Here is a 72,089-nt window from a genome sequence, read left to right as displayed (position 1 = left end):
GCCCCAACTCCTTGTTGAACACTAGATGACTAGACCTCTCATATAACATCCCGTCTTTTTATTTTATTTTCCTATAATAATAATAATAATAATAGATAATAGATAAAACAAAATATATTATAACTATCAGTTAAGGATAAAACCCCCGTAGGTAAATAGATAAGTTTCCTCCTTGTTTTTCGGTGAGGTTTTAAAAACTAAAAAAGAGGATTCTCAAGTAGAGTTTTTGAGGGAAAAACACAGCGAGAGTTTTATACAGAGGGAAGAAAAAAAAAGGGAGTTTTACTGAAAGAAGAAAAGGAAAAGTTTTTCTGATAGTTGGAGAGTACTACAGGTGAGTAGATTTTTACAGTTTGTAGATTTCTCATTTACTGTAGATTGTATGATACGAGGAAAAAAAGAAAATATATGATTTTTACTATTCATATTGTTCACATGCTCATTTAGTGTTAATTGCGTCTACATGACTATCGTTTGAAGAGCGTCTGTCTCTGGAAAATTTGTCTATATCCATGATACAACGAGGGAAATAAATCGATCATGATTGTTGTAAACCAATTTGGTCGATTTATGTATTGGATAAGCGCTTTCACCAAAATAACCAAATCGCACTGTTTTGTTTTTGTTTGAATGAATTGTTTTGTTGGAATTTTGTTGTGATGTTATACTGTTAGTTTGATTTTGATTGTTGATGTTTGAATGGGCGCTGGAGAGAGAGAGCTGATAGCTCCGCGAGCCCAAACTAGCATTTATATTGTATATCGTTGAAACTGTTATACTGTGGTTGTGTGGGTTGTGTTTTTGATTTGGTTGATGTCGGGGGTTTAGAGATGGCTGTCGGGTTTAGAATCGGTGGTTGGATGTTGTTGGGTTGAGATTTGGTGTGCTATGTTGAAGCTCCGGAGGAGCGTTAATGGTGGTGAGAAATTATAGATCTAGTTTTGGTTGAAGGATTTCGAATTTAAGAATTAAGGTTATTGCTTTTGTTAATGTTATAGGGGTTTTGAAAGGGAGTATTTTCGGTTAGGTGGGAAGGGTTGGCGAGTGGCTGATCGGTGGAGAGAGTTGATGGCGCTGGTGAGGGAGACGACCCTTGGTTGGGTTTGAGATTGGGCCGAACCACTCATAGTGTTGTTTGGGTCAAACCATGAGTCTTGTTAGATGGCCGGTGGTGGTTGGAGGTGGAGGAGAGGTGCTGTAAGGAAGGAGAAGATGAACAATGAGTTTTGCTTGGGCTTGGGCCGAAATAGGCTAGTGGGCTTGAGTGTTTTTTTGGATATTCACTCATGGGCTTAAGTAGATTGGGCTTGGGAAAGGCCAAGGGTTTTGGGCCTTAGTCTTTGGGACTTTGGAGGGATTGACTTTAGGACTAGTTGACTTTGATTGTTGACCCGAGCTTGATTTTGACTGTTGATTAGGGTTGACTTTGACCAGTTGACCCAATCTGACTTTTAACTCGGATTATGATTTGGTCTATTAGGATAGGTCTAGGGCTATTAGCATGCTTGGCTTTAGGCTAAACCTTTATATATATACGTGTGTACATGTATTAACTACTATGTGATATTTCAATCTTTTATGATATACAACGTTATGACACTTAGACATCCATATAATTAATAACGCGTAAACCAAAAATACATGAAATAAGATACTCTTTCGTTCTCTGAAATAATATATGCAATAAAGTTCAATAATGCGTAAACAAATTTACTGCACCCTTTTAGAACTCTCCACTCCTCAAGTTTTGGAAATGAGTTTTATGACCGATGATGTTATATGTTAGGTGGGCATTTATTGAATGTGTCATAAATGGCCCATTAGCGTTATAAATGGGTATTCATTGAATGTGCCATGAATGACCAGATTGTTTGGACTGCCCTAGAGAGGAATTAAGGTATTCGCCTTGCGGGTTAGTTGTATTCCTTGAGTGTATGGGAATGTAGGATTGGGTATTCCTTGAATGTGGCGGAAATGACCCAGGGCATTCATTGAATGTGCCATGAATGACCCGTTAGTGATATGATATGTATTCCTTGAATGTGGCGGGAATGACCTAAGGTATTCATTGAATGTGCCATGAATGACATGAGTTTTATGCCCTAAGAGGTTGTGAAATATGTGTATGAAAGCCTAGAGATGGCTATAATATTGTGGTATTCGGTGGGAGAGAGGCACACAGAAATGTGTGATTTGGCAAATGTGTTGAGTGCAAATCGTGGAGTAGGTACTAAAGGATAGGTGTATAAGAAAAGTAATTGATTAATTGATAAGAGAAATTGATTTGATTATGCGAGTGTGTTTGGGCTTACATTTGAATACCTATAGGATATCTACCTATGTTATATAAAATTTATAACTTTCTTTTGCAGGAGGGTAGGACTTAATAATATTTTATGTAGGGACGCGGTCCTACCCTTATACAACAGTGGATATCGGTAAGTTTTAGTTCAATTACATAGTTATTAAAACAAGTTATTATTAAAACAAGTTATTATAACGAGTTAATAAAATGGAAGTCTTGCTTGAGAAGAAACTATGCCGGTTGAAATGACGGAACTACACCGCTTTCCAAGTTTCCTAATGATTAAATTATGATATATTTAAAGTGTTAGTTGGATAAGTAAAGATTGGAAATGTTTATATGTAGTTAGTCTACTCATACCAGCAAATTCCATTTTGCTGACCCATGTTTGCTTTGTTTTGGCAATGTGGGTGTGTTGTTGGGAACATAGGTAGAAGGCAGTGGAACCGCGACGTGTGGTTTGGATTTTTGCCTGGAGCAGTCCATTAGTTCTTTTATTATGTCCGATTCTTATTGAAAGGATGTAATAACGTAGTTTACGTTTTTTTAAGCATGACATGAAAACATGGTAGGGAGGAATTTTATTCTTAGAGTTTGGTTGATGTTTTGTTTTGGACGGATGATATCTTAATAAAGTGATGGCGGATAATTATGGGGATTGTGCAGTTTAAGTTGATTCTTTTATGATATGGCTTTTAGGGTTTTGTATGTATTGTATCCACCCTGTCATAGTCTGGGTTTTTAAACAAGTGAACATAGTGATGTTTGAGATATTTATATTTTAAATATTCACTTTGTTATTGTTTAGAAATTCGGACGGTAACATCTCAAGACCTTAGATTCTTTCCCATTAACCAAGAATGAGTGGGGTACAACGAAGCCTTTCCCACGGTCTACCGTAACCAACTAGCCAGTTCCTGCTTAATTTACATTGCTTTCAGTTGTACTTGATTGGCTTGATTTTCAGTTCTGAGCTATCTGTTGTACTTGATTGGCTTGATTTTCAATTCTGACGACTATGTTTTTGGTTATATATATATTTGATCCCTCTTGCCTAGTCCTACAACTTCATTTCTAAACAATTTTTTATGCTGCTAATTAAATGCTCATGAATTGTAGAAAAAACTTTTATTTGGAAAACAGCCAACCCTCACAAGGAGGACTAGGTCATTGTTCTTGAATCTTGATACGTCGATAGGATGATATAGTTGAAGGCACCATCTCCTTCTCTTATTTGTTCCAAGATCGTAGCAGTTAAAATTTTATTGGAGTAAAATAATTGATTTCCAATTAAAGTGAATTCCGTTGTTACCAGTTTACCACCAGAAATTGTGAGCAGGTGTCGTCTTCTTCCCGCCGTGGTGTACTAACCTCTTCAACATATTGGGTTACTTTACATCTTTATGTGACGACTGACGATAGCGTAGAAGTATAGAACTAATCTTTTTTCCTCAAATAGCAATTGATTTGACGTTATAGATTCAGAGCCAACTCTTAGAGTGGAAAACAAACAGTATCCCTTATTTATGAGCTATTTAAATCTTTTCAAGTAAAAATTATACTGAAAAGCTAGTGTGGGCAGGGTGTACTCAGCGTATAGCATTTGGACCACTCATATAGGCACAAGTATTGGATATATTGCAACAAAGAAGTACTGTCCAAGGACCCTCATTCCTGCGCACTCATACACCCTGATGCACCCTAGATGCCCTCAAAATTATATTATTACTTCTCAAGACCAAATAAGCTTAATTTGCATGTAATATATATCTAACATGTTTTACCTGCCTACACAAAGCAACAATAATGACATTTAGTTCCATTTCCCTTTAAAGAAAAACAACTTCAGTGTTTAAGCTGTATAGTAAGTATTTTGGAGGAATCTAAGTATCCAACTAGAAAAAATAAAGCTTGGATTAATACAAGCTGAGGTTATATACACCAAACTTGAGATCACCTGCCTGAGAATAACAATCATGCATATGGATTAAAAAAATTTACGTATGAAACGCCACAACTAACACATCCAAATAAGATAGATTCTCATTAAAACAGACTTCAAAACTTAAAACCGTTTTCACAAACATAGCATATATGCTAATAGATTGTGGCCCTATTAGTTACTACGTGTTGTAATGACCCTTCAGTAAAAATATAATTCACGTCAGAAAAATCTTGACTGAGATGAAAGAGAACAAAATATAATCATGTAAGGATGTTAATTGGGGGAGGGGGAGGGGGAGGGGCAACTATAGCAAATGAGTCCGGTAGAAAACTAAAAGAGAGGAGGAGAGAAGTACGTATGGGCTTACTGTTTGTTTGGGCCTATTTTTTTTTTGTTGATTAAGTCTTAAGTGATAATAACTATTTATATTTTTTTTTGTATAGAATGCTGAGGGTACTCCAGGGTGTACCTTAGGACCCCTTGGCTCTGCCACTGCCTCAACTAGAAGGGGGTACGCAAGTGCCCTTTCCTTTGAAGTTATTTCGATAATCATTTTGACATTTTCCAAGATTATTACATGCATCTTTATTATCAAGGTAACGTTGGCAAGTACTAGGGCAGGGAATGGGTCAAGTTCGGGTCAGATATGGTTATATCCGAAATTTCGAATTAGTTTCCGAATTTGAATTCCAAACCGATTTTTTGCAAATATTTCTATTCGAATCCGAAGCAAATATCCAATGGGATAACACTATAAATTTGAAAATTTACCCAAAACTCTTATCCGAACCCGTATCCGTATCCGACCATAATGCAAAAACAAATATGGAAATAGACCCAAACCCGATCCGAATTCATTGGTTCGGGTTCAAATTCAGGTCTACCTGACCTGATTCCCTGCCCTAGCGAGTACCATCCATGGGATGACAATAGTACAAAAAGGGCTTTTATGACTGTTTTAAAATGTTATTTGTGACTGTTCTGTTCAAAACGGTCACAAATGGCAAAAATGGTTTTTGTGACTGTTTTAAAATGTTTTTTGTGACGGTCATTTTCGAAACGGTCACAAATGTTTTTTTTATATGAAAGAGGGTACATGTGTAGGGTATTATTTGTGACCATTCCCCAAAACAATTACATATTCCCCAACTTTTATGTGACTGTCTTGGACCTAAATATTTCGACCCACTAACTAAAACAACTTGAAACATAGCCCACATTCGGTCTCCCCTTCCTTCCAACAGACAACAGTTCCAATCATTCCATAAACACTTCTAGGCATAGTACAAAATATCAGGATATGGGTATTTATCGATATTTAATTTTTGGATATGTATCGTGGATATATCTCCATTTTTGGAGATATTTGACATTGTTTCACATGCAAATATCGTAGATATATCCAAAAATATCGACAAATATCGTGGATATATTGTGGATATTTCTTGATATATCATGATACATTATTTATATTTATTTGAAATATAATGGTAAATATTAAATAAAATTATTATATACACAAAATATTGCAAAATATCTCTAAATATCACAAATATCATCAATATTTACAATTGTATATATCTCTGAACATATCGTGATATTTATATATCTTTCTCTGAAATCTGGATAGATATCCCCAAATATCATGATATATCGGGATATTTTGTACTATGATTCCAGGTACGAGAAGAAAAAAAAAGGGAAAAACTGCTCGATCTCCCACTTGCGCGTTTAGGGTTTCCAATACATCTCGTCTATTTTTCATTCATTATCTCAAAAAATTCAACCCTTTCTCTCAAACAAAAAAAAAAGACATGGACTCGTTTTCTTCGTTCTTTCCATCTCAATCTTCATCAAGAGGGAGTCGATGGAGTTTTGAATCATTGAAAAACTTTTGTCAAATCTCAATCTCCAACTATTCAAAATCATCTCAAACTGGTATAATTTTTTATTTTTTATTTTTGGTTTAATTTGGTGCAAGTTAGGGTTTATGTTAAAATTTTTGTTGAAATTATCTTAGAAGACATTTAGGGAGTGTAGAGGTTTGGTATTTTGGGATCACCAACCTGATGTTCTGTTTGATAGGGAATTATTGTACTCTTACTTGGGACAAGAGTTGCCTATGTATCAAGTTTTTGGAATAAACTTGAATCAAGTCTTACATAGTTTATTTCTCTACTTATAGATGTTTGAGATGACTTTCCTTATTTGCTTTAGGCCGTTATCAAGTGTAGATCCACATTGTGTGCTATCTTGATGATTCGTCATTACTCATGATGTTACAAAGTAAATGTCTCCTTGATTTGTGCGTTGATTGAGCTCCAGAATTGCACTAGATGATTTGCTTCCATATATAGCTGTAACTGAGATTTGGGACGACTTGAGTCTGGGTCGTTTATGACGTACTGGTCACGTAGTACGAGCTGATGGAGATACAACCTAGGTTGTGGACACGTGTACTGTAGTGATATGTTTGTAGATCACGGTTATGTTTTTTTCCATGATTTGCTTCCATGATCACGGTTATGTTTTTTTTGCTGGCCTCCTGTTCTTCTTTTTCTTCCCATCCTGCTTACTAAAATTCTCCTCTCCAGACATTTGCCTAGTGAGAATTGAGTTCTTAAACTCGGCCGTAGTCAACAAGTGTGCTTCTTGAGTTCTTGTACTTGCAGTTGAAAGAGAAAGAGAAGTAGGCTTTAATCTTATGGGCCATTTTATAATTCTGTGGGCTACTATTACGGCCCAAATTGTAATAAACCAGTCCTTAAAAGGCCCATTTTTGAAATTATGCGATATTTATCGGCATTCTACTATGTATCTTGCAAAAAAAGAAAACAAGACCATCGTCAAACTCTAAACCCCAACAGGCAACAACCCATAAACCCTAACTCTCAAAAAATCAACAATGGCTGGAAACCAAGCAGCAATGTCCCTCCTCACAAACATAGCACGTGTCTCTATAGGTCTAGGCCTAGGAACAGCAGCAATAAACTCATCACTCTACACAGTCGATGGAGGAGAAACATGTGTCCTCTTTGACAGACTTCGTGGTGTACTAGACACAACAGTAGGTGAAGGAACACATTTCAAAATCCCATGGTTACAAACACCACACATTTTTGACATCAAGTCAAAACCACATGTGTTCACTTCGTCATCACCAACTAAAGATCTTCAAACTGTTAGTTTAACTCTACGTGTTTTATCACGTCCCGAAGTTTCTAAACTTCCTACTATATTCAAAACTCTTGGTGTAGAGTATGAAAACAAAGTTCTTCCTTCTATAGGTAATGAAGTACTTAAAGCTGTTGTCGCGCAGTTTGAAGCGGAGCAGTTGTTAACTGAACGTCCACAAGTGTCTGCATTGGTACGTGAAGGGCTCGTTCTTCGTGCTAAGGATTTTAATATTGTGTTGGATGATGTGGCGATAACTCATTTGTCGTATGGGGTGGAGTTTTCTAGAGCTGTGGAACAGAAACAAGTTGCACAGCAGGAAGCGGAGAGGTCTAAGTTTGTGGTGGCGAAAGCAGAGCAGGAACGAAGAGCGGCGGTTATTAGAGCGGAAGGTGAAAGTGAAGCTGCTAAGTTGATTTCTGATGCGACTAAAGAGTTTGGTAATGGACTGATTCAGTTGAGGATACTTGAAGCCGCGAGAGAGAATGCTGCTACTTTGGCCAACTCTAATAATGTTATTTATCTTCCTAAGGGAATGAATGCATTTCTCGGGCTTAATCCTGGACAGGCGCGTTGGTAGAGGTAATTATTTGCATATCTCTTTTCTATGTTGGTGAATTTCGTTTTATTTTCCTTGGAAATTTTTATGCCATTGTATAGTTAGATTGGAGATAACGCTATGGTGAAGTATGGTTACACTGTTTATTAATTTGTTAGGATGAGAATGAAAAATTATTTGTGCGATACATTAATCTTAATTTGGCTTCTAATCTTACATTTTGAAACTGTTGCTTTGCTGACTAGAGCTCGGTGTCTGAGCTCTTGCCTCATTTCGTTTGGAAGACTAAGATCCTTTTATTTACCTTGATAGAAACGTTGTGAATTTTATTTTCAAGGTATCTCAAAACGAAGGCTAGAATGGTTGTAGTAGGTAGAGTTTAAACTGAACTAAGTTACGGATTTCAAAACTGCATAGAACAATTTAGGAGCAGTGTAAACTTGTCAAATCCCAGACAAACGTCGGAGATTTAGGAGCAGTAAGATGACTCCCAAAATGTTCCAGGAGAAACAGGGCTTACCCTGAAATTACAAACTCTTGAGGGCATTTAAAGGGGCCTTTGTCTGAATACCTAGACATGGTGACGTCTAGCGCTTTAAGGGTCTAGGCCTGCCTCTTATTTGGAATGCGATTTTGGGATGAAATGCCTTGTTCTTGAGTTTCTACCGCTCCAAAACCTCCTCACAGTGCTACTGGAATTAAAGGTCGTTATTCTTATTTGGGCCAACTAAATTTTCTTATTTAGAATATGCTTCTCATTTGGGATTACGATTCTGTGTAGTTGCTATTATATTACTCTGTTAAGACTTAAGAGTAATATCTCAAACACTTCAATGTCTCAGTTCGTTTCCTATATTTATATATCTTTGGGAAAATCAGTAACTTAATCTCGGCAATATCAAGATGGACTTCTGCTCCTTACTCACAATTGCATGTTTTTGAACTCTGTTTTAGGGTGGGAGGCAATCATGCATTGTAGCCCTTCTATGCTCCACTTGTAAAGAACCAGCATGTAACTTATGATAAAATGTCTGTGAGCTTGGGAAATCGTGCTTCATTTACCATACATCTACATTTGCTTCATATTCCCACATGAACTTTGTACATTTTTCGCATTATTTGAAACTTTTACTATTGTGAGCAGCTCATTATGCGAGCTTTCCTTGGTTTTGTGTGGTGTGGTAACCTCGTTTGATTTCCTAATCGTCTTGATTGAATATTTTGTGATTTTTTTTGAGAGGTGTCTTAAAAGGTTGGGCAAGATTCTTCCTAAACTCTCTAAGGAAGATGTTTCCAATTATGAGTGTGACGCTGAAACTCGACCTTGTGACTGAATATCTAGTCGTCTGGTTAATTAGGTCTCATTCAACTCTATGAAGGCTAATATGATTGTAGTAGGTAGAGTTAAAACTTTATGGATTTCGAGTCGGGTTTTCAACAATTACCCCAAGTTATCTATCATGTTTAAACTTGCAAACATTGGAGATTATAAGCAGTGAGCCAACTCCCAAAATGTTCCTAAGAAAAGGGCTTACCCTGAAATGGCAAACTCCTGATTGACGAAATTTACCCTTGGTCAGTATACCTAGAACTGGTGATTTTTAACTATACTGGCTTTTGTTCCAGGAAATGTTTTACTTAATAAAAATGAAATCTTCTAATTTTGGATTATCTCACTTAGTAAGTAATGTTCTACTGTGTTAGAGTAATATCTCAGAATCTTTACAATCTCAGCTCTTTTTGTAAATTGATATAATTTTTGAGACAATGAGTATCTTAATCTCGAGATTATTAAGATAAGATGTACTTTGCTCCTTACACTTCTTTGCGTGGTTGCACACTTGGTCACAACTTTGGAGGTAATCATGCATTCTATCCGTTCCCTTCTATGCTCCACCCTTATAGAACCAGCCCACAATTCACAATGAGCTATTTATTCTGAAATTACAATCGCCTTGCCGTTACTCTTTGGCATAATTAGTATGTAGGATGCATCTGAAGTCTAACGTTTGAATTTTTCTTTCCTATTGCTGTCTGGTTAGTGCATATATATAACATTAGATTTCAATGACAGCTTATGTTTTCTTAAAATTGTCAATTTAGGGATTACCCGCTTCACTTATACGAAGCATTAAATAAGAACCGCCATAATTGGACTATGTTACAATTTTAATTTTGTTTACAACTTCACATGCAATCTGATGTATTTGTGTTTGATGTTTTTCTTTGTTGGTTGCAGGATGTCAATTCATCTGAAGGTGGTATGTCGAGCTTTGCTCTTGCCTTGCACATGCAGTAGAACTCTCCCAGCTATTATTTTAAATTTCAATAATCGTACTTGTTATCGCCAATTCAAAGACCTGTTTTTGGCATCACTAGGTAGAAATCACAAACTGCGTTTACAGTTAATCTTTGATTAGTGTCTCTGTTCTTCAATTGTGAAGCTCAAACTCTTTTCTGAATAGTCTTGTGACTTGTGGATATATATGACCCAAAAAAATTTAGCCTATTACATATATGCCGAAATTTCCTAGCCTATTAGGGAAGCTTGGTTTATATGTACTCACTAGATTTTCAGACCCATTCAACTAACAGGGACCGCTTTTCTGTTTTTTTTTTTTTTTTTTTTTTTTTTTTTTTTTTTATAAAAATCAATCTGCTAGCTTGATAGCTAACCATTTGATAGTCCAATGATTCAATAGCCCAAGTTTTACTTTTAAAAAATAATATATGCATTTGATTTTGAAATAAAAATCCAAAGCCCATTAGATAGAGTTATTATTTTTGATTTGGGCATTTTATTTTGGGGATCCTTTGTTTTGTTAATTTTTATTTGTCTACTTGATAGTCAGTGGAAGTGTATATTTTTGTTGAATTTGCTATTTATTTCTCAATGATACTAATTACTTCTAATGAAAGCAGTCCTTTAAGAGAAGAAATGATAATGTCATCTTCATAATGTCCCTTTGTTTTTTTTTGGTTTTTTAGCGTAAATAATTGGCATTTGGGGTTTGGTCCACACTAACCAGCTTATTAGCTTTTGGTCCTCCTAAATCTTCTTGACTGTTAGTCTACAAAATTGAGTGTTTGTAGGCTGTTATTCAAGGTCTTTTGGTTGTTGTTAGTTTTCATCTACCTAAAATACCCTACAACATGTCTTGCATGTGAGCATCAATTTAAATTAGTTTTTGTTTTAAAAAATAGAAACGCGTGTCAAGATCTCTACACTTCAAATCAACGGTTAATGTGATATATTTGTTGAAAAACCCCAACGGTCAAATCTATCTATTGTTGCTATAAGTATGAATATTGGGTGGTGTTAGTTGTTGTTGTGGCAAAGGTAAATAGTTTATGTTGGAAGGTGTAAGTCCAGGTGAACTTATTTGGCGGTTCATTATAACCTTGATGTTTCATATCAAACTCGAGCGTGTTAATTTTATTCTTTGGTTGGATTACAAAATTTAGATTCAATTAAGTAATATGAACAATATAGTTGCCAAATTAATTAACATAGTAACCAAAAATATACCTAATTATTGGTATTTTGATTCCTGAACAGCACGTACAAACTTTTCCAATTAATATTGTTAATTCTTTTTGGAAGTTAATAATCCAATAAATCTGCCCGCAATACCTTGAAATAGGACTTGACACATAGCAGAATTGATACTTTTGCTCACACCCACATTCTACTTAATTGATAATTAACGCCATAATAGAGGTGTAAATACAAAGCTTCTACAATGATTTTCTAAATCTCTCCTATGATATGTACCTTACCACATACAAACTTACTCCTATTTTAAAAGGGTCGAGTGAACAAAAGATCCTTAATTTCCCAACATAAAGGAAAAGAAACTCCCAACTACAACATTGATTTTAACTCTTATCAAACCATGTTTTTCACCCCCAAAGTTTAGCATGATTAAGAAAGAGGAATTTAAACAGCTTTCCACCATCAAGATTGGAAACATTGATGAGTAATTGTTAATATGCCCTTGGAAAAAGATCATCTCATTGCCACCTGGGAAGTCTAGCAACAACTGCAATGACACATCAGTAGAATCAATAAGGTCATTGGAGCTTGAGGAGTCAGAATCAGCCACTACACTATCATTGTATCTATCTAACTTGCAGCTCTTATACTCCATGTCCTCGTGTCGATTGCTAACTTCGGTGGACACTCCTGCATTGACTTGTTCCACATCTGCGCTAACCCATAAACCAACGCTGTATTTTGTTGAGGATAATACCCGAGAGTTGGGGATCTGACTTGTTTCTTGTGCAGCTTGTATTCAAAATGATTTTCCAACTTTTGAGTTCCATATGCAAAGAAAATAGTCTCAATCAGGTTTCTTAACTGACAGAAGGTTGGATTGATTAGAAGATCCAAACAGTAAGACTCCTTTGATAATCGGGCCTCTGCCTCAAACTTGACACATTCCCATTGCGCCATATGACGTGTTGAAGGAAATGTAGATGAAACAGCATTTGGACCCAAGGGTGATGAAGGAGTGTGTGTGTGTGTCAAGCCCATGCCAAGGAGACGCTTCTTTAAGTGGGTTCTCCAGAAATTCTTAATTTCATTTTCAGTTTTCCCAAGCAACTGAGATGCTATTGAAGCCCACCTGAAATTTGATGTATATAGTAACACTTAGTTTACATGCACATATCACTTTATAGCTCTCAGATAAGAGAAACCATATACACCAAAAAACTTCTATATGCAAAGTGGTGAGAAGTAACAACATAAGCACAAACATAAAGCAAAATGTAGACAGAGTATAACTTGAAAAGCAAAGGTAATTTCTGCTTTGAAAATTGGTATGTAGCAAAATAAATGCACGTCTTCTCCCATTATTTTGAAACAACTCTCCGTTTGTAGCTAGATATTAATGAGCCAACCATGAAAAAATAGCAAGAATCTCGTATCTCACATGTATAAGTTAGAAACCAATATCCATCATAGTAAGACTTAAAAAAATGCTTATTGAAGCGGAAATTTTACTAAGAGAAAACACTGTCAATACATTTTGTTTTCATAAGACACACTGCGATAGCTTCAAAGAATAAATCTAAATAACTTGAAGAAAAAAGAAAAAGGAGATTTAGTTCTTGAACATTATGTTGCCGATCATTTTTAACACATTTGTATATTGAATTATTAGTCCAAGTAGTAATGTAACTAAGGATGCCCTTGTACCCACATAGTAGCCATAGGCGAGGGAAGTGTAGAATGCATGTCTAAACAACAAAAACCATATGTAAAAAAGAGAATATATAATGAAAAGTGACCACCCCACATACAATAACAAAATAAAAGTGTATTGTGTAATTCTCAATTCATCAAAAAGAAGTAAAAAACACTTTAAATATTTAAGCAGAAATTAGATGAGCCGCATAGAAGTACAACATGGTTATTGGACTTGGAAATGTTAAAGCTAAAATAGCATCCCTGTCTTTGTCTTGACAAAAAAAGGACAATTACAAATTTTCTATCAGATAAACGATTTTGCACTCTATTTTAGGCATATAGTGGCTGTCGCTAGAATAGGTTTAACAAATCAAATTGAATGTAATAGACGTGTAGAAAGTTCACTCACAAATTTTGGTGCAGAACGTTTAGTTATTTGAAGTTCAGTTAAGTACAATCCCAATACCCAAGAGTCTAATCATGTTGTCCATCTTTCGAACCAGCTCTCAAGCCTTACCGAGTCGAACTTAAAGGTCTCTCTCTCTCTCTCTCTCAACTGCTGCGAGTAGAGACAAATTCTAGTACAAAAGTACTTACCTCAGTATCTCACGCGACTCTATTGTTCCTGTTTCACTCAGTGTGTGAAAACTTTGGCATTGAACTAATCAAAACAAACAATTTGAACACCTTGCTCCTAGTAAATGGTCAAATACTACACAACATATGGAGAATTTTCAAATACACTCTTAGGTTTCCACCAAGGAATATTAGAGACCACAACAATTGATCTCTAGTTTATGACCTAGGACAAACCACATATCACCCCAAAGAAATGCTAATGTGTCTATCTGTGTGCATGTTTGTGTGTTTTTTAAATCCATTAAGTCTGAAAAGATCTAGTCCTGAAGAAAAATATTACTGTGTGCCCTGCCACCCTTGACACTAATTACACAGGTCACTCAGTTACTTTCATCAATTATTCCATACTTATGAACATTAAACTTGCCAAAAGAAAAACCTAATGTTTGCACATCTGATACTAAATTTAGTCCTTGCGTTATCTCTTACATAATCTAACCTCAAATACCATAAAGCGATTTCACAAACCTTTCGAGTATTAAAAAAACACTACCAAATCAACTAATGCTGAACATAAATCACATTGTCCACCTCAATTTCATTCAATGCATTGCGAGAAAGTAAGAAAAAAAGCAAATTACATTAAGCAAAATAATGTTCCATCATATCATAAAACACACAAATACATAAGAGTTACCCTAAACAATTATAATAGAAAATCAAGAAATAACAAAATCCTACATAAAGATTCCACCATCCAAATAAAAAAAAAAAAAAATACAAAAAAATCAGAAGGAACAAAGCCACATACCAAACATACAATCACAACTAAAAGGCTAAAATCAGATCTTGAAATCATCTTCCACAATCACTTAGCAACCATCCTCTGAATAAACTCCTCATAACGAATCCTCCCATCATATCCAACATCAACTTTACGGATCCACTCATCAAACTCTTCCCCTTCAAGTTTCTCTCCAATATTAGTCAAAATATGACGTAAATCATAAATAAAAACATACCCAGTCGATTCTTTATCCAATACTTTAAATGCATCCCTTAATTGACGATCAATGGTAAATCAATTTGATATACATGAGAAAGAGAAATCAAAATCACTTATCTAGCCTATTAATTAAATCATCAAGCCCTCCAAGGAAAGTGGAGAAACCATAGAAAAGTAGGGTGGGTTTTTTTGTGAAGAATAAAGGAATTTGTTTTGTTGGGGTTTAGTGTTTTGTTCATGGTGAAAGTTTTATTTCCTCTTAAATTTTTTTTCGTAATATTGGATTTGGTGATTAAATTGGGATTTGGGGAGGTTATAAAACATTAAGAATAGATTAGGGAAATTTAAACAAACCTGGGGAGGTGTCACTAATTATTATTCCATCCCATTTTTTAGGAGCCACCATATTGCTAGATGTGCAGAATGGAACGATATGGTGAGGAGAGAGAATGTGCACGAGCTATATATATATATATTATATCTTAAAGTCCGAGTTTATATGACTGTTACATAGTAGTGAATGGCATTGTAGTCTGCCTAAATCCAGATCTCATGTCTAACTAAGTTGTTAAATACACCAAGCGTCCTTGCAAAAATTTTATACTGACATATATCAACTTGAAAGTACCCTAAGCAGACAAACCGACTAAGAACTCGATGGATGTTGATAGCAACCACAAATCTCCTTGGATGAACTCAGATACTGTAAAGTTAGTAGCTTGCCTCGGGTCATTAAGCCGATGATGACCCGGCCACTTGACCCTACCAGTAATACTATACACTGGACCATGATTCTCAAACTCTAGATAGTGTAGGGAATCCAGAAAGTAATCAGTAGTATCATTCCACGGACGCCATCCCTCAGGTCTTATAAGATCACATATGTAAAACTGCATGATAATTGTTCTGGAGTACTGTTTCCAGGGCTCGGCCTAAGATGTTTCAGTTGAATTTATGAAAGGAAGAAGGTTGTTATTTGCCGAAAAGTTGCACAAGTGGAAAGAAAAACCCAAGGTATCTCCTGGTTCTATTCGTCCTTGTGCGGTTTTCAGTTCTGTAACTTTTCGGTTTGGTTAGGGATTAGGGTCTCAAAAAAGTAGGACGCGGACGCAGCAAATGATGTTGAAATTAATTAATATCTATAATTTTATTTTATATAAATAAAACATTAACAACTAAATTAAAAGTATCAACATTCATAAATTCAAAACTATTCAAGATAAATAACCACAAGATTAAGTTTAATATTTTCTAATCAAACTTTAAAAACATGTTATAAGTTTTACCAAAATAAAAACCGGAAAAATTGAGTTTTTTTAGCATTATTTTGATTTATTTTATATTTTTTTGAGTCAAAATCTGCGTCCTGACCATGTTGATCGCATCCTAACTGCGTCTTGACCCGTGTCCAGTTTAGTTGACCGCGTCTTGACTAATTAAGAGTTCTGAAAGGATTTAAAGATGAAATAATTCCTCCAAATTCGTAGATACAAGATTATACCCAATTTAATTTGGTGATTGTTGCCCTAAAAGAAGTTGATGTTATTTCTCTTTGTAAGTTTCTTTTGAGGAATATGGAAATATGTATGGATTTGTTAGTAGTGAATATAAGTTGTAAAACTTGATCTAATAATCTGATTTTGGTTGAATTGAAAGTTGGGATTTTAATTTGAAGCCTTTTGAATTATTTTTTTTTGTATGTTTTTCTTTTCTCATTAAATTGGGAAGGGATAATTTTAGGGAGGCTACGAGATAACCAAACACTTTCTACACTGATCATTTGTAAGACATCAACGACGACAAGAATTGGATACTCCAAACATGATCAAGTACCACGTTGTACTGCACTAATGTTTGCTGCCCTTCTATGCTCCACTTGTAAAGAACCAGCTTGTAACTTATGATAAAATGTCTGTGAGCTTGGGAAATCATGCTTCAGTTGCCATACATCTACATTTGCTTCATATTCCCACCCTTGTTAGCAATTCGGAATATGGAAATTATTCGGTACGAGAATAATCCGAGTTAAATTCGTTTACATATTAGAAACATTCGGTTAACAATTCGGTAAAAAACTTGCAATACGTTAATAATACGTAATATGTTTTATACGAGTATTAAACGTTTTGAAATAAAAATCCAGATTTTAAAAATTTGGTACACTTAAAGAGAAATTATAATATATATTTGTCAATATAATTAAAATGTTCCACTAATGTTACTCAACTTATTATAATTTTACTTTAACTATATATTATAATGTTCTACTTATAACTATATATTACAAATATATAATTAGAGTAAAATGTTATACTTATTATAATGTTCTACTAATTTTACTCTAGTATAATTTTATAATATATATTTGTCAATAATTCTCTCTCTTCTATATTTATATCTCTTTTATAATGTAGATTTGTAAATTGTATAGGAAAATAAGAATTAGAAATGACACATTATATTCATGTCTTTATGTTAGTTTACTCGATCATTTGATTTGCAAAAAAAAAAAAAATGTCTTTTATAGATATACAAAAGCTTTTAAGTCATGGTCAATCCCATATCTCTTTTCCCCTCTATTTTTCATTTCTTATTTATGTTTCTTCACGCTACTTATCCTTACAAGAATTTGGTTTTTAATTTTTTTTATATGAAGTATTTTTGAAATAAATTTGTGAATAATTCGGTGATTTGTGTTTTATACGATTATAATGGAAAAAACATGAATTATTTCGAATTATTGAAAGGTTTGGAAGTATTAAACGTTTAGGCCTTCAAAAATTCGATTCGTAAATTATACGCGAATTATTCGGAGTATTACTAACAAGGATTCCCACATGGACTTTGTACATTGTTCACATTATTTGAAACTTTTACTTTCCTGAGCAACTCATTAAGCAAGTTTTTCTTTGGTTTTGTGTGGTGTATAATTGATGGTTTTAATACTTTATTATATAAGCTCATGTTTTTGTAAACCATCAATTATACACTATGTTGCACGGACACAGATGTAGACACTGACGCGGCGACTCGTTTATCTATAGAGAACACTGCAGGACGGTTAAAGGGTCAAGCAGTAGCCCTACGAAGTGAGTCAAACTGTTTTGCTTTCCTTATATGTGCTTTCCACGGTTTCCAAGATACCTTATATATTCATTCTCATACCCAATTCTACAAATAATGTCTAATTACTAGAACGGTCGATTAATTATTCATGTTCAATATACTTGTTAAATAACTTGTGATTTTGATACTTATATATTAAAATAGTGTTATCATGTGATATCAGAGCATAGGAATTGATTCACTCTTATTTCCATTATATTAATAAAATTCGAATGAAATCAAATTGTTTATTTTCGTCAAAATATGACTACGCATAGTTGCATGATCTATAATGAATAATAAACATACAATGTTAATATATACATATTAGAATACGATGTTGTTAGAATCATTATGATGTATGGTATAATTAAATGGGTATGTTAACATTAAAGTTTTGCATGTGATGAATAAAACAGTTTTTTCTTCAACATTTAAATTTATGCTTAATATTATCATGTCTATATGTAAAAAAACTTATTTAATACGGTCATCTTATATCTAGTAAAAGATATTTAATGTTTCTGGACTCAAGTGGTTTTGCTTTTGATTTTGGTTATTTCAGTAGGGGATGATTATGGACTTATTAGGATCTTACAAAGCCTACATTATTAACATTACTTTTTTATAAGACCAGGTTCTCAACAGGGGAAAAGGCGGCATACATACATTTTTTTTTAAAAAAAAACTTTATGGAATTGTTATTGTTAAGAACATCATTATGTTGAAATGTTTGTCATGTGTTAATGTATTCTTGATATAATTTATTTTTTCAAACATTTAACGTTTATTAAAGAATATAAACTTGATGCAATCAAATAAATTGGAGACGGCTGGTCACAACGCGGTCAGGACGCGGATATTTGACTCTAAAAAAGAAAAAAAAGAAATCTAAGTAGATCTTTAAGGAACACACAAAACTCACAAAACAATTGTAAGGTACAATCAACATTCACTACACCATAACTGTCATTTTCTAACGGGCCTAAATTTACATTAGTAACAGTTATAACCGTTACACACAGTATGACGGATATATCCGTTAGATATGGAAGCAATCGTTAGAAAATATCAATAATAATAATATTTTTAATGTTATTCATTCTCTCTCTTTGTAAAACTACTGTTATGCACTCGTCTCTCCCCGAAATCCCTTTCAATTCCCCATCTTTCTCTCTCTGTCTGATTTCAGAGTTTAAAGTCTAACCCTTTCAATTCCATCTCTCCGTCTAACCGATTGGAGGAGGAAGACGAACATCTCGGTATGCTCACTTACTGTAAAAACTCTAACCTTCTTTGAAGTAGAAAGACGAATCATTAGTTGCAGACGAACAACAACTCAGTAGCAGAAAAACCGGGTCAACGATAGGTTGAAGGAGGAAGAAAAACCAGGTAAACTCCCTCTAATTGTTTGGGCGGCCTAATTAATTGTTTTTCTTTTTGGGTTTTCAATTTGGGGATTAATATATCTGCCCCCTAGCTAAAAGGAGGTATCTTTGGAATTTGAGGTTTGTTATTTGCCTTTTTTTTTTGTTGCAACAACTATGGAATTTTTTGTATATCGTCCCCTGTTTCTTCACTAAAAAGATGAAAAAAATTATACCAAGACTTGAAGAAGAACTATGTATGTATATGAAATAAATTAAGTGTTTGTGTTGAAGGGTGAGTTTTTGTGCTATGACACGAAAACCCGACTGCTGAAAAGTTTCGAGTCACTTAAATTTTATACAAGGTTTTATTTTTAAGTAATAGTGTGACAAATAGGTGTGAAATTTTGTGAATTTTTCCTGGAAATGTAAACAATAGACTAGATAGGCTTTTGTGTCTTGGAATTGCTTCAAAGAAACTGGATTCCTTTGGTATTAAAGATGGCATTGAAGAAGTCTCAAGCCTGCTTATTGAGATGCAAGTTGCACTTGACTTATTTTAGTAACGATTCCAAGTTTGGGTTGTTTGGAAAAAAGAAAAAGAAAAACAAGGGAAGCATTTAAAATCTTGTTGGAGATAAAGGAAGAACTCTATGATTGGTCTAGCGGAGGATCGGAATTGAAGATCTAAATATTCCAAGATTTTGTGTTCAATTGGGACAGCATCATTTTGTGATGTAAATCCCGCAACTTGGTATCTTGCTAACGGGTGATTACATAATTGCAATGTTCCTTTTTTTTTGGAATGAATGAAATACATCCTTAACTACTAGAAAAAGGAAAAAAAAGAAAAGAGAAATAAAGAATGTGTTTCTACTACTGTTCTCATTAATGAGCTTAACTTTGGATTTTGCAAGACAAATACATATGCATAGTTGTCAAATCTTTCTTGAGGATTCTCTTTGAGCTTCATCCTAGTGCTCCTTAAGATTTCAAGATATATTTATGCATCAGTAGTTATCATGGAGTTGGGCTTGACCTTTTTCTTTTCGATAAGCAATATTGGCATAATTGAGTTGACGTTAATCTCTAGAGCTTACAAGAACCCTTCTCGATTTGAGTGCAGATTTTCCATCTGAAGCTATAAACCAGCTATGTTACATTGTTAATCAATATATTGCGTGTGGATGTCTGTTACCTTAACTCATAAGCATTCTTCAACTCGTAACGCTGACTTTAAGAGTATTTACATTTCTTTACAGAAAGGATACCAATTATTGTACCGATTATTTCCTTATATTTGTTTTGGAATGATGCTAGATTCAGGCAATTTAAGTGGTACAACATAACGATTGCATTTTCAATAAACTGAAAGTTAAGAAAATTTCAATGAATGGACCTGATCTTTTGTGTAAGTGTCGTTCATTACAAAGATGAGTTACAAAAACTCGGAGCTACTGAACCATCTTATCCAATTTTCCTTGGAAAGGGAAATGTCAGCATTTTTTTTTGTCATGTGCTTCCTTGAACATGAGAAATAAATAGCATTTACTATATCAGTTCCTCGAAGTATCTCACTTTATTGTTAACCATGCAAGAGTATTTCATCGATCGGTATTTTTGGAACAAAAATTTGGACTTTTGCATTGTGGAAAGTGTGTTACTATTGCTAGTCATTCCCTATATATAGTAGTAGAAATTTTGTTTTATTGGTAAGAAACAGTGAAGAAAATATGGATCTCATTTTCTTGTAGAATTTGTTTGCTTCTTTCAACACTGATGCCATTTAGGTCACCTTAGCATAATGATTGTCTGGAAAACATGTGTTGTGATTCTTCATTGGATTTACTTTTGTGAAATTTTTGTCTTTTATATTTCTGTTGGTGTATCAGTCGACAATGACATGTTATTTTTTACTTCTCAGGAAGCATATGAAGAGTTTAAACATGTGCTTCTTGCACTTATATTTGACAAAGATGATCAAGCCCCTCCTGTGGCAATTGAGGTAACCATATTACTTCTTACTTCTATGAGTACTACATTTTTTTTTCCTAAGTGCTTTATTTGATATTAAGAGTCCCTTGTTACTACTACATACCATTATCAGGACTACATCCAATAGTCTATAGCATGTGTTTATTTATATGAAAAAATAAACAAGAAAGAATTTTTTTCTTTTGAATTACTTTATCGGTTTTAACTGCAGAGACCAAAAAAACCTAGGTTTGTTGCACAGTGGGTTGTTATGAAACAATCTTAAATTCCATGTTTGGGAAACATGGCATCCTTGTATTTTCCAGACGTTCATTTTCAAATAAATTGAAGTCCCGAGTTGCAGATAATTATTTGGTTCTTGTTTAGCAAGAACATTGACGAATCATACTAGTTTTCTCTTTTGTTTCCCATGTACGTTTTACGAGATGTTGGCATGCCACAATGGATTGTAAATTTGTTAAAAAGTTTTAAGAGGACATCCCCCAAGGGAGATGTCCCACATTGCTACTTTCGTTGTGTGCAGGTGGTCCATTGCGGATTCGTGGACACGCCACCGAACCAAATTTTTTAGTAAGTTTTTATTATTGTAAGCTCTTATTTTCATATATATACTGAAGTGATACAAGGATGAAACTAATAAGGCCGTATCATCTTCTTCTCTTTTCTCTCCAAACTTCCTCTCCATTAACAACTTTACAATTTTACTATATATATAACAATCATGTAGCAAAGTTATTTCTATTAGTGTTAGACTCTTAAGTGCTAAAAGACAGTTTTAGTATGGTTGAAGTGTTAAAAGACTTAGGATCTTCTGTCCTAATGATATTAATAGTTAATATTATCTCCATTTTGTTGTTAATATTTTTTCTTTTTTTAGTTCTGGTATCATTTTAGCATGTAATGGTAGATTGTTAGATGTAAGGGGATGTTTGTTGGGGTGGTGGCGTGTGTTTGGATGGGGCAGTCTAATACGTTTGTTATAGCTTTACTTATTAAGACATTATTTTACACGTTTTATGACTTCTATCTGTTTCAGTGGTCTGAAAGGAGGAGGTTTGACATTGCTGGATTTCTTTCGTCCTTTCTTAGAGTTCACTTTAATGCCTACGACCCAGTGTTTTCAATGACATTGAGATACTTAATAAGGTTATCCATCACCCTTCCTAATTATTTGATTATCACGATTATATGTTCAGTTGACTTTCTGTGGAGGTCCACATGTTATACTTGTTATTGATCTTATTTCAGTAGAAAATGATGAATTAAAAAAATGAGGGTATTTCCTGTCTTGTTAGTTTCAGATCAGTAGAATTCCCTCGGGCTTGAATGCTTAACGAAGGGAGAGATGGAGCTGCGGATGCGACATGTGTTGCATACTATGCAAGGTATTGTCTAGCTAGGCAAGTTGCGTGATATCTATTTGATAAAATGTTAGACGAAGTTTTGATTTCGGTATTCATTCATGTTCGGTCTTATTTGCTAGTTCCTGCACATATGCATATATTCTGTGAATGAGACTTCCTTGTGGTCTGCCCTCATAAGGATGTAATCGTTTTCCAGGTGTTACTAGTTGGTACATGCTATTCTTAGTATATAGTATATACTATGTAGTAAGTGTGTATCCAAGGAGCGTCTTAGGCTTGTACGAATATCTTTGTCCTACTTATTTTTTAGTGTGCTTTATGACAAGCATCTACATGGCGTCAATGAGATCTTAGTCACTCTCTTGTCAACAACTTACACTGACAACTTAGTACCAAATTGAAGGCAATCATGCTAGTGCTCTCAATCAGAGCAATTTCCGTGTACTTGGGTATATAAGGTAGTATATTTTTTCGGTTCTTTGAGTGTTCTATTTTTATCCTTTGCAGGTTGGAAAGTACACTGAAAGCCTATGTTTGGTGCTTCATTATTTTGGAGTCAGTCATGGAATTGGTAGGTTCTGTTTTTCATAGTGAAATTATTATACTCATGGGTCGATATTCTTTCGCTAAGAAGCTTGCATCTGCTTTTGTCGTAGGTTTTATCCTTACCATTATGGTCCATTTGCTTCCGGAATCGAAAGGGCCTCGGTGGGGGTAAATGTCTCATTTAATATGGGGTACCATTTAAACCTTTTGATCAGCTGATGGGAGTCCTTCCACCTCGTAGGTTAGAACATCTCCTTGCTACATTGTTTGTCATCTCGTTCTTCACATAACACATCTGAAGTTGCTTCTGTAGTATTTTTGCTCTTCCCATAACTGTTTATTTCAAATGCAAGTGATACACACTTATTGCTTTTGATTTTTGCACTTAGTACCGTGAAGTTTATCTTTATGTTTTCATTCAATACAAGTTGGAACATACTATTAATGTTGCATCTTCTCTCATTATTATTATTATTAACTCTACTGTTAGTTTTTTGCTAGGTTCAACTCTGTTGTTATTTTCAAAGAATGGTTGCTAGCTTGGAGTGCTGGTACAGATGCACGCAGCGGAGGAGGTGGTGGTAGTGGTATTGTTATCTTCAATTCACAACAAGAATCCGATTAAGATTTCGACCAAAATCTTCCTTTGCCGACGATTAAAAATCTATTAGAAATCTTCCAACTTTGAAGCTGTTCTAAATGATGCGGTATGATTATTTAGTTCTAGGCTTTACAAAATATTAATTTATTAAGATATATCCTCCAACTGACAATACCTGTTTTCACATTTATGTGCATGATGGACCGTATGAAGATGACAATTTCCTTGTACAGGTCTGCTATAGCGACTTGACTTTAACCATTAGAATACGCACCTATATGTTATATACCTCTTTTTTTTTTTTTCCTTAAGTTTATTCTATAACCGGATTTGTTATTCTTTCCAGACAATGTCATCGTAAGAGTCCACGAGTCATCCGGGCAAAACTTTTTTTTTTCTCGGTCATTATTAGGTTTCTTGAGACCTTTGTTGGCTCGATGTCATCGGTAATCTTGTTTTGCTTAAGGGGACAAATCTTAAACTTCTCTCATTAGTATTTTTTTTATATATTTTTTTGTCTGCTTGTCCTAACCACTATTGGTCTAGCTGATTCTTTTTCTGGCCTGAAATTTCCATGAATCTAACGGTAGACATACCTGGTATTACTGTTTGTCTTTGTCTACTCAGAAACAGAGCATGTAGGATACCTTTAATCACACATTCTTTTATCTTAAAGGATGTATTCTATTCTGAAACTCCCTCGGTATCAATTCTCTTTTTCTTTTCATTTTTTTTTTTTGCTTAGAAGAGTTCGTTCCAATTTGTCTCTATTTGTAATGCTAGGGGGTTAGGCTTGTATTAGTGCATGGAAGTTGGCAATTTACTTGTTGTTCACTTGTTAATTGCTTAGCTCTATTCCTTTAATTGCATGTGCTTTAATTGATTTCTTATTTGTTGCAGGTACTCAAGAAAAGGTTGTTGCTCGTGTTTACGACATTGTAGCAATTGAATAGAGGGATTAATGTTCTAACCAATTTTGACGTGAGTATGCACATAAATGAGTTGGGTCATAAATGCGATCTTCTATGACCAACATCAAGATTAGATTAGGTGAATTCAGTTCTATATAAGTTTGATTTGTAAATTGGGATTTAGATTGATGGCTATATTTTTATAATAATTTTTAATTGATTGGTGGTTTTGTTTTTTGTTATTCATTTGTTAATTAAGTTTGTGGAATGTGATCTTTATATTATATTTGCATGAACTAGATGTGCAAAGATAGTGGACATTATTTGACCTAGGATGTTTTTTTTTTTTTCTTTAGTGGATACAATTTACTAACGGATATTTCCGTTACAAACAATAGTTAGTAAATATCACATCTATTACTAACAGATATATCCGTTACAAACAATAGTTAAGTAAATAGCACATCCATTACTAACGGATATATCCGTTAGAAATTACAAATTTAATCGGGCCACCAACAAATATTATTCGTTACAAAAGAATTTTAGTAACGGATATAACCGTTACTAAAATTATTATCAGTAACGGTTATATCCGTTACTAATTTTGGCTTAAGTGAGAGTGACGCCCCAGAGCTAACGGATATAACCGTTAGTAAAAATATAAGTAACGGATATAATCGTTAGTAAACGCCTTTTCTGGTGTAGTGATTGTAATTGATGGGATCCCATAATTGATATCATCATTTGTTGTCAATATTGTCCAATTCAATTCTACCAACGAGTAGCCTCTGCTGCACTAGATTATAGTGCGTCACATCATGAGATTCACATAAATTAAAGAAAAGGTCGGGTGTTATATCGTGTACCCAAAAAACCGATATATATAAAAAAAAAAATATTAGAAATATCCTTTTTGGTGAACCGGTCAAAATATCGCTATATATCAGAAATATCACCGACATCGGTTAAACAATCAAAGAAGTTAGTCAAACAGTCAAACAATATATATCGGATATAAAAATGCATGTGATATATATCGGCAGAAAAAACCACAATATTCGGTGGATATATGTCGAATATTTTCATATCGGGTACCCAAAAACCGATATATATCAACAATATTTTAGGCCTTGGTTAGTACATTACAAATTTCTCAACCCAAACATGTTATATTGTTGGTGCGACCCAACATTATGGTCGATGGTTTCAATTACAGAGAAAAGGGACTTAAACATCTTTACTATATTAGCCAAACATAACTCATATTAGAAGGCCTCTGTCACACCCCAAATTTCCAGACAATATTTAAAACAATTATATTCAATTATCTGGAAATTTGGGGTGAAACAAAACCCAAAACCCTGTTATCAAACACGATGTAGAAAAACTAAAATCAAATGAAAACAAAAGAAGCAGCTCTTCATTCACAAATAAATATTACAATCATTTCAACTTGGAAGACAAGTTAGTTCCGTTTTCTCAAAACGGAATGTAGTTTCTTCCCAAGTAAGTTTTCAATCCCAATATACATTTCCAAGAAACTCATATAACAGTACTCATCATTCCCATTTTTCCAAATTAACTCACAAGATAAATACCACGCACATTCTACTTATTAAATACACATATAATAACATAATTAAATATGAGTTTGATACACCTTACCTTTAAGCCAGCACGTCGTTTTAGGGTAGGATATTTACGTCCCCTGCATACAAAATTAACAAATCCTACCCTCTTGCAAAACAAAGTTATACATCACAATAATAGGATTTATCTCAGCCAGTCAAATTTTCGTTCATAATCAAACTTTATTTAAGACATTGAAGTCTAATTGATAAAACATGGTTTTGTCCCTTTGGAAACACCACTTATCATTACACTAACATATTATTCATGACATATTCAATGAATACCTTGGGTCATTCCCGCCACATTCAAGAAATACCCATCATAACACCAACATGTCATTCATGACACATTCAATGAATACCTTGGGTCATTCCCGCCACATTCAAGGAATACCCATCATAACACCAACAGGTCATTCATGGCACATTAAATGAATACCTTGTTAAACAACCACTATCGCGTATCCAATTTAATACTAGAATTGTACACATATAGTTATCACTAAAACTAATATATAATATATAATATGGTGGCTGCACCTTTACATAAGGCTGCTTACGTATCCAATCTCTCAAGATTAGAATCAAGCCTTACGTAGCTCTTAACCAATCTCTCAATATCTTTGTATGTGCCTTTAAAGAAAACAACAACTTATACTATATAGAATCACATACGATAAGTTTCAAATACTCCTACAATCATATACATAAAGTTTCATCCCCAGAGGTATATTAGGACCATTTAAGTCCAAAAAGCTCAAAAATAGATATTTCTCGATTTTCGATTATCCAAAAATGATATTATGAACCATGTCGGTTCCAAATAAAACCATAGTCTAAAAGTATTCTACAAATACTATATAAAAGCACCCAAAAATTTGAAAGACTCTTAGTTCATTACTAGACATTGCATATTTCCCAAAACAGGTTCATGCACATAAATGATAACACTGTAGGTTTTCTAGCCAACTTGTCAATGCTATAGTTTTTCCTACATTCATCCAAATGACATGTATATTAATTATTTAGAAACTAGAGTATGTAGACTTACTTTTTCATGTATAACTCGAAGTCTCAACCTCAGTCCATCCATCCTATTTCAGTTTTTCAGACTAAAACTTTTTTTTCCTTGCAGTTTCAATGATCTATCTCGAATTCTCGGGTGGCCATAAGGCCATTTGTTAACTAAGGTTTCTATAGTAACTCAGTAAACGATACTAATTAAAGCCTTGTACACAAATGCCATTCAAACTGAAACGCACCTTTGATTTTTTTGTTTATCCATACCTCAATGAGCATTCCAGCACCAACTCCTGCAGTAAAAACCCTTCCCTTTTTATATATATATTTTTTAACGCAGAACTTTTTTTTTCTCTCTTGTATATCCTCCCTACAAGGAAAGAGGTTCGGTGGTTATAACCCCCTATCCCTATCTCTATCCACGTTTTTCTCTTTCACTATTTATCCCCCTTTTTTTTTTCTAACTAAAGCCCACTTAAGTCCATGTCCAAATAATACTAATAAAACAAAATAAAATACATGCTATAAATATTTATTTATTTAATTAAAAAAAATAAGGTTGTTATAGCCTCCTTTGGGTTTTTGCCAAGGGCCACACTGTTTCTTGAGTCGGGCCTCTGTATAAGATCAAGGAAAAATAAGTAGACGAAAGAAAACTTCGTTCATCATCCATTACCATGTGTTTTATTTCTATTTAATATATAAAACAAATAACTAGAGAGCTACTAATATATTGTTATAAGGGTTAAAGGTAAATGTATTTATAGAGGATAGAGATCAACAGAAGATTTTTGACACGTGTGAGGTGGTTTTACCTTTTTGATTAAATTATTGTATAAGTAGTTTTAACATTACAAGTTTCTCAACATTGGATTTAGGTTGTAATATGATTTGTAATGAACCTGCATATGTATAATGCTACAAGGATTATATTTAAGTTGCAACACTTTTTAATTTCTTCTTACTTTATATTAATTTATATGAACTTTAATGTTGCAGTTAAGTAACAGAAAATTACATGGGTATTTGCCGCGCCAAAGTTGAAAGAGGGGGGAAGAGGCGAAGTGAATTATTAGAGATGAGGAAGGGACGAAGTATCTGTTTCTTCTATTTTATTTTATGGGAACAAAGAAAAACAAATTTTTTAGGAAGTGAGGGGAAAAAAATAATGTAAAGATTTGAGTTAGTTGTCAATTAACTAGAGTTAATCTACTTGTTACAAAAATATAAATGTGTGGTGGATGAGTGCTTAGGAGATTTTTCGCTCAAATAAAGTGCCTAGGAGTGAATTTTTCTCTTAAATTGAATATTGTATTAAATCTTCGAAAATATCTAGTTTGTAAATTATGGCTAGTTTTTGAAGACTATCAAATGTTGGATCCTGTCCTGCAATGTTAAGCTGGAACTTAATGTACTTAATTCCGATTTAAATTGTAATGGATAAACAAAATATTAGAGGAGTAGAGGGACAAAAAATATATTGACAAGATGTTACAAACTTACACCGTACCTTAAGGTTTGCTCATTTAGTAGTAAGACTTTATGTTTCACTTTACACCGAATATTGTATTTTAGAGGCAAAACAATATCATTTTAGAATTGAAAGAGTACCATTTTTTTTTCTTGTGGAGATAATAAGATAGATTCCTAATGGTTTAACTACCCAATAACTGACTCAATCCAATAACATACCCAAATTAATTTGGGGTATTTCCAAATAGGGGCAAAATGATTTAAAACAATAATAATAATAACACGTCTTTCGTTTTTTGGACCTGTTTTTTTTTGTGAAGGGGGGGGGGGGGTTGTGGGTTTGATTCCATTATGATAATCCATTTTGTGGCAAATAATCTATTGTGAGTCGTATAATTGATTTTGAATGTAAAAAAAAAAAAATTGTTTTGTAAATTTTTCTAAAAACAATTAACATAAACAAAAAAAAAAAGTTTAAAGAATTACAAAAAATATATATAATAATAAAAAAATAAATGGAGATTTCCATTTGAAATGACTTACCATATTTTAATCCTTTTTGGTTTTTGGTAATTTCTCTTTTCATTTTTGGTTTGTTCAATAAATCAAAATTTGATTTGTATTTGGTTGTTTGGTATAATTTATACTATAAGGGTTTATCTCAAAACTATTTAAGTTAGAATTGATTAAGGGTGATCTTGGACACACCCATAGAAATACTCCGGTACCCCATAATTATCTTAATTTTTTGCCATACCCAATAACTACCCAATAACTGACTCAATCCAATAACGTACCCAAATTAATTTGGGGTATTTTCAAATAGGGGCAAAATTATTTAAAACAATAATAATAATAACACGTCTTTCGTTTTTTGGACCTGTTTTTTTTTGTGAAAGTTTCTTAGGACTGGTATCCTATCCAAATATGTCAAACAATGCAAGCTTTAGATTTTTTACAGTTATGTCATCCTTACCTGTCTTCTGTTTCAGTAGACAAGGAGCGCTTAATAATTCGGCGGTCTCCCGTGTCATCTTGTACCTCTGCTTCCTTGGCAACATTGTAATGTCGTCGGCGTATGAGTTTTTCTAAAGGGAGGTGTATTCCGTGTTTCTCAAATGAATTACTAACTTTCATCCGCAGGAAGTCTCTGAGTCTTACATCATGTTCTTCACACTTGGTGCTTTCACCAATTTGCTCTTTTGCATCGTCAATTAATCCACCACTGTGGCAGGAATTAGATACAATTGTTATGCGACAGCCGTGTGGAAGTATATCAACAAACTCCCTGAAGTCATCATCTGCAGAGAGATGATCAAGAGAAAGTATTAAGTGTTATGATCCTAAATGTACATTTTAGCAAGCAACCTCCAAATCTTCAATTAGTGCGTACACTTAATTTGGTTATGTTGGACATGATGTTACTCCTTTGTAAGTGCCACATGCCACAAATTGGTAGAAACCATTGTCACAAATTGAATTAGTTGGTGAAAAACAGCAGAAACCAGTAAAAAAATATATGTAAACTAAGTCAATAATGTATATTACATTAGCCAAGAAACTCTCATTTTCAGAATTTTTGAAAGTTTCTTATATGTACGTCTATCATGTAATTTGATAGATTATTTGTGATTGTTGATACTTGATAGTGTCAATGATTCATGCAATTGCCATAAACTGTTTATTAGTTACTATTGATGGTTGTTGACCAGGAAAAGAAAAAGGAAACAGTTATTACTAGTGATGAGATTCATGTCACAGGGAATAATGCACTCGTCATATCCAGTGTTGTCATTAGAGTCAGGGTTGGCTGGTAGACGTGTTCCATGACCGCTGAAGTGGAAGAAGAGGTAGTCACCAGGTTATGCTGATTGACAGAAGATGGAGTGCAGTTAGAATGTTTATTCCAATTGGCTGAGGGTAAGAACTATCCGTGTCAATCATCGCAAACATGTCTTCTTGCTTAAATCCATATTGTTGGATTAGGCAATGATACATATTCTTGACATCATTGATGCAACCATTGAGTTCTGCCTGTGTTGCTGGGTAATTGCATTCAACAAGAATTGCCTTCTTGCCCATTTGATCCTGTCTCACCACTCGGCAGTTTTAGTCTTAATCTTTCAGAAGTAGCCTATTGGCTCAATGATTTGGAGAATGCATTAACTTATGAAATGAAGGAAAGCTCAAGGATATTTCTGTTGGTAATAAGACATACCTTTGACCAAGAAAAAAAAAATACTCAATAAGACGACTAAGACGATATTAGCTAGTCTAGACTGTTTTGTAATGTGATGTGATCGACATCACCAAATTTGTGTTGTGATATGAAATTGGTGTACTCTAGAGATATCTCGTGGTGGTGTTAAAGAGGAGAGACCTTACATGAGTCAATGAACGCAAACCATTCTCCAATCACATTTCTATTTAGTATTACTCATTTGTTAGTATTACGTAAGAAACTTTCAAAAAAAAAAAAGGGTCCAAAAATGAAAGACGTGTTATTATTATTATTGTTTTAAATACTTTTGCCTCTATTTGGAAATATCCCAAATTAATTTGGGTACATTATTCGATTGAGCCAGTTATTGGGTATGGCAAAAATTTAAGATAATTATGGGGTACGGGAGTGTTTTCTATGGGTGTGTCCAAAATCACCCTTGATTAAAACATAACTATTTGTACATATAATGGTTCCGAAACGAATCCATTTTTGTTGTCCCAAATAAAAGCTATCCCAGCTGTCCAACCAATCAGGTTGAATCATTTTGGACTCCAAAATTAATAAAAAAATATTGTAATTATGGGCAAGCCCTTCCTCACTCACCCAAATCTCCCGAGATTTAAGTGAGCATTTACCAAAACAAACGGTAAAAAGAAGGAAAAATCAGGGCCGACTCAACCCCCTAGCAAAATAGGCAGCTATTTAGGGCCCCGCAGCCCAAGGGGCCCCAATATAATTCAAATCAATTTCTTTTTTTTTTTTTCAATCGTTTTTCTGGCCCTTATTTAAGGGTTAGATAACGTACATTGGAATCTATGAAATAACGTTAGATAACCATTTGTTTTCCTCGCCTTCTCCAACGTTTCTGTCGCGTTCTCTGACCAAAAAAATTCCTCGCATCCATTGGCATTTGAACTTTGCCTAGGGCCCCTGGTTGTCTTGAGCTGCCCCTCGGTAAAATAGAATACATATATTTCACAGTTCGAAAAGCTGCTTCTTCCAAGCTGTTTTTGGTTAACAAAAAAACAAAACAGTTAATGGTACCAAAAAATTTTCCAAACCGAAAATGTTATTAAGGTGACCAAGGTGAATCTGATTATCTAAGATTCATATGTAGCATACTCACTCGACAGTCAGATGTATGCACATGATGATGTTGCCTAAGTTGCTCATCTTATTTATTTTGGTCTTCGAGTAGTTCTTATTGGAGAAACTGATCCTTCATTGTAGCCCTTTTTTAAAATTCCAAAGAGAGAATCACATTATTCACATGATTACTCGTGGAGTATCCACATGCCCCGGCCTGAAGGCAAACCTTGGTTCACAAATCACAATAGCGAGATAAGTTATTGTATCATTAAACCTAGAATAAAAGCTTAATATAAGTATTTGATTACCTAATCTTCATTTTTAAATTAATTACATTGACCTTGTCTTTGCCTTGGTCATCCAAAATATAATATGTGATTACTTCTAAAGTACTCCCCTTATCACAGTTTCAATTTTCAGGCTCCTACAAACCAAAGTCTTACACAAAGTTTTCAGCACTCTCCACCTTTTCTGTAGCTGAGCTTGCATAGCAAACCACAAGCTTCAACTATGAATTCTATCAACACTCTCAAAGGCTACGACAAGGTAGGCCACGTAGAAGATCAATCCTCAATTCCCAAAAAAAACCCAAAGCATAAACTCCTCATAATTCTCATCCCGGCACTCATTTTATTAACGGCCATCATTTGTTTAACAGCCACACTCATAATCCACAACACCAGTACCACCAAATCCAAACTCCCAAAATCAAACTCAATCACAGCCGTCTGTTCTTTAACCAATTACCCACAATCTTGCATCTCATCCCTTCAAAATTCCACGTCAGCTGACCCGGAACAACTCTTCAAACTCTACTTACAAGTTTCTGTTCATTCACTCAAAAACCTCTCTGCCGTACCACAACAACTGATTATCAAAGTCAACGATCCACGTGTCAAATCAGCGTTACTTGACTGTGAAAGTCTTTTTAACGATGCAGTGGAAGAAATTAAAGGCTCGATGTCGTTAATGAACGTGGGCCAGGGTGAAAAGATGTTGACGGTAAATAAGATTAACTATATTAAGACGTGGATTAGTGGTGCTATGACGAATCTCGAGACGTGTCTGGATGGTTTAGATGAGATGGATTCGAGTTTACATGATGTGATGAAGACTTCGATGGTGAATTCCAACGAGTTTTTGAGTAATAGTTTGGCTATTGTTGGTAAGATTGATTTGGTTCTTGATCAATTCCATCTCACGATGCATTGATGTCCGATTCAATGTTTGGTATGGTCAATGGTTTAATAATGTGTATATAGTGCCAATGCAATGTTTGTATTTGAGGTGTATTGGATGATATATCTATGATAAAATGGTCGTTGTTGACTTTTTATAATGTAAAAAACTGGTTAAGTTTCGGGTGTATGTAAATGTGTGTGATAGTTTCTATTGTAGATATCAGAGCTGGTACTTCAACGTTCAACGACACATCAACACACTTTCCACTTGAAATTTATACACAAACATTGCTAGGAAGTATTTGAATCTGATTTTCTAGATCAATTTGATCATTATTAGACAAAGATGATGAATTACCAGTGGCGGCCTGAGGCAAAAGCCACACACTAGCAAGTGCTTTGGGCCCATTATTTTGGCTAAATAAGGGTCACCACTATAGATTGGTTTGTGTCAAAATGTCAATGCACATTATAGGCATAATTGAAACTTATGAAAGTATTAAATTTATTTTTTATTTTACATATACGAAGTCAAAAGAGACATAAAATCTTATTTATTACATAAAATCAAAAAGAATTCAACTAAAAAGAAGAGAAAAGTAGAAAACAAATCATCAAAAGAGGCATAAAATCGTATTTATTACATAAAATAAAAAAGAATTTAACTAAAAAGAAGAAAAAAGTAGAAAACAAATCATTAAATACGTTGATTTTTGTTTTGACATGGGAATGGACACACATTTTTACCACGTCCAAATTTCCAAATTTTTTAAATCATGGTTAAATGCAGCACAGAGGTTAATAATTCTATCGAACCAACAGGAGTTTGTATTCGTTGCAGCACAGAAAATAATAATTCTATCGAACCAAGGAGTTTGTATTCGTTGCTAGCCAAGAAGCCCAAGATATGTTCAATTTAGTAGATAATTCCAAAATGTACTAGAGATTTTACCACTTCAAAATAATAAAAAATCCGTTACTTCCATTCACGTTCAAAGCCACCAGACTGGAAAAAAAAGGACACAAGAAACAAAAACAAAAAGTTACCTGTAACCATTCTTAAATGAGCAGGAAATTTCCTGTGGGCGTCGCTCGCAAAAGTTGAAACTTCTGTTACCAGTTTTTAACTTTTTTTGGAACGTGGCTTATTTGTGAACCTTCTCTCTCCTATAAAAAGCGAGACTTGGAACTAGTTTTTGAGGATGCGGAAATTCGTTTTTCAACGATCGAAAAACCTCGTCAACTCTTTTCAAAGATCGCTTTCTTCATCTCAATCTAGATTTTATTCTTCACCTTTATCTTCTTCTTCTTCTTCGAGTATGGCTTCTTCTAATAATAGGACTCCTTCAGTTACCGTCGATAATATTAACCCCAAGGTATATGGGTGTTGTTGTTTATTTTGTGTTTTTGATATTGGGTATGCTTTATTTTCTTGATTTAATGTGGTTTTGATGACTTGGGTATGCTTTATTTTTAATATTCTGAATATGGGCTTGTTTTGATTTATTAATGTTTTATGCATGTTTGGCTTAGTTGTATTGGAGATACCAATTGATATTTTCAATAGATTTCAGTACTGGCTTATCAGATATTTGGTGAGGTATAGGAAACTTGAATGTTTTATGTAGGAGGGAGTTTTGTTAGTTGGAAATGAGAAATACACAATGTGAGTATGCTGTTGCTCTTACCCTGAGCTTTTTCTTTGGTCTTCTCTCCAGGTTGTAAAATGTGAGTATGCTGTGCGTGGAGAGATTGTTACTCAAGCCCAGGTACTTCTAAATTCATATATAGTTGCCATCTAGGTTGGGCAATAAGGGGACTTAGTTTTCATGTGGCATCTGTGTTGGGCGTAGTGTCATACCCTACCATATGACTGGTACACTGAGAAACAGGTTTATACTATTATGGGTTTTTTACATAAGTTGTAATTTTGAAGATATTCATTGCAGATGCAGGTCAAAGCCACTTTTAATCTTGTCTCTATAAGACAATTGGAAACAATCTTACTGTGCCTATCAATCTTTTCTCTTTAATGAAATTATTTAAAATATAAACGATAGAGAATACATGGGGGATTAAAGTGTTGTCTTCACTTAGACAAGGCGATGAAAAAGAAGAGGAAGTCCCTGCTACTTAAAAATTGACTGGGTGACCCACTGCTACTCTATTAAGTCTGATTTTATTGTCCGACATTGGATTAGAAGTTGTTTTCAATCCTGGATAAACTGTGAAAGTCTACCACTCGCTTGTGTTGTGGTGTTTTGAGAACACTCCACTCCCATGAATAGGCGAATCTTTTGGCTTGAGCCTTTGGGTATGAGAATGTCATCCTTGTAGAATGTGGTGGGTCGTTGTGAGTTTGGTGTCAGAGACTTGGGCTTTTGGTGGCTATGTGGGGCAACATTGACGTGGTAGACGTGGTGGGTCACTAGTTACTCTTTGGTGACTGGTCACACTCATACTTATATAGTTACTAATTTTCTAATCTATTTATTGCTTTTGCACTGGTTTTCAAGAACCAATATCTTAATGATGCTTCATGCAATAGTATCATAACAGATTAACAGGTTTTAGGTTTTACACTTCCTTCATCTTATTGTTCACAAAAATGGAGGAATATTGTATTTTTACTTCTTAATGCTTGTTGTCGGATTCATGACTTTTGAGCAGCAAACTGAGTTATGGAGCTGGATATATAAATTTTATTTGTTATCAAATTTCATCTCAACTGGCGTCCTCATCCCTTTTTCTTATTGCAGCGTTTGCAACAAGAATTAAAAGAGAAACCAGGTTCTCATCCTTTTGATGAGGTAGGTTTTATTTCGTCCCTGTCTTTCGTCATCCCAATACATTATATTTGCAGTTTTGCATTAGTCATCTCCTTTGCTTAACTATTTCCAAATTAGTTGCCATTGTAGGAAACATCTTAATATTGAAGCTCTTATTGGCTGACTAACTAACTTTGCTAAGCCCAACTACTCTCGTCCTTATTACACATCGCACTACTTTTATTTTAAAGAGATTAAAAGATTGGTTAAAAGGACTACAAATATTCTCCGGCTCCCAAATGATGACCTATTAGGCTATTAGATACAGAGTAGTTGTTAAAGAATTTAATTTATTTACTATATACTGGAATGTTTTATTTACAGATACTTTATTGCAATATCGGAAATCCTCAATCTCTTGGTCAGCAGCCAATTACTTTTTTCAGAGAGGTTGGTAAAAAGTGTAAATAAGTACGTCTATAACTTGGTTAAGCAGTTTTGGTGAAACAATTTGTTTTGCTCAGGTTCTTGCACTGTGTGACCATCCAGTTATCTTGGACAAGAGTGAAACACAGGGATTGTTCAGGTATTGTAATAATGTTTATACTTACGTACTTATTTGATTTTAAATTGTGAGGGCTAAAGGGGAATTAAGTCATCGGTGTGTATAAAGAGCTCATACAACAACAACAACACCAGCACCAATAACAGTTACAAAAAAAGCTCTTGGAAATAAATTACCAAATTACGAATTTCATTCTTTTTATAGCTTCTGTTTGGAATTTCTTTTTTCGGAAAGTATTAATCAACTAGTGGACAAAGTTAAACAATTATCACATTGTACTTGATTGATTTGACCTCCTTATGAATACAGTGTGCAATTCCATTGGATGCTCATTTCAAAGTGTTTACTCTTCAACCTTCTGGTAGGGTAGTGTACTACAACACCTGTCTTTGATACCAAGTAATGTTTGTTCTCAGTCTTTTAATCTAGGTTAACATGTGCAGCAAGTAAAACTTGAGTTACATTGATGCGGATACTTGTGTCCATATGCGACACGGACACAAAGTGTCTGACATGGTGAAATATAAAATTTGAGGTATATGACATGATTTGTGTACATGTGGGTTCGACTCGGACATGTGGATGTGTATCCGACCAATTTTTTTGAAATTTGGCATGTGGGCCTTGGTTCAATAGTCTAAGGCTAAGTCCAATGGTTTGGTGCGCCATCGCACCAAACCACAATAGTACAGTGTATAGAGTTAGCGGGTTAGCGTTTGCAAATGCAATGGTTTTTCTCACAGCTGTACCTATGGCGTACAGGGGGAAAAAATACTCTCCAGCTGCCATTGTCAAAGGTGTGTGGGAAAAAAATTAAAAAAAAAAATTCTAGCCGCCACATAGTGACGCTATCTCGTTAAAATTGGCTCTATAGATAGGTAAATTTATACTGATAGTGTTGGCGGGTTAGCGTTTTGACGCACCATTGGATCAGAATTTCCGTGATATTTGGTGTTTTGCCGCACCATTGGACTTAGCCTAAGTGATTTTCTTATAAGTATTATTTCAAATGACTTCTGTTAACTACAACTTTTGGGTAGTTTCGCGTTTGGTGGAGGAGTTGTTAGCTTCATGCTTCCACTGGTTCATTGGCTTACTAGTTCACTGGCTCGCTATCTTGGTCTTGGAAGCTGTCCCTAACCTTCATGCTTACAAAAATAGAAAAATTAATCAGTACTTATTTTCACTGTTTTCTTAATCTTATCTTATTCACAATCCTTCCTAATGTATGTTAATATTCTCCTATCATGTGTTACAGTACTGATGCCATAGGGAGAGCTTGGCAGATTTTAGATCAGATTCCAGGAGGAGCAACAGGCGCATATAGTCATAGTCAGGTACTGATAACATTATTTTCTTTTATCTCATCACCATGTATAATTGCAGCACTCATGGGTGATATTCCGCTCATTTTCTGCTTCGTCCAGGGTATCAAGGGTCTACGTGATGCAATTGCATCTGGAATTGCAGCTCGTGATGGTTATCCTGCCGATCCCAATGACATTTTCTTAACAGATGGTGCCAGTCCAGCGGTATATTTGGATTTAGCCACTCTCTCTCTGAATATTAGGAGAAATTGGACACTCTTACTAAGGTTTGTTATTGTCTTCCAGGTCCATATGATGATGCAGTTACTGATAAGGTCAGAGAAAGATGGCATTTTTTGCCCCATCCCTCAGTACCCGTTGTACTCTGCTTCAATTGCCCTCCATGGAGGCACTCTGGTATGTTGAGAATGTGTACGCTTTCTTGGTCCATTCACTTTAGTCATGTTGGTTAACTATAATTACCAATCAGGCAAGCACTAATGGTTTTCTGATGAACTGAGGAATGACTAGGTAGTTATATCTTTACATATATTGAAGTAACAAGCAGTGCGGTTTTGCAGGTTCCTTACTATCTGAACGAAACGACAGGGTGGGGAATGGAGGTTTCTGAGCTCAAGAAACAATTGGAAGCTGCCCAGTCAAAGGGCATTACTGTTAGGGCCTTGGTAGTGATAAACCCCGGAAACCCTACAGGCCAGGTAAGTACTTGCAAGTCTTTTCACACTTTAGTTTTTGAATGCACAGTTTCCTTATCGGGATTTTACAGCAACTTCTTTGCAGTTATCTTCAACTTCTGCTGTTCACTTATAGTAGTTGTCCTTATGTTGCTTCCATGGTTTACCTGTGCCTGCAGGTTCTTGCTGAGGAAAACCAACGTGAAATTGTGGAATTTTGCAAGAGAGAAAATCTGGTTCTTCTTGCAGATGAGGTGGGTATAGAACCATAGATATATTACAAATGTAGCTCCAACACATATAATATAATGGGGAGGGATAGAGCCATATTCACTGTAGCCACATTGTAAACGGATCCAAGCAAAATCGTGGATTTAAAAGTTGAATTAAGGGCTGAATTTTTGTAGATATTATCTCCCCACCATGGAGAGCATGCTCACAAAAATTCAGCTCATTCAAAGAAGCCTAACCTTAGAACATGCTCACAAAAGTTTTAAACCGTTAGATGAAAAGTTAAAAAATGAACACTAATTTTTACATGGTTAGACATGTTCAAATATTATAATTTTTTGTGAGAATGATTTTCATGGTGGAGGGATCATCTCTACAAAAAACTAGGCCTTAATTCATTTATATGTCGAAAATGTGGCTATAATGTGTGCATAAGAATGTGGCTCTATCTCTCCCCTAATATAATATAATATGTTTATTTTTATTTATTTTTTTCCCCAGGTTTTCCGCTTTTAATTTATTTTTGTCTTCGATCAGTTTCTTTTTTGCCATATATATTCTGCCTAAATGCTTGCGTCTATCAAATTAGTCCAATTTGGCTACTTTACTTTCAAGCTGGAACAGACTGTCTGAACTACACTTGCAATCTAGCCTCATATGCTAAGCTAAGTTAATCTTGTACAGGTATACCAAGAAAACATTTATGTTGCGGAGAAGAAGTTTCACTCATTTAAGAAGATTGCCAGGTCAATGGGCTATGGCGAGGAGGATATCGCATTGGTATCTTTTCAGTCAGTTTCTAAAGGTAAGTAAAATTAAAGAAAAGAAAAGAGATGAATTTTTGTTAGAAGTTAGAACTGAAAATATATGGGTTTATTTCTTAATGCTAGGATATTATGGGGAATGTGGAAAAAGAGGAGGTTATATGGAGGTCACCGGTTTTAGTGCTGCTGTGAGGGAGCAGATTTACAAAGTTGCATCTGTTAATCTTTGTTCAAACATATCTGGTCAGATTCTGGCAAGCCTCGTGATGAATCCTCCAAAGGTATTCCCTATTTGCCACTGTTTTGTGGCCCTAAACTTTATGAGAGATCACATTTAAATAATATCCTTCTCTTTTCGATTCATTGTTTTCATGGTCATGTCCAGCTATATCTTATCGTGATGTAGGTGTCAGTTTCAGATTAGAGTTACAATACCAATTTATGAGTGCAGTACTGTACCATGATAACAGTCATGGTCAACTGTAGTGATAGAAATTCATGAACAGTGCCAATTGTACTACATGTTAATGGGGAATTGAAAAAGACATTGATTAGCCTTATGATGTAATACAAATCAGCTTTACTTTATGTGTTTTCCTGTTTTCACTTGCAAGTGGAAGAGAATAACTGAAACCTATCTCTGCAGGTTGGAGATGAATCATATGAATCGTATCAGGCTGAAAAAGATGGAATTCTCTCTTCTCTAGCAAGGCGTGCAAAGGTTGGTCAACAATATGAATATAGGTCTATTTCCCTGAAATGCAGAATGAAATATTGCAATTCAATTGCATGGCTACTGGCTATTTGATTATGTTAAAAAATATGGGTATTAATTGTAACCTTCAAAGTCTTGTTGAATAGACCAAATGAACCACCATTCAACTTTGAATCTCACTTATGAGTTTGCAAAGTTTCTTAGAAATCCATTTCCATGTAGTAGATAACCAGATCATACTGCTCGATGGTTCGAATACTTGGTTTTTGAATGCGGGATTAATGTTTTAAGCTCCATGGCCCCCTTCTTTTGCTAGAATATGTAATGGGTGTTTTCTGGCTGTACTTGTGAACATTATAAGCATATGATCATCTTTGTTGTCAAGAAGTAATTTCTTTAAACTTCTGAAATCATAAAAGACTCATTTTGTTTTTACTGTTTGTTTTATAATACAGACTCTAGAAGATGCTCTTAACAGTTTAGAAGGCGTCACATGTAACAAAGCAGAAGGAGCCATGTATCTTTTCCCCCGTATCCATCTGCCTGGAAAAGCAATTGAAGCTGCAGAAGCCGCAAAGACAGCCCCAGATGCCTTCTATGCCCGCCGACTCCTTGAAGCCACTGGAATTGTTGTTGTACCTGGGTCTGGTTTTGGGCAGGTGAGTGTCCTACCCAAGCTTTTATAATTGCAGCTACAAGTTATGATTTGAGATCATATTAGGGCAGTGGAAGTTTTCCATGTTCAAAAGAATTGTCTAAATTAATAACAGATATAAGACTACGGTGTTAAAAATAATCAACTGATGTCACAGCCAATAGAACAAGAATATCGTAGCACATTTTATACTATTTTAGAGAATAAGAGCTTTATGGGTGTGGGTGTGTGGCTATCCTTGTGGGGTAATTTCATACTCTCCACGTATCATCAATTTTTTATGTGTCGTGACATCATACTCACAACCCACCCCATACCATGTATCAACAATTTCTCCACTTGTTACCCAATTCCCATCAAGGGTGTTGCATTCTTCCTTAAAAGGCATTGACACATTCATACTTCATAGATCATCACAATTTATCCTGGATCTAGGTAGCTCAGTAGCTTCCTATGCAGTGTTTGATGCCAGCTTATACTCATATAGTCATATGACTGGCCTGTGCAGTATGAACCTTTTGTGGTTGCAACAATGATCAAGTTCTTGTTTCTCTTCTGATCACGCCGAATATAGTTTTGAAAAAGCGAAGGGACATATGAAAATTGATGCATAAGAAGTTAACATCTGGATAATAACCATCACTTAAATAATGCATGAGAAGTTCTTTTTTTGTTTTTATTTCAACGGTGATAACCATAATTCTTTTACCTTTTCTCCATAGGTTCCTGGTACTTGGCATTTTAGGTGCACAATATTACCTCAGGGACACATGAAAAATGATGCATAAGAAGTTAACAGCTGGATAATAACCATCACTTAAATAATGCATGAGAAGTTCTGTTTTTGTTTTTATTTCAACGGTGATAACCATAATTCTTTTTACCTTTTCTCCATAGGTTCCTGGTACTTGGCATTTTAGGTGCACAATATTACCTCAGGAAGACAAGATTCCAGCAATTGTTACCCGCTTGACAGCCTTCCACCAAGCATTCATCGCAGAGTTTCGTGACTGAGCTACCTGCCAATACAATTTTGTTATCATAACTTTTCAGATGCCCTAATAAAGATGTATGAATACGCCCATGTTCTGCAAGATGATGTGTATTATTTTGCTTTTGAAACTTGGAAGTTGTTATATGAAGCGTCAAGAGAATGCATATCACTACTACTATAAATAACCTGCCATTTTAAAAGTAATCAGCCTTTTCAGTACCGCATAATGCCCTTACCAAGTGTTGAGAAAAAAATAGATGAGTGGGCAAACAAATGGACAACATAGTAATTTGTTTTTTTCCTTTCCATTTATAGCCTGTAGTTTAATAAGAGTAAAGTGCATATATAGAGGGGTTTTTTGTCTTTTTGAAGATGTTATTAAATGTACGCACCTTTTCTTTATGTCGCCGCCATACAGTTTTTAACGCATATGTTTATGTTGCCGCCATACAGTTTTTAACGCATATGCACAATCCACATTAAACATGATGTCTTTACCAAGTGTTGAGAAAAAAATAGACGAGTGGGCGAACAAATGGACAACATAGTAATTTGTTTTTTTTCTTTTCCATTTATAACCTGTAGTTTAATAATAGTAAAGTGCATATACTGAGTTTTTTTTTTCTTTTTTGAAGATGTTATTAAATGTACGTACCTTTTCTTTATGTCGCCGCCATACAGTGTTTAACGCATATGCACAATTTACATTAAACATGATTATGTATCCCATCTACTTTACTTTTTTAGTCGACCCACAGTCTTTAACGCATCTGGAATGTCAACATTAAGCATGCCTATGCATCCTAACTACTCTAACTTTTCAAAACAGTTATGTGGTACCCCGTTAGAACGCATTGGTGTTACCAACGCTTCTGTAGAGGAAAGAAAGAGTTTTACTATCAGCCATATTTTCTCATCACATTATTTGGCCCTTTCTATACATATAGAGAGCCGTGCATGCTGACATACTTGCCCATTATCTCCCCAGATTTGACTCCCGTGAGTCATTACAATGTGTTTAACCCCACCATAACTAAAAAACAACCCTGCTTTACATTTTAATTTTTTTTTTAAATATCCCCAACATTATTTTCTTTCCTCTTCAAATAGTTGCCTCGGGCGCACTTCAGTGCAGTCGGCACACAATGTTGAACGCATTTGCAATGTCCACAATAAGCATGACTATGCATCCTACCTACTCTACCTTTTCAGTCTATTTTTTTGTTCCCATAAGTATCTGCTAACTTTTAAAAATAGCTGTGTAGGACCCGTTAGAACGCATCGGTGTTGCCAACGCTTCTGTAGAGGAAAGAGAGAGTTTTACTACCAGCCAAATTTTCTCATCACATTATTTGGCCCTTTCTATACATATAGAGCCAGCATACTGCCCATTATCTCCCCAAATTTGACGCCCGTGAGTCATTACAATGTGTTTAACCCCACCATAACTAAAAAACAAACCTGCTTTACATTTTAATTTTTTTTTAAATATCTCCAACATTATTTTCTTACCTCTTCAAATACTTGCCTCGGGCGCACTTCAGTTCAGCATGCATAGCTAGAGTTTAATAGGAAAGGCTTTAACCTGTTTTATGCAGACAAAAAAAAAAAAAAGGAATGATGCTATACAATGTTTATTTGTTATCGTCAGACACTCGAGGTATCCACTCATTTTTCCCCCCCCTCTTTTGTTACTTAAATTCTAATGAATTCATTTCTGCAGGTTTGTTTCCTTTTTCCCTCCATTTCAATACAGTCGGACGTTTATTTGAACTATCCAAATTTAAGTCAGCAACTTTGAAGCCCATTTAGATAGGTAAACTAAAACGGAAAATTACTTAGCTCAATCCATTGCATTTGTTGTTTTAAAATCTTTTAGTCTGTTTTTTTTTTTGAACTGACTACTAACTATTGTTGTATGAAGGTTATTTTAGGTCCCTTTGACGGAATTGAGTCAACGGAATTTTCGTACCGAGCAATACAAAGGTCCCATAAAAAACGTTATAGTATATTGTAAAAAAAAAAAAAAAAAAAGGATATGATCATAGTGCATTAATCAGTTAAAATAAAATGTTTAGTAAGTTACAATGGACTATGTAACATGTTATAGGCCCATAGTGTTTTTTTGTTCTGAGTTAAAATTACAATGAGCTTGTTGATAAATTGTATTTTGCGCCTTTAAAATGATGAACTAGCATATTGACCTTAGCTGCTTTGAAGCTTGGCTTATGTTTACAACTTTTTTTTTAACTTGCCAGTAACAATATTTGAGTCAATAGTTTACAAGGATTTTTTAATAATAGTTTTGTTGACAATATTGTTAAATTTTTTTGCTTTGTTGACTATGTTGCACCTTAAAATTGTCATGTCATTAAATTGTGTAACTACATCAGATCCAAAATAGATACAAAATGCACGCAAAAAAAAGATGAATAGCTAAATATTACATGTTTAGCATAAAACTCTACAAGCCGTAATTTGAATCATTCTACTTTGTGTTTCCATTTGTTTAGCATTAACATATGGAGTTGCATGGAAGTGCTTCGAATTTAGATCTCAGAAGTTATGATAATGCTCAACGACAACAACAACAAAATCGGCGAATTAGGGAACGAGAGAGGCGAGCCAATATGGATTCAACACAGGTAGCCCAGAGAAGAGAACATTTACAAAGAAATTATTATCGATGAATCCGACAGCAAAGAAATGAAGCAATAACTGCTCAAAGAGCCCGCATGCGTACAACATGGGAAACTCCTTCATTGATTCCCACTGATGAATCATTACACTCAAACAATTTAATACCTTGGAGGGTTAATCAGGTACCACACCAACAAAGAAATATTTCAAACCAGTTGGTTTGGGATGGTGGTCGTACGCAACAAAGGCGTTTAACTCATATAAGGCGTTATGCTCGCAACTTGGTCAACGAAGATTCAAAATTTATTGAAGCAACAACAACTACATCAGTTAGTGCAAGCAATAATTATAATGCATCATTACCCTCCAAAAATTGCATTACTCACATCAACTTACAAATATTTCAAACCAATTCTTCTGTGGGGATCGCACTACACAATGCAGACGGTTGACTCATATAAGACAATATGCTCGGAACTTGGGAAATGAAGATTCCAGCTTGATCGATGCAACATCTACTGCATCAGCAAGTGCAAGCAATGACGGTAATGCTAAACCCCCTTCTACCAACTACTCCGCTGATATTTCAATTCAATCATGTCTTGATAAAATATTTATTCGATGTATACCATGATATTGACAAAATAAAATTGAACTTTGTTAAGTTCTAGGAATCCGTGCTGATGAAATTCCTGACGAATATGATATCAATACCATTAGTCCAGATGGGAATATCATTAATAACAGTAGTGACAGTGAAGGCGAGCCTTTCGTAGGTATACATCTAATCTTATGCTTGCGTTGATAATTAGTAAACTTTTTTTACTTCGCTTATCACTTATAATTTTTATTTAATTTATAGAAACAGATGCTGACCACGAAGATGTCAACATGCGTACAACTGATTCATTAAGAAGTACTGATTTTGTAATAGATGCTGATGGAATTGGAAAAGACACCGAATGTTTAAGAAAAAATTTAGTATCTGTGCAAGGTTAGATTGACTTCTTAAATTAAGAATATCTATATAAGCCATTTAATTGCATTAAGTAACTAGGTTTATGTAATACGTATATTAACTATCCAAAGTATATTCCCTTAGGTGGCGTTAAGAATAGTCGACAAACATGCTTTGTGACTAGAAGAAGGCGTAATCATAATTGCGCTCGAGGCTATGATGACTCTTCGCATGTAGAAACACATCGTTTGCCACCACCTCGGAATTGTCCTAAATGTCAAGCAAAATTATTCAATCGTGAACCACCCAGTTTATGTTGCTCAAATGGGACAATTACTTTACCTCCTATGGTAGCGCCTACTGATTTGATTAATTTATATGAATGTCAATCAACAGTTGGTGTTGAATTTAGGAAAAACATACGTGCGTACAACCATGTTTTTTCCTTCACTTCTATGGGGGTGGACATTGATGATGCTCTTGCTGATGGTAGGGAAGGAATTTACACATATAAAGCTCGGGGTGCTATTTATCGTCGTATTGGTGGCCTACTACCAAGTCCAGGACATAGGCCCAGATTTCTACAAATGTATATATATGACACAGATCATGAACTTGAATATCGGATGGCTGAAAATGGAGTACTAGACCGACGGGTATTGTCTATCATCCATAACGTTTTAAAGGAGAATCCATACGTCCAAATTTTTCGACAAGTGTCGCAACGATTAACATCACCAAATGTTCGGTTGGTTATTAAAGATAACCCAACAGAAAGTCATCAATATAGCATTCCTACGTCTTCTCAAGTAGCTGCTATTTTAGTTGGTAGTGAAGATCCAAGTAACTTTAATGAACGCGACATCATAGCCCAAAGGATTTCTGGCAAATTCGAAAATGTTCCAGACACTGCAGGCTATTATGATCCACTTCAGTACCCTCTTCTACTCCCTTATGGCAGTCCAGGATGGAATTTACATATGTTTCATTGCAATAGGGCACGACTTACATGTCAACAATTTTATTGTTACTTGCTACAAGTAAGTTTCTGACTAACATTTTATAATATTTTATTATATACATATTTTTTAATCCAATTGAAAACCACTAATTTCTAATTCCCTTATTAGATTCGCCCAGATGATCCATCCCTTCTGCTCCGTAGTGGTCATCTTTTACAACAATACATAGTCGACAACTATGTTAAAATATCAACTTTAAGATTGAGGTGGATACGTGATCACCAGCAAGAAATAAGGGCTGAACTTTATCAAGGATTGCAAGACTCTTTAAGTTCGGGGGAAGTTCATTCAGATACGTATTGAGTTTTGAAACTTATTAAAATTTAGTCAAATGGAAAACTTTACATTCATTTTTTATGTTAAATTGAAGGCAATGTGGGGCGCAAAACAATTTTGCCTGCAACTTTTCTGGGCTGTCCCCGTGACATGCATCGTCGATATCATGATGCTATGGCATTGGTTCAAAAGTATGGAAGACCAGATTTGTTTATCACAATGACGTGCAATCCATCGTGGTCAGAGATCGAAGATGAGTTGTTAAAAGGCCAGGTTCCAAATGATCGACCCGATTTGATAGTCAGGATTTTCCATGCCAAGCTCGAAGAGTTGAAAAATGATATATTCATTAAAAGAATCCTTGGAAAAGTGGTTGCACATGTTCATGTAGTTGAATTCCAAAAAAGAGGGTTGCCTCATGCACACATCCTTCTAATCCTTGATGAGGCCGACAAGTTAACAATTGCAGATGCTTACGACAAAATTGTTAGAGCAGAAATTCCAGACCCGACTATTGAGCCAGAACTATATGAGATTGTAGTTAAACACATGATTCATGGTCCGTGCGGTAATGTTAATCCTAACTGTGTCTGGATGCGAGATCAAAAGTGTACAAAAAATTTCCCAAAACAATTTATTCCAGCAACTAATCAAGGAAGCGATTCTTATGCTACATATATGAGGCGGGACAACAACGCTTTTGCAACTGTTAAGAATCATGGTCGGCATTATCGTGTTGATAATCGTTGGGTTGTTCCTTATAATCCATGGTTATTGAAAAAGTACAATTGCCATATCAATGTCGAAATATGCTCGAGTATTAAAAGTGTCAAGTATTTGTACAAGTATATTTACAAGGGGTCAGACCGAGTAGCGATGGAAGTGACGTCGACAAATAAATATGAACATGATGAAATAAAGCAGTATGTAGATGGCCGTTGGATTTGCCCGCAAGAAGCCCTTTGGAGAATCTTCGAATTTCCACTAAGTCAAATATACCCGTCAGTTTATTCTTTGCAAGTACACTTGCAAAATATGCATGAAATAACCTATCAAGGTAACCAGCTGTTTGAGGATGTTTTGGCTGATGATAGGAACTCTCGCACGATGTTAACAGAATTTTTCCGACTGAATAGCGTTGACGTTGCTGTTAGACAATATCTTTATCATGAAATTCCTGAGCATTATGTGTGGGATAAGTCGACTAAGCATTGGCAATCAAGAACTGCACAGAATCCGGTCATTGGAAGACTATTTGCAGTTTCCCCTATGGAAGGTGAGCGATTTTACTTGAGGCTGCTACTGAACCATGTTAGAGGCCCAATATCATATGAACATATCCGAACTGTTGGATCTAATATATACCCTACATTCAAAGAGGCTGCTGAGGAGTTGGGGTTGCTCGAAAGAGACAGTGATATTCGCCAATGTTTGCTTGAAGCATCAAGAATGCAAATGTCAAGTTCTCTACGGAAATTATTTGTTACAATTTTGGTTTATTGTAATCCTATCAGAGTACGTGATTTGTGGAATGAATTTAATAGATGTATGGCCCAAGATTACGCCTTAGGGAGTTCTAACACAACCTATGTGACAAATCGTTTACTAAGCGAACTTAAGTTGTTGTTGGAGCAATATGGATAGACAATTTCATATTATGATTTACCTCAGATGAGTGCTGACAAAGTTGACCAAGATGATATATCAAGTTTGGTCATAGAGGAACTTTCTATTCCTGTTACTTCAGAAGATCTTTCTTCTATCGGTCAGCTTAACCATGAACCGAAGATTGCTTTTGACCAGATTCTTAGTTTTGTGCAGCAGAGGAATGGTGGTGTGTACTTCGTTGATGGGCCTGGGGGGACAGTAAAAGGCTACTTATATAAGTCTATTTTTGCAAAACTCCGTAGCAACGGACATATTGCTATTGCAACAGCTACATCGGGAATCGCTGCTATCATGATGCCTAGAGGTCGTATGTACAACCCACTCTAGATTCAAGATTCCAATTCCAATTACATCCACTTCCACTTGCAAAATAAGCAAAGCTCGCAGTTTAGGCAGTTTGTTACGGCAGGCGAGCATACTGATATGGGATGAGGCTACCATGGCACATCGTTATGCGTTTGAAGCATTTGAGAAAACTTTGAGAGACATTACAAACAGTGATTTACCATTTGGAGGGAAAGTTTTTGTAATGGGTGGAGATTTTCGCCAGGTGTTGCCAGTTGTTTCTCATGGTTCAAAGGAACAAACTATTGATGTATGCATAACAAGTTCTCCACTTTGGGAGAAAGTTAATGTGTTACGTCTACAGGAAAATATGCGGGCTAAAATGACCGCGCCTTTGCAGAGTTACTCATGGCCATCGGCGATGGGATTCAGCCAATTATTTGTGAGGATGACATCATTGAACTGCCAAAAGATATTGTCATTCCGTGGGAGAATGAGCATTCACGTCTTAAGCTTATAAATGAAATCTTTCCAGGATTAGATAAAAATGCTGGTAACAAAGACTACATGATCAGTAGGGCGATAGTAACTCCTAAGAATGATACTATACAATTGTTGAATGATGAAATAATTGCCCGATTTCTCAGTGAAGAAGTCACATATTACTCTTTTGATTCAGTTCAAAATGATTCTCGTGGTCTATATCTGCAAGAATACCTGAATTCAATCTGTCCCAGTGGTATACCTCCTCACAAATTGAAACTAAAGTTGGGGGCTCCCGTTATATTGACGAGAAATCTGAATCCTAAAAATGGCCTATGTAATGGAACAAGACTAATATGTAGAGGATTCAACACGCATGTAATCGATGCAGAAATTGTGACTGGAAATTCCGTAGGTGATCGAGTTTTACTGCCCCGCATTCCACTGTGCCCTTCTTAGGATGCAAAGTTGCCATTCGAAATGACTAGGAAACAATTCCCTATCAAGTTAAGTTTTGCTCTTACAATAAACAAATCACAAGGTCAAACCATTCCACATGTTGGGGTCTATTTGTCTAATCATGTTTTCTTGCACGGCCAACTCTATGTTGCTTTATCAAAAGGAGTATCACAGACTACAACGAAAGTCTTAGTTAAAAAAAGAACAATCAAGGGTCTTCCTGGAACTTACACTAGAAATGTCTTCTACAACGACATTCTAGCTTCTTGCAGTGTTTAGTTACAAGTAGTGTGTTTTACTATTGTTTACTTCAATATTAATTTTAAAGCGTATATATTATTTTGTGTAAAATACTTAATTTATATGATGACCAAGTCTCATTATTATACAATATAAACTCAAAATCCATTTCCAAACATCCCTTCAATTTTTCATGTCTACGTTGCGCAGTCTTTAACCCAACAAACAAGGTTAACTATGTTTATTCATTGTTGTGTACAATTTAAACATTTTTTTCCTCTGGTCTTCATATGATTTAAATCGTTTTTATTTAACTCAACGCTTTTATCCTTGCAGTTTATTATAAAAGTGATTCAAAAAAAGTTAAGAGACTTTTCAGCACATATCAGCAATTGGAAATGGCTTACAAGGATACTTTGTATAATGCATATGATGTGCTTCATGTCTGAATAGCTTAGCGTAATAAACCAGCTATAATATAAAAGAAGATTGTAAAAACTTTATCTTATAAGGTATGCAACTATTTTTTAACTTGGACAGTTTTAAAACTTTTCAAGTTTAGCTATCGGAGACCCATCATTCATAAATAGCATAGATCCTAATAAATTAAATTAAATTGATTGAGGATGAGGTTGTTAAAATGATTATCCATACTTGATGGGTTGACTCTCTTATCTTAAAATAAAGTTATAAAATAATATACATTGGCGATACGTTGACATTAAAAAAAAAAATGTCTGTCTTATTCAATATAATTTACAAGCATGCTAGAGCATGTAAATGTCTGCAAGTAGATGTATTTAACTTAACTAAAGTCAACGTGGGCAAGTAAATGTCAGCATGTAAAACATCAATTATTGTGACATACGATCATCTTAGCCCAAACCTATTCCACACTTCTATTATACCACACAGTAATTGTGGGATGGTTAATTTTTTTACAATATAAAATTGGTCGGTCACGTAGTGGCTATTAAATTATTATTCTTACGCGTACCTTATTATTGCTGACAGGATGCAAATTTGGGCTTCTTTCGTACATATTCAAATTTTGTTATCACCAAATGAGCATTGAGCAATAGTTAAACCAAGTTACATAAATGCACAGAGCCGTTATAAATTTAAATGTTTCTTTCCTCTTAGGTAAATTTTTAAATACGGTGTTTCATCTACGCTTGATAAGCATACTAGATTAGACTTAATTTTAAAAAAAAAAATTCAATAATGTATAGTGACTATATATTTATTTTAAAACTATTATGGTCTTTTCCTTATTTAAAATATCAGAATAGGTATATAGATTAGATTACCTACCGTTGGTCATGCACAAGCTTATATATCCTGTTTACTCATTCTTTTAAATTCTTTATAAAATTTAAAAATTAATAAGCTAAAAAAAGAACATGTTCAATTGATAACCCAAATCTTATTCCTCAAACAAAATCTCATATTAAAAATATTCATTTTACCTTCTTTTCCACAGTAAATTATCATTTTCGTCACTAACCCATTTAATCATGCTATGCGGCCGTAATAAAATTGTAGGGGAGCGAAGAAAAGTTTAAAATATTAAATTAATAAGTTGCATAGTTAGGTTGAGATTGAACAACTCTTACCCTCCTATTGTTATCACAGGCAGGACTTAAGTTTACATATATGCAATATATATCTAAACCTTGACGCTGACAGAAAAACGTTGTTGAATAGTTTGCACAGTGTAAAGAGAGATCACTGTCCGTCTCACATGAAATAACTATTGTTCTCTTTGTCAAACGAATTTATCGTCATCCATATTTATTATAAACACTTGATAAATGATGCCCCCCGCTCAATCATGGTTATAGGCAATGATAAGGGAAACAAAACAAAGTTAAAACTATAAAATTAGTCGGTAGCATAGTAAGGGCGGGGTCGTACAACTCTGAACTACACATTGTTATCACTGGGGGACTTAAATCTACATAGCTATAGTACATATTTGTCTATTTCCGATCGACTACCAAAAAAAATGTTAAAAAAAGTGACCACAATGTCAACAAATGCCCGTGTTCATGACACATCAAATAATGTTCTTCTATATCACACGAAATTATTGTCGACCAAATATACCATTCATAATTAATACAATCCAACCCTGCTAAATCATGCCAAAAGACAATGATAAGATGGTAGGAGACGGAAAAAATGTTGAATAAACCAAATTGGTCGGTCGCATCGTGATGGTGGGGTCGAATTACTCTGAGCTGCCCATTGTTATCACGGGTGAGATCTAAATTTATATATCTACAACACATATTTAGATGTTGATGTAATTTGAGAATAAATTTATTATTAAAAAAAACATTAGCACTTCGTCGCTCACAACCCCACTCAACCATGATTAGAGTCAATAATTAGGGAGACAAAAAAAAAGTTAAAAAATATAAAATTAGTTGATTGCATCATAAGGACAAGACCGAGCAGGTATGAGCTGCACATTCTTAGGACAGGCAGGCCTTAACTTTACATAACTGCAGCACACGTCTATATTTTGCGGTTGGCAACAAAAAAGGTGTTGAAAAGTTGCCACCATGTCAAGGGCCATCAGTGTCCACCACTAATTAAATAATGTTTCCCTGTACGACACCAAATTATTGTTTATTAAATATACCATGTACAATTGACACAACTGAACCCTACTCATTCAAGGTAAAAGACAATAATAATACTGTTGAGGAACAAAACAAAAGCTAAAAAAACAAATTGGTTGGTTGCATATTAAGGTTGGTATCGATCAGCTCTGGACCGCCGATTATTATGACGAGCGAGACTTAAATTTACATATCTCCAACACATATTTAAATCTTAACGTAAGTAACCAACAAATTCATTAGGCAATGATAAGGGGAACAAAACAAAGCTAAAACTACAAAATTAGTCGTTAGCATAGTAAGGGCGGGGTCGTACAGTTCTGAACAGGGGCCTTAAATCTACATATTCTACAGTACATATTTGTCTATTTGGGTTCAACTACAAAAAAAAAGTTAAAAAAAATGGCCACAATGTCAACAGATGTTTGTGTTCGTGACACATTAAATAATGTTCTTCTATATCACATGAAATTATTGTTGACCAAATATACCATCCAGAATTGATACAATCCAAACCCGCTCAATCATCCCAAAAGACAATGATAAGATAGTAGGAGAGGGAAAAAAATATTGAATAAACCAAATTGGTCGGTCGCATCGTGATGGTGGGGTCGAATAACTCTGAGCCGCCCATTGTTATCATGGGCGAGACCTAAATTTACATATCTACAACACATATTTAGATGTTGATGTAATTTGAGAATAAATTTATTATTTAAAAAAACATTAGCACTTCGTAGCTCACAACCCCACTCAACCATGATTAAAGTCAATAATTAGGAAAACAAAAAAAGTTATTGTCGACCAAATATACCATCTAGAATTGATACAATCCAAACCCGCTAAATCATGCCAAAAGACAATGATAAGATGGTAGGAGAGGGAAAAAAATGTTGAATAAACCAAATTGGTCGGTCGCATCGTGATGGTGGGGTCGAATAACTTTGCACCGCCCATTGTTATCACAGGCGAGATCTAAATTTACAAATATACAACACATATTTAGATGTTGATGTAACTTGAGAATAAATTTATTATTAAAAAAAACATTAGCACTTCGTAGCTCACAACCCCACTCAACCATGATTAGAGTCAAAATTAGGGATTTTTTTTTTAAAATATAAAATTAGTTGATTGCATCGTATGAACAGGACCGAGGAGGTATTAGCCACACATTCTTAGATGGGCATGTCTTAACTTTACGTAACTGCAGAACACATCTATATTTTGCGGTTGGCAACAAAAAAGGTGTTGAAAAGTTGCCACCATGTCAAGGGCCATTAGTATCCATCACACATTAAATAATGTTTTCCTGTACGACACCAAATTATTGTTGATCAAATATACCATATACAATTGACACAACAGGATCCCACTTATTCAAGGTAAGCTACAATAATAATATTGTTGAGAACGAAACACAAGCTTAAAAAACAAATTGGTTGGTTGCATATTAAGGTTGGTATCGATCAGCTCTGGACCACACGTTATTATGACGAGCGAGACTTAAATTTACATATCTGCAACACATATTTAAATCTTAACGAAACAAACCAACAAATTCATTATTAAAAAAAACATATACTTTGTCGTTTTAGAATTAATAATCAGCTAAGTTGTATTATGTTGACATTCAGACTATATTACCTTACTTTGTTGCGGCATCAAACTTATATAATATGTCAACTCTCTCTTTAAAGTTCTTATTAGTTCATTAAAGTTATACCTTCTCTTATAGGGAAAAAAAACTTCCATTCCACTTCAGAAAACTTATTCAACAGCCTACCATAATCAAATGGCATCACAAGCATGTCAATTCCTTGCTAATCTCCGTACAGGTGCATAAAAGTGGAAAGTTAAAGTTCGTGTAACAAGAATGTGGGAGTCACGTCATTGGAATAACAACGATGTTATAAGCCGAGACTTTTTACTATTGGATTCCCAGGTAATGGGTCACGTTAGTTTTTAGCTATTTTTTTTTAAAAATAAATTTTGTTTTCTTTATACACAGGGAACTCACGTACATGCAAAATTGGCATCGGAAAACTTTAGAGAATTTGATAAATTTGCAAAAGGAAATGTGATAGAAGCAGGCCAAATCTACCTTATTGAAAGATTTGATGTGATGTTAGCAACAACCTATCGTCCGGTAGTTCATCCATTTGTGATTCATTTGAAGCCAGAAACATTAATAGAATCAGTGGATGAAGACGAGACTGAAATAGCAAATCACAAATTCAATTTCACTGACTTCAAAAACCTTCAAGAAAGATCTAAACGGAAAACTCTTTTATCAGGTTATATATTAAAACTTTCGACTTAAATATTTCTTCTAATTTATAATTTCACATTAGATTAATCAGTCTTTTCACTTGAAAAGCTAAATGACAGAAGTTCTAATGTTTTGTTTATGTCAACACGTAGATGTTATTGGTGTCTTGAAAAGAGTTGGCAACCATAAAGAAAAATCAGGATTAAATTTACAAGAGATCGTAATCATGGATAAGAAGTGAGTTAAACATTGATATCTTTAGTTAACAAATCAAACATATTGTTGTAACTCAATGAAGTCTACCCAACTTTTAGCGGCGCGGAAATAACAATTGCTTTGTGGGGTGATATCGGCAAATCAATTCCAGAAGACATTATAACAAAACATAATGTTATCATTATAGCCACTTCTCTGAATGCAAAAGATTATCAAGGTACATATACATTTATATCGTTGACAATTTATGTTGGTATCAAATATCAATTTATATCAAATTTATATTCCACCTGAAATTCTATCCATTAAAAAAAGGTTTTAATACAGTTTTTATTGTAGGCAAAATTACATTTTCATCTCTTAGCGGGACAAAAATCTATGTCAACCTGGAAATTGATGTTGTTGCTGAATACAAGCACAAGTGAATTATATATATATATATATATATAATTTTTTTTTTAGTAAAAAAAAATTAACATCGACTATATTCGTTAACACTATAAATATATTTGTTACATTAGGTTCAATTTTCTTTTACTAAATTGCTATGCGTATTTATGTAACTGCAATTCATTAACATTTTTCCTATTCCCATTATGATCCACGTTTTTATTTCTTGGGTACATACTAGCTTCCGAGATACATACATTTCCGTAGAGGTTGAGGGTTCTCCTGAAAATTTATCTTAAGAAGAACTACTTAGAAATAGAAGAATTACCATAGCTAAATTAAAGGAGCTTGGAAGAGATGAAGCACAACACGGATCAAGCTATACCTGCTCTGCCATAGTAGACAAGGTATCTGAAAGTTAATTGGTTCTACAATTGCTGCAGACGTTGTATGATAACTATCCCACAAATTGACTCTGAGAAACCCTGTACCAAGTGTAAGGTGGACACAGAAAAAAGGTTGGTAAAATTAAACTAACATATTTAACCTGTTTTCTCCTTAAAGTATTCAACTCCCTCATTTACCACATTCTAATTTCAAAGTAGGTATAAACTTCGAATGTGTGTGAATGATTTCTCTGATATCACCACTTTTGTCGCTTTCAACAAGCATGCCAAAGCCTTGCTTATGAAGTCGGTCGAAGAATTAGACATAATCCAAAAGGTAAGTTACTTCACAATTCATTAATACATCTTTTGAATATAAGTTGAAACATTTCTTATACAAAATACAGAAAAATGGTCCGGATGCAGCTTCCAAAGAACTCCAAAAAATTGGAGGAAGATCTTTCATCTTCCAAGTTCAAATCAACGGCTTCAGTGCCAAGGAAACTTTGGAATCATTTACCATCGACAAAGTTTACCCTGAAGAAACATACTTAGATAGTCAAGTGGTTGGCAAGGTGAAGTTATGCTTTTATTTATTTTTTTTTTAATTTTTTCCCTTCCAAAAAAATTTATGTAAATGCTTTAACAATTATACATTTTTAACTAACATAGGGTAATGAGCTCGCAACTGGTGAAATGGTTCACAAAGATGTTTCAGCCAAGGAAAACAACACTGAAATACAACCATCCAAAAAAAAAAAATAAAAGAACATAATACTAGGTAAATGAACAACGCACACATTTGTGTGGCATTATTTAAATATTCATTTCCTTTATTTGCTACCTAGGAAATATAACAACGTTAATTGTTTTTGTTCTACAATGCAGGAGACATCCATGTATGAAGAGTTAACTGTGTTACATCTCTATCTTTAATTTTTCAAAAGTCAACTGTAAAATGAAAAACGAGATGCTACTACGCCTACTCCATCCCACGCTAGGTCCATCTAATAAATGTTGTTGATTTGACTCTGTTCAAGTCATGTGGCTCGGAGTGTTATAATAATATTTAGGGTTATTTAGCTTTTGGCCCCACTTTATATATGGATATTAGCGTTTGGCTCTCCTAAGTTGCTAAATTCATTTTTGGCCCCAGTTCTGTTAGTTGAATCAGTCAACTTTAACTCCACCGTATGTTTTCTTCAAAATGGCAATTTTACCACTCTCGTGACTCGTGACTTGCATGTGAAACTGTAACGAAATATTCATTTGTTTTATTTCGATTTGAAATTCCATTACAATTTCAAAATTATCTCTTGTACAATTTCGATCAACAACATTACAATTTGTCTGATATCATGAGAAAACAAAACAAAATCTCTCATCTCTCTCATCTCTTTAATCATCAAATTACATACCCTATCATCGAATGCTCCCCATCATCGAATACCAACAAAATACCAACTCCCCATCATCACGTACCCTAATTTCTGCTCTCCATCATCACGTACCCTAATTTCTGGTCATGATCAGTTGGTTTGATTGTTGTTTCTTAGCTCAAGCTTTAGTTCATTGGAAAGATTATTTAGCTTGCAGAAAGGTATGTCTGTATGTACTTTGTTGGTTGCATGAAAATTGCATGTAAATTGTTGGTTGCATGAAAAGCGATGGGTGATGAACAATATAATAAGGAATGTGGGGAATGTGGGGAATGTGGGGACCAAACCCTAGAAATTACCAAATGGTAATTTTAAAGTGGGGACCAAACCCTAGAAATTACTAAATAATTATTACTTATTGAAATTGAGGATTTTTTAAATTAGGGTTCACGATTTATAATTAAACTGTAATTAACCCCAATTACTTATTCAAAATTGGGGATTTTGTCCAATTGAACATAAAAACTTAACGAAATTACACCATACAAATTGGGGCTTCTGTCAAATTAGGATTCTAAACACCAATTTGCCCCAATTACTTATTCAAAATTGGGGATTTTGTCCAATTGGGATTTTAATATGCAAATTGAACATAAAAACTTAACGAAATTACACCATACAAATTGGGACTTCTGTCAAATTAGGGTTCTAAACACCAATTTGCCCCAATTACATGTTAACAATTAGGGCTTTGGTCAAATTAGGGTTCTAATGTGCAAATTGAACACCAATTAGGCCCAATTACATGTAAAATAAATAGGCATTTTGTCCAATTTTGTTTATAGTGTGCAAATTTAACCTAAATTGGGACAATTAATTGCAAAAAATTGGGGATTTTGTCCAGTTAAGAATCTAAAGTGCAAATTGAATATTGTGAAGTGTCTTTTCATTGTTAATTCTTATATATACCTGTTGTGTGTGTTTGTATGCATGTTCTGTTTGTTTATGTGCATGTTCTATGTGTTTATATGCCTCTCTGTGTGTATGTTTAGTGTATGTATTAAATGTATGTAATACCCTAATTGAATTATGGGAATTATTGTAAACATGCATTTTCAGTGATATGGCGTCATCTTTAAGAGGTCAGAGAGAGTTTGTGATACACTATGATGGTTTCTGGATGCAAATAGTGCCTGGTAGAATGAAATATCTAGATTATCATGGTGGGTCTCAGTTTCATCTTAGGTTAGATGGGGATGAATTGAGTTATATGGGGCTCATTGAAGATATTCATAGATCTGTGGGGGATGATGTTCCCATTAATGGTGTTAATTGCATTTGTGGAGGGTTCTTGACTACCATTTACAATGATGTTGGAGTGCTAAAAATGTGGGATACTATTAAGGCAGAAAGGGATCAAAAGTTTCATTTGTTTGTCACCATGGTCACTCCAGATATGATGCAACCCTCTTCAAGTCCCTAAACCTAAGCTCCGAGTAAGCCCAATGCCAAACCATATAAGAAGCCCAGTATTGTTTCTAAGTCCAAGTTGGTTTCAACACAAAGCCCAAGCACACCTACAAAGGCCAAGTCTATTCTTAACTTTGAGGTAAGAAGGTCACCTAGATTTCCTCACAACTGTCTCCAATAAACCTAGCTTCTCCTCCTCCATGTGAATCTGAGTCCAAGTTGGTCTCAACACAAAGCCTAAGCACACCTATAAATACCAAGTCTATTCTTAACTTTGAGGTAAGAAGGTCACCTAGATTTTCCTCACAACTGTCTCCAATAAACATAGCTTCTCCTCCTCCATGTGAATCTGAGTCCAAGTTGGTCTCAACACAAAGCCCAAGCACACCTATAAAGGCCAAGTTTATTCTTAACTTTGAGGTAAGAAGGTCACCTAGATTTTCCTCATAACTGCCTTCAATAAACCAAGCTTCTCCAGTTATACAATTGTCTCCATGTGAAGATGAAGATGTATGTGAGGGGATCCAATTTGATGAAGGGATACAACAAACTGCAGAAGATGTTGTCAATGACTTTCTTGAGTTGTTTGAAATCCGTGAGGCATTTGTTGATGCAGATAGAAGAAGTGTGCCCAAGAAGAAAACAATGGGGAAGTCTGAGAATGATGATAGTGAAAATGAAGAGGGTGGAAGATACTTTGAGAAATTTCAAACTGGTGGTCCATGTGTGGACATGAGATGTGGGTATGTTAGTAATCAGTCAACTGAATATGATCATGATGATGATTTCACACCTCAAGATGTTGAAAAAGATGAAGTTGTATGTAATTTGGTGAATGAGGCAACTAATCTTGAAGAAGGAGCAGATGATGTGATTGATAGTCTTGGGTTGGGGACAAGTAACTTGTATCAGGGTGAATCAATCCCAAGTGTGGAGGATGAAGATATAAAAGAAGATAACAAACTGAAGCTAGAACCAGGCATGCAATGGAAGTTAATGCCTGAATGTAGGAGTTATCTGAAGAGTTTGGCAATACAAGACATATTCAGTTTCAAGAAAAAACAAAATGACACAAAAGATCTGAATTTATTGTATTGGTGAAGACCATGCAGATAAATAAATGGTTAAACCATGCACTGAAGGTAGCATGTAGTATCCTGAGGGATCACCATCTTTTGTTAAGTTAAGGAAATTTGTGGGGACTCATACTTGTGAGGCTGATGGAAAGAATCATGTGAAACAAGCCAAAGCTCCTTGGGTTGCACAAGTTCTTGAGGATTTCCTTAGAGATCACCCAAACATGAAACCTTTAGATGTTCACAAGGAAGTTTGGAGGAGATTTGGAGTTGAGTTATCTTATTACACTACTTGGAAGGCTAAGGTCAAGATGTTTGAGAAAATAAATGGGAATTATGAGGCTAGTTATCTTGTAGTATCTGAGTTGAAAAAGCAGATAGATATAAAGAATGTGGGAAGTCTGGTCAAATGGTACAGACATGGTGAAACAGGGGAATTTGTTGGGTTCTTGTTTGCTTACAAAGCATCATTGGATGGGTTTGTCAATGGTTGTAGACCTATTATTGGGTTAGATGGATCATTTCTGAAAGGGAAATATGGTGGATGTTGTCTAAGTGCAATGGCCTTAGATGCACAAAATGGGCTCTTCCCAATTGCTATCTATATTTGTAGGGGTGAGAATGGAGATACATGGAAGAAGATTTTGAGTCAGCTGAGGCCTTATTTGATCATACATAAGGAGCCACTTACCTTTATCTCTGATAGACAAAAGGGTCTCATAGAAGCTGTGGATGTTGTGTTTCCAAAAGCTAAGCACATGTAATACACTGTGTTGCTAATGTATTTTAATTCTTAAGTAATTCTTTGCATAATGTATTCACTTTCTTATTTACATGTATTTTAATTCTTTTTTGGTTCTATTCTTTTTTAGGTATTGCTTTAGACACATGTACAAAAACTTTAAGGTGAATTTTAAGGGTGAGTTGCTAAGGGACTTGAGCTGGAGGGCAGCAGAAGCATTTAAAGAATGCCATCATGATAGATATATGGAACAATTACTGGATGTGGATGAGGAAGCTAAAGAATGGTTAGAGGGGGAAGCAAAACACACTTGGGCTAGGTCACATTTTGATTTCTCAACAAAATGTGATGCTATCACCAATAATTTCAGTGAATCATTTAATTCTTGGATACTGAAAATTAGAGATAAGCCCCTAGTGTAGTTTGTTGATCAATATAGTCTTGCTGTAATGAAGTTGATCCATGAAAGGAGGATTACTTCACAGGAACTAGTTGATGGTGATTTGGTGCCAGCTGCTATGGGAGTCATAAATAAGCTAGAAAACAAGTACAACAAATACAAAGTACAAGGATTTGTTGAGGGATTTGTTGAAGGAGTTGAACACAACTCATTCTGTGTCATTAATGTCAAGACTGAAAAAAAGTTTGTGGTAAATATGACAGGTTTGGAATGTACATGTGTAGTATGGCAAATGACTGGAATACCATGTGTTCATGCAGTATGTGTTATTAGGAAAAGGAGAACATAGGGTTCTAATTGGGCACAGTAAGTAAAAATGGTGTACTATGCTTATATTTTAACCTTTATTGACAACAAATTTACATGTTTATTTCATTTTTTGTTTCTATTTAGGTACTGCAGTCCATTCTATAATGTCCAATCCTTTAAAGCCACTTATGCTGGTTTTATATATCCTTTTGATAATAAGGAAGACTGGGACAAGGTGAATGTTGCACTTATTTATGTTTGAAATTCATTTTCCTTCATTGTACTTTGCTAATAGTGATTGTCATGAATGTCATTTAATAGGTTGAAATTGGTGATGAGGTACTACCTCCACCACTTGAGAGAAAAATCAGGGAAAGGCCTAGAAAACAAAGAATTAGGGATGCAGATGAGGAGAGACCATCCAAGAAGAGGGTCTGCAAGTTATGTCATGTACCAGGCCATAACAAGAGGACATGTCCAATGAGAGAACAAGCTGGAACTAAGGGAATGTCAAAAGCAAAAAAAAGACAAAGGAGAGGAGAAGGTGAGTGTGAAGATGAGGCTAATATGCAGCAGCAAACACATGAACAAGTGAACTCTTAGGGAAATGAACAAGTGAACTCTCAAGCAAATATGCAGCAGCAAACACATGAGCAAGTGAACTCTCAGGGAAATGAACAAGTGAACTCTTAAGCAAATGTGCATTGTCAGGAAAATATGCAATTGAACTCTCAAGAAAATGTGTACTATCAGGAAACCCATCAGGAAAATGTGCAAGTGAACTCTCAGACAAATGTGCACTCTCAGGAAAATGTGCAAGTGGAACATATACCAAGGGCTGGTAGAGGGGGTAGAACTGGTAGAAGGGGTAGAGCTGGTAGAAGGGGTAGGGGTACTGGTAGGGGAATGGCTTATTGGTTTGGAGAAGACACACCAGCAAGCTCAAGCCAAGCAACACCACCCCCTCCATTAAATGAAACGCAGTAGTAAGTAGTCACATTGAAGGTATTAACCCTTCATTATTCAATATATATTTTGCATGCGTTTTCAGTTGTACTATTAGCTATTAATGCATAATTGTTACTGTTTTACTTTTGACCAACAATTTAATGTCTTAAATGTCATGAATGAAGGTGTTAGTTTCCATAAAAGGTAGTTCCCATACCTTTTCCTATAAAAGTAACACACACACATCACACTTAGAATATCTCTCTCACACATCTCATATCAAATGGGGAAAGGTAAGGGAAAAAATAAGGAAAAGGGGAAGAATAAGGATAAGGGTTATGAATATCCACCTCATCTCATGAGTGCAGTTAGATTTGGATATAACAATTATCCTAGAAATATAGTTTTGGCTGCCAGAGCATATGTAGATGAGCATGGCCATGATGTCTCATATGAAGAAGTCCAGGCTTATATCATGGAGTTGTTGGACAATCAAGAAAAGCAAAGGGTGGCTGTTGGACTGCCTATAGAAGTTCTTCAAGATTGGGAGAGGGAGTGTTTGGAGGAGTTGGAGGAGTTGGGGGAGTTGGAGGGGTATGTGGATGAGTATTTTACCATCTCTAAACCAAAAGCTGGTAAAAATAAGAAAGGTATTGGAGAATGCAGTTTAAAACAAGCAGAATCTGCAGGGGGAAGTCAAGCACAACCAAAGCCACAACCAAAGATGGTTGTACAAGCTCTAATGTGTCCAGCAGAGTTTGAAGCAGAGTTTAAGCTATCGACAAGGAAAAAGTGGAAGAAGTGATTTTGTCAGTGATTTTGGTTCTAAATCATTTTTTGTACATACATGCTAGGGTACCTTACATGCTATCTGTTTTCAGTGATTTGGTTCTAAATCATTTTTTGTTTTTCTTCTCTGTTTCTGCAGGGGAAGCAGTGACTGGGTGTTTTTGCAGGGGAAGCAGTGACTGAGTGTTTTTGCAGCAAAAATCAACAAAAATATTTTGTCTTTTGGTGGGTCTTTATGGAGGCTAGCTTTTGGTTGGTTAATTAGGTTATGTAATGAATGACTAACTTTTGGATGGTTATGCTCTTTAATGGATGCTAGCTTTTGGTTGGTTAATTAGGTTTTGTAATGACTAGCTTTAATAGATGCTAGCTTTTGATGGTGTACCTGTTATCTATGTATTTGGGCAGTCTATGTATTCGCAGTCTATTTGGTTACTTCAGTCTTTATATTTGTGCACTTGGAATCTGTGTATTTTTGCTCTGGATTTGCGTACTCAGTCTATGTAATGGATGATGTTCAGTTTTATGTAATGGATGATGTTCTGTTTTATGTAACAATCCCTCAAACTTACATTATATAGCAAAGCATTACATCTTCCTTACTTGATCTAATAGATAACTTGAACTTCATTATAGCATTACATCTTCCTTACAGGGCAATCCCTCACACACTTACATTATTGGCACAACCATTAGGTAAATGACATCCCTTGCATAGGCTGCACACTTCACACAACTCAAGATCTTCTTTGCACATATTACAAACTTTGTTCTCAACCTTTCGATCAAAGTAGATCCAATCCACAACACTACATTGCTCAAACGAGCACTTCAAATACTTGTATTCTAGAATTCCTTGTACTCCACTGTTAACACGACCAAAAACCACTTTCATAAAGCCACAACAACAAGCACGAGGGCAATGCATCCCAAAATACTTACATGTAGGAGCATAATGCCCAACTTAAAAACACAATTGACAAACCTGCAAAACAATCAAAAACAAAAATGAAATTAAATAAACCTTTGTTTTGGCCCTCTTTTTGTGAAAAAAACTTTCAAGCTTTTGGCCCCTCCTCCATTAATGGACAGTGGGATACTACTTGGGGTAATACTCGAAGAAAGTACAAACCTTTGGTGCACCAACGATAACAACTTGACTGCCACCCATTCTATCTTTACTTTGGAGTAAGAAATGAACAAAAAAACTCAAGATGGAAACCAGTATTTATAGATTAACAACCATTAGCCGTTGGGAGCAACATTTAAAGCCCAACGGCTCATTATCAGTAACCGTTGGATGGAAACCACACGATGTCGACACGTGTAAATTTGATTTGTTTTCAATCAAATCAGTACATGTGTCACGTGTGAGGGGTATTTGTGCCATTACGAAAATGTGAGTGCGAAAACATACGGTGGAGTTAAAGTTGATTGATTCAACTAACAGAACTGGGGCCAAAAATGTATTTAGCAACTTAGGAGAGCCAAATGCTAATATCCATATATAAAGTGGGGCCAAAAGCTAAATAACCCAAAATGTATGAGCCACAATTTTTCTCTCTCTTTTTTTTTATTTTTTTTTATTTGATTGAAAACTAAGTCCACCATCCAAAAACAATAAAAGAGAGAGAAGTGGAGAGCGGTATTTGGAGAATTTGAGAGAAGAATAGTCAGTTTACCAAGTTTTTTTTTGTCAAAAAATATATTTATTTATATGAAAAATAAATCAAACAAATGATTTAGAAGTCAAACGCGCTACAAATTGCAACGCTAGCCCCTTCTAAATAGCAAACCCAATCCTCATAAACACATATTCGTGATAATTAGCTGTCATCACATTGATGTCTAACATTTTCTGCACCCTCCTAAGCAAACGGGAGGAACAATGTTGGTTAGCCATGCACACTCCTTCATGTTTCTCTACCTTCGTTGTAGCTGCACTAATAAGTGTTTGTCTTACTCCAAAAATCCATTATCAAAACCAACAAAAGGAGATACCCCCCGTGACATCCACACATGCATGCATGTTTTCCATTAGACCAATTATATATCAAGATATATGCAAGGCAAAGTGTAGATCTACCTTCTCTAGGATCAGTGAGGAAGTTAACAGGAGCCTCCTTCTTCACTTGTATACCAGCACGTCAAACCGCATCATATAAAATGCCACATACATGATCATACATATTGTAAATGTGCGTTTTGGTCATGATCATGCATATTGGAAATGTGTGTTTTGGTCACAACCTTACGAATCTAGATGATTGGGGAAGATCATATTATGACTGAGTTCGAATGATCGAAATGCCTACGTATCCAGTTCTCCGGTGAACTGGAATCAAATCAGACGTTATAACACCCCGTGTTTTATTCTTTTATTTTTCCTAATAATAATAATAATGGATAATAGATAAAATAAAATAGGATAAGTGTTAGTGGAAATAGGAGACGTGAGTTTATGGGATAAACCTTCTTCCCTATTTCGGGGGTTTTTTAAAACATAAAAGAAACAAAATAAGGAAACAGAGAGTTTTATAGAAAAGAGGTTTTCATAGAGAGGAAAGGGAGGAGAGAAGTTTTTATGGAAATCTATGAATAACTAGCTGACAGTCGGAGCTAATCACGGGTGAGTAATCTAAACATGTTCTTTAAAAATTTATTTGATTGATAATCATATGATTCTATTAGTTATTTACTTATTTTATATATTGGAATCTTGTAATGAAAATATTGATGTGGTCAAAAAGATTTAATTGACATTCTAGGTCCCATATAAGGTCTTCATTGACTTAGTAATATACACGACACCAGAAGTTTGGATATATGGATAGCAATATATTTCATGTTCCTAATTGTGCTCTTTCACGACTGGGAGGTACTGGTGTACAGTGGCTTTAGGCTATTAGCAATTGTAGGATTGACCGAAGCTATTTGAGAACAAGGCAACATTCTCAACAGCCAAAGGTGACAACAAAAGTTTGATCAAGAGAGCTTAAGACACACAGGAATTCATGTACAGATGAAGTCCCTCAGTAGTGTGCAGAGTGGATGGGTTTGACATGTCAGGTTTATTAATTTAATCCAAATGTGGTCGAGCTCTAATTACAGCATCTAAAGCAAACAAATTACCTTTTAGCTACAGACCCATGCTTGAAGGAATCTGACGCAGAGAGTAGTTTACTAATGGTTATGGGTCACCAACTTTCAGATTATTATTTTCGAAGGTTTGGTTGTTAAATAATGGAATACGGTGGGTTAATGGGTTGGGTGCTGTTGAAACTTGAATTGCTTGAATGGGTTGTTAATGGCGGATTGAACCAGATCTAGTTTTGATGAAGGGTTATCGATTTAGTGAATTGAGCTTTTGCTTTTGTTAATGTGATAGGGTTTTTAACAAGGATTAAAACCGCTGGGATGAGGGTGGAAGAAGATAGGAGTTGGTGGTGGTTGGAAACTGAGTAGCTGGTGTTGGGAAGATGACCGAGAGCACGATCCGGTGCTCCCGATCTTATTTGGCTTCAATGGATCTGTTTAGTTAGTTGGGCTTGATCTGTTTTGGGCCAATTTCTTTTATTTTGTGGGCTGGGTTTTTATTTTAAGTGGATCGGAATGTAGTTATTAGTGTTGGGCTTGGGCCGATATAAATGGGTGGGCTTGAGTGTTTTGAATTTTGACATTTCATTTTGGGCTTAAGTGTTAGCCTTTGGACCTAGTCTTTGGGCTTTTGGGTTAAAAGAGTTTGGGGCTGGTTGACTGCTGTTGACTTTTAGCAAGTTGACTTTGACTATTGACCAGGGTTGACTTTGACCAATTGACCCAGTTTGACTTTTAACTCGGATGATGATTTGGTCTATTAGGATAGGTCTAGTGCTATAAGCATTATTGGCTTTAGGCTAAGACCTTCTTTCTATATATACTTGTGTACGTGTATTAACTACTATGTGATATTTCAGTCTTTTATGATATCTGGCGTTATGGCAATGACTTAGACATCCATATAATTAATAACGCCAGTAAACCAAAAATACCGAAAGCAAATACTTTCTTGGATTCTACGAAATAATATATCTGATAAAGTTGATAATCGTAAACAATTTACCGCACCCTTGTAGATCTCTCCACGCATCAAGTTTTGGAAATGAGTTTTATGACTAATTATGTCATATGTTAAGTGGACATTTATTGAATGTGTCATAAATGGCCCGTTAGCGTTATAAATGGGTATTCATTGAATGTGTCATGAATGGCCCGGGTATTCATTGAATGTCTTTATGAATGACTAGATTGTTTGGATTTCTGCAGAGAGAACTAAGGTATTCTCCTTGCGGGTTAGTTGTATTCATTGATTGTACAGGTGTGCTTGGACTTGCATTTGCATACCTATAGGATATGTACATATGTTATGTAAAATTACTAACTTTCTTTTGTAGGAGGGTAGAACTTAATAATATTTTGTGCAGGGACGCGATCCTACCCTTATACCGCATTGGATATCGGTAAGTTTTAATTCAATTACTTAGTTATTAAAACGAGTTATTATAATGAGTTATATAAATGGAAGTTTTGCTTGGGAAGAAACTATGCCGGTTGAGATGATGGAACTACCTGTCTTCCAAGCTGAGAATGATTAGGTTATGATAGATTTAAAGTGTTAGTTTGATAAGTAAAGTCTGGAAATGTTTATATGTGGTTAGTCTACTCATACCAAAGAAATTCCATTTCTTTAATCATGTTTCTTTTGTTTTGGCAGCGTGGGTATGTTCTTGGTAACATAGGTGGAAGGCAGTGGAACCGCGGCGTTTGATTTGGATTTGTTTCTGGAGCAGTCCGGGAGTTTATTTTTAATAGGTCTGATCTTTTTTGGAGGGATGTAATAACGTAGTGTACATTTTTAGTAGGACATGAGAATAAGATATTGAAGGCTTTTATTTTTAGAATGTTATATATATTGATGATTTTTGGATGGAAGATAGTCTTTTAATAAAGTGATGAAATTGAGAAATTTTGGAGATTATTGTTTTTTAAGTTGTTTTTTTTATGATGTGGGTTTTTGGTTTTGACATGTGTTGTATCCACCCCATCATAGCCTGGGTTTTTAGACAATTGAACCGAGTGATGTTTGAGATATTTATATTTCAAATATTCACTTTGTAATTGTTTAGAAATTCGGGCTGTGACAGACGTGGTTCATCTTGAGTGATTGAATTGGAGATGGAGAGAATGAGAGCCTCCCTCTCTGTTTGGTCACCACCTTGTCTTTATATCTTCTGATCTTTGGTGCTCCATTAATTGCCTACTAAATGAGATCTACATTTGGTGCTCCATTCATTGATGGTCTTTAGTGCTCATGTGTAACCGAAGGCGACTTGTCTCTTGGGTTGCCTGGTTGACCATGAACTAAGTGTAACATAACGATCTTATCAGCTATGGCTTAGGTCGCTCGTTCTAGTGTGCTGGAGATGGTGACTCTAGTTCGTTTAGTACGAGCTAATTGTCTTTGGTGATGGACACATGTCTGATATTCATTAGACATGAATATTAGGTACTTACACAGCCCCATATTTTGAAGTTGATGAGAGAATTGAAGGGACTTGAAAATAGATAGAAGATCGAGAACACGTGACCAGCACGAATATGTCTCATTTGAATCCGGAAATAGCTGCCTTGTGAATTTTTTTTGGCAAAATCACTGCGTTTCCCACCTGTATGTGTACTGAGTGGTACAATTTGGAGGTTTCTAACATGTAAGCCCCAATTATTGGCTTGGTATGTTATGGTATGGAAATTACCTCGAACCGATCCTAGAAGTATATGTCCTCAGTTGGTGTAGGATATTGTAGCTCAAGATAGCAGTTAAGGAGAGCATTCTAGATATAATTTATGCACTAAATTGATTCTAGAAGTATATGCACTCAATTAGTAAGAAGATTGTAGCTCGAGTGAGCATTCTGATTTGGAGATCGTAGTTGATAGCTAGCTAGCCTTTTGAGGACGTTACTATGGTTGATAGTTAGCTCAAGAGACTGTTCTAGTTTGAATTGCTGCACTGAATTGATCCTAGAAGTATAGGACCTCAATTTGTGCATGTGAAGATTGTAGCTCGAGAGAGCAGCTTAGGAGCTAAAGCATTCTGGTTCGAATTTTTGCACTAAATTGATCCTATAAGTATAGGTCTTCAATTAGTGAGAAGATTGTAGCTCAAGTGAGCGTGTTTCTCTAGTGAGCGTTATGCACCGTGTTGATCCTAGAAATATAGGCCCTCAACTGGTAGGAGGATGGTAGCTCTAAGGAGCATTTGAGCTCGAGTGAGTGTGCTGCTCTAGTGAGTAGGTAGCTCTAGTGAGCATTTGAGCTCAAGTAAGTGTGCTGACTTGGAGATCGTAGTTGATAGCTAGCTTTGAATTGGCGTGACTGTAGTTGAATCGAACTTGATCCTTAGTAGGGCATCAAACTGATTGGTTGATAGCTAGCATTTTGGGGGCGTTACTATAGTTGATAGTTAGCTTTGAATTGGCGTGACTGTAGCTAGCCCAATTTTAATTTGGTGCTTGATTGACTTGTTTAGATGCCAATGACTAGCCCCAGTTCGGAGATGGCTAAGGCTAGCCCCCAGCTTGATTGACCTGCACTATATCGAACTAATGCCAAAAGGGAATTATAACAAACTAAATAGTAATTTCGAAGAAATATTGAGCATTGAGTTCAAAAGGCTGGGTTATATATGCGGAGATGGAGCTAGCTAGCCCCAATTCAGAATTTGTTGTAGCTAACTCCATCTTGGAGTGTAATCGACCTGTTATAGATCGAGCTATAGAAATTAGTAGTACAATCGAATCAAGGTCGATAATTTAACCGAATGCTTGCACATTTAAAATCAAAGATCAATTGGACTTTGCATAGTACGAAGTGTAAGTAACACGTGAATGAGTGCTCATCTGGAGCTGGTGGTTCCCTTACTGTAACTTGCCATTACATTTGAGCCCCTGTAAGAATTTGTGAAACACACTTTTGATAGCCCATGTCAGAATGTGATCAACGCGCTGGAGAGGTCGCTTATCAAAATTGATAGTTCAATAGAATATTTACAATGGTATACGTATGGAGTTAAGTTGTCAGTGCATAATAACCTCCAATTTGGAGTGTAATAAACATGTAACAAATTTAGCTACACAAGATAAAAAGGCATCAGTTATCACACTAGATGGAGAATCGACCAGATCGATCAATTTTTCAATCAATTCGGTAGCAACCCTTAGTGGTATGCTGCTTTTATAAACAGAAATGTTTTAAGTGCATGTGTACCTTCGGTTGAGGTTGCTGCTAGCGTGGAAACACTTTTAAAAATGTCAAGTGTCTGGATTAGCAAAATAATTAAATGTCCATGATGCATACCAAAATGTTTGAGCTGACTTTAATAAGAGTCTGAATAACATGGTAATGTGTGGTAATGTATGTGAGTCTTCATGATGTTAGATTTAACTGCTGTGTTGAAATCAATTGATCGAGCGTATATGACGACATGTTGAGGTTGATTGAACTGATGAGTGGAATCTGATCAAGATTGATCAAGCCTTTCCTGTGGTGTGTAATCCAACGATGGCTAATAACGTCATGTAGTATCAATTCTTATTTCGAAAAAGAAACTGAGAATTGTAGATAAGAGTTTTGACTAGTGTAATGGCAGATAGAGGGAAATGAATGCGGTTTCCGTCAAGTCACAAATTAAATATCAGGTCGAAGAAAGTAGCAGAAAGTAACATAGAAATATTATATATGAAAGATCTGTAACTACACCGTATCATCAATTTAATGACAACTTCAAATTTTGCAGATCAAGCCTTCGTGTAGTTTGAACATATATGAAATAGAAAGTAAAAATTGAAGAAACTTATCGGACTAGCATGTTAGCTTGGAAAGACAAAAAAACTCGTGAGGTTCAGTGTCTTTGATAATGAACTTGCTATTTCAAGCAACACATAAGAAATTGAGTAGCTCATTTGCATGTTTTCAATCACGCTTCGTAGGCTTGAGAAAGACGAGTGAAAAATATAGTTTTTCTCAAGATTTTCGACCCGCAGACGACGCCAATGTAAATGTATGCTTTGGTCACCACCTTACAAATCTAGATGATTGGGAAAGATGATGTTATGACTGAGTTCGAATGATCGAACTTTCTACATATCCAGTTCTCCGGTGAACTGGAATCAAGTCAAACGTAGTTCATCTTGAGTGATTAAATTGGAAATGGAGAGAATGTGAGCATCAAGTTCTCCTCTCTCTCTGTTTGGTCACCACCTTCTCTTTATATCTTCCGATCTTTGGTGCTTCATTAATTGCCTACTGAATGAGATCCACATTTGGTGCTCCATTCATTGATGATCTTTAGTGCTCATGTGTAACCGAAGGCGGCTTGTCTCTTGGGTTGCATGGTTGACCATTAATTAAGTATAACATAACGTCTTATCAGCTATGGCTCAGGTCACTCGTTCTAGCATGTTGGAGATGGTGACTTTAGTTCATTTAGTACGAGCTAATTGTCTTTGGTGATGGACACGTGTCTGATATTCATTGGACATGAATATTAGGTAGTCACACGGTTTTTCCCCCAAATATATAGCTTCAGATGTTGAAGCAAGTAGACCTAGTTTTTTTTTTTTTTTTGTATCAAACACCCGAAACCAATTATTTATTATCCTATCTACTTGTTATTAAATGTCAGGTTGAAGAAAGTAGCAGAAAGTAACATAGAAATATTATATATGAAAGATCTGTAACTACACCGTATCATCAATTTAATGACAACTTCAACTTTTGCAGATCAAGCCTTAGTACAGTTTGAACATATATGAAATAGAAAGTAAAAAGAGTTGAAGAAAATTATCGGACTAGCATGTTAGCTCGGAAAGACGAAAAAACTCGTGAAGTTCAGTGCCTTTGATAATGAACTTGTTATTTCCAGCAACACATAAGAAATTAAGTAGCTCATTTAATTTGCATGTTTTCAATCATCACGCTTTGTGGGCTTGAGAAAGACGAGTGAAAATATAGTTTTTCTCAAGATTTTCGACTCGCAGACGGCGCC

At 35.1% G+C, this 72,089-nt stretch overlaps 4 protein-coding genes, 2 long non-coding RNA genes and 2 pseudogenes across 8 annotated transcripts; 6 read left to right on the top strand and 2 right to left on the bottom strand.

The window, feature by feature from the left end:
* Nucleotides 1-7,124: 7,124 nt before the first annotated feature.
* Nucleotides 7,125-8,004, top strand: LOC147512614 (prohibitin-3, mitochondrial pseudogene; annotated as a pseudogene).
* A 10,849-nt stretch (nucleotides 8,005-18,853) lies between these two features.
* LOC147512613 (uncharacterized) lies at nucleotides 18,854-23,141 on the top strand. The gene is made up of 5 exons (XR_015217245.1): nucleotides 18,854-19,259; nucleotides 21,159-21,239; nucleotides 22,266-22,375; nucleotides 22,531-22,614; nucleotides 23,101-23,141. It is a non-coding gene; the product is annotated as an uncharacterized LOC147512613 (long non-coding RNA).
* Nucleotides 23,142-29,596: 6,455 nt separating this feature from the next.
* LOC147512612 (metacaspase-4 pseudogene) lies at nucleotides 29,597-30,888 on the bottom strand (annotated as a pseudogene).
* A 520-nt stretch (nucleotides 30,889-31,408) lies between these two features.
* On the bottom strand, nucleotides 31,409-34,115 carry LOC147512611 (uncharacterized). Its single transcript, XR_015215035.1, has 2 exons — nucleotides 32,129-34,115; nucleotides 31,409-32,006 (listed from the first exon to the last, which is right to left on the bottom strand). It is a non-coding gene; the product is annotated as an uncharacterized LOC147512611 (long non-coding RNA).
* Nucleotides 34,109-42,170, top strand: LOC147512610 (alanine aminotransferase 2-like). 3 transcript variants are annotated; one of them, XM_086595632.1, is made up of 15 exons: nucleotides 34,109-34,648; nucleotides 34,991-35,041; nucleotides 36,032-36,082; nucleotides 36,425-36,490; nucleotides 36,565-36,626; nucleotides 37,864-37,942; nucleotides 38,033-38,137; nucleotides 38,219-38,329; nucleotides 38,494-38,631; nucleotides 38,787-38,861; nucleotides 39,523-39,643; nucleotides 39,729-39,883; nucleotides 40,249-40,323; nucleotides 40,773-40,976; nucleotides 41,870-42,170. In XM_086595632.1, exons 1-15 carry the CDS (start codon nucleotides 34,475-34,477, stop codon nucleotides 41,984-41,986), a joined length of 1,584 nt encoding a protein of 527 aa, XP_086451758.1. In that variant the 5' UTR covers nucleotides 34,109-34,474; the 3' UTR covers nucleotides 41,987-42,170. The 3 variants fall into 3 exon arrangements, with proteins under 3 accessions (XP_086451758.1, XP_086451757.1, XP_086451756.1); XM_086595631.1 differs by lacking the exon at nucleotides 41,870-42,170 and adding an exon at nucleotides 41,695-41,849 and having other exon boundaries at nucleotides 34,304-34,648; XM_086595630.1 differs by having other exon boundaries at nucleotides 34,304-34,648; nucleotides 38,033-38,329.
* A 2,825-nt stretch (nucleotides 42,171-44,995) lies between these two features.
* Nucleotides 44,996-48,718, top strand: LOC147512609 (uncharacterized). Its single transcript, XM_086595633.1, has 5 exons — nucleotides 44,996-45,151; nucleotides 45,272-45,382; nucleotides 45,469-45,600; nucleotides 45,709-46,604; nucleotides 46,695-48,718. The coding sequence occupies exon 5, from the start codon at nucleotides 47,013-47,015 to the stop codon at nucleotides 48,504-48,506; it is 1,494 nt and encodes a 497-aa protein (XP_086451759.1). The 5' UTR covers nucleotides 44,996-45,151; nucleotides 45,272-45,382; nucleotides 45,469-45,600; nucleotides 45,709-46,604; nucleotides 46,695-47,012; the 3' UTR covers nucleotides 48,507-48,718.
* Nucleotides 48,719-54,324: 5,606 nt separating this feature from the next.
* Nucleotides 54,325-55,908, top strand: LOC147512608 (replication factor A protein 1-like). Its single transcript, XM_086599478.1, has 5 exons — nucleotides 54,325-54,572; nucleotides 54,639-54,924; nucleotides 55,052-55,136; nucleotides 55,214-55,536; nucleotides 55,747-55,908. The coding sequence occupies exons 1-4, from the start codon at nucleotides 54,504-54,506 to the stop codon at nucleotides 55,407-55,409; spliced, it is 636 nt and encodes a 211-aa protein (XP_086455604.1). The 5' UTR covers nucleotides 54,325-54,503; the 3' UTR covers nucleotides 55,410-55,536; nucleotides 55,747-55,908.
* Nucleotides 55,909-55,928: 20 nt separating this feature from the next.
* On the top strand, nucleotides 55,929-57,015 carry LOC147512607 (uncharacterized). The gene is made up of 5 exons (XM_086599477.1): nucleotides 55,929-56,023; nucleotides 56,111-56,228; nucleotides 56,299-56,466; nucleotides 56,564-56,672; nucleotides 56,780-57,015. The coding sequence occupies exons 1-4, from the start codon at nucleotides 55,956-55,958 to the stop codon at nucleotides 56,654-56,656; spliced, it is 447 nt and encodes a 148-aa protein (XP_086455603.1). The 5' UTR covers nucleotides 55,929-55,955; the 3' UTR covers nucleotides 56,657-56,672; nucleotides 56,780-57,015.
* Nucleotides 57,016-72,089: the final 15,074 nt, after the last annotated feature.

Source organism: Coptis chinensis, chromosome 3, assembly GCF_015680905.1.
Source record: "Coptis chinensis isolate HL-2020 chromosome 3, ASM1568090v1, whole genome shotgun sequence".
Classification (NCBI taxonomy): Eukaryota; Viridiplantae; Streptophyta; class Magnoliopsida; order Ranunculales; family Ranunculaceae; genus Coptis; species Coptis chinensis.
This window is presented reverse-complemented; position numbering and strand designations above follow the sequence as displayed.

Bases quoted from the DNA above. Each gene is read 5' to 3' on its own strand.
- LOC147512610 (XM_086595630.1), top strand. From the start codon at position 34,475: ATGCGGAAATTCGTTTTTCAACGATCGAAAAACCTCGTCAACTCTTTT. The intron at 36,491-36,564 runs GTTGGTAAAAAG...TGTTTTGCTCAG, and splicing joins CAATTACTTTTTTCAGAGAG to GTTCTTGCACTGTGTGACCA. The intron at 37,943-38,032 runs GTACTGATAACA...TGCTTCGTCCAG, and splicing joins GCGCATATAGTCATAGTCAG to GGTATCAAGGGTCTACGTGA.
- LOC147512609 (XM_086595633.1), top strand. From the start codon at position 47,013: ATGCATCGTCGATATCATGATGCTATGGCATTGGTTCAAAAGTATGGA.
- LOC147512608 (XM_086599478.1), top strand. From the start codon at position 54,504: ATGTGGGAGTCACGTCATTGGAATAACAACGATGTTATAAGCCGAGAC. The intron at 54,573-54,638 runs GTAATGGGTCAC...CTTTATACACAG, and splicing joins TTTTACTATTGGATTCCCAG to GGAACTCACGTACATGCAAA. The intron at 55,137-55,213 runs GTGAGTTAAACA...CCCAACTTTTAG, and splicing joins ATCGTAATCATGGATAAGAA to CGGCGCGGAAATAACAATTG.
- LOC147512607 (XM_086599477.1), top strand. From the start codon at position 55,956: ATGATAACTATCCCACAAATTGACTCTGAGAAACCCTGTACCAAGTGT. The intron at 56,024-56,110 runs GTTGGTAAAATT...ATTTCAAAGTAG, and splicing joins AAGGTGGACACAGAAAAAAG to GTATAAACTTCGAATGTGTG. The intron at 56,229-56,298 runs GTAAGTTACTTC...TACAAAATACAG, and splicing joins AATTAGACATAATCCAAAAG to AAAAATGGTCCGGATGCAGC.